This window comes from Rhinopithecus bieti, unplaced genomic scaffold (genome assembly GCF_001698545.2).
Source record: "Rhinopithecus bieti isolate Rb0 unplaced genomic scaffold, ASM169854v2 scaffold_3040, whole genome shotgun sequence".
Taxonomy (NCBI): Eukaryota; Metazoa; Chordata; class Mammalia; order Primates; family Cercopithecidae; genus Rhinopithecus; species Rhinopithecus bieti.
Genome location: NW_016804657.1, coordinates 941,946 through 996,751, shown reverse-complemented (window position 1 = coordinate 996,751; position 54,806 = coordinate 941,946). Strand labels below are relative to the sequence as shown.

Below are 54,806 nucleotides of genomic sequence, written 5' to 3'. Positions count from 1 at the left end.
TTTTTTTTTTATTTTTTTTTTTTTTTTTTTTTTTTTTGAGACAGTGTCTCGCCCTGTCACCCAGCCTGGAATGCAATGGCGCGATCTCAGCTCACTCCAACCTCCACTTCCCAGGTTCAAACGATTCTCCTGCCTCAGCCTCACAAGTAGCTGGAATTATAGGAGCCCGCCACCACACCCAGCTAATTTTTGTATTTTTAGTAGAGACAGGGTTTCACCACATTGGCCAGGCTAGTCTCGAACTCGTGAGTTTGTGATCCGCCCGCCTCAGCCTCCCAAAGTGCTGGGATTACAGGCGTGAGCCACCTTGCCAAGCCCAATTTCTTAATATTCTGGCTTCTGGCAGCCATCCAGCCTCTTTCTCTAGTTCTCTTTTCTGATCTTAATTCATGCATTAGGAAGACAGGCAAGACTTAATGTGCTTAGTATCTCATCTCTTCCCTTAATTCTACAAAGCCTCTCAGGTCTTCCTACAACCCTTTGCTCTACCATGCTCTCTCACACTGCCCATCCCAGAACTCTATGCAGATGGCTCTCCCAGGTCACCAGGAGCCCAAAAGTAGCCTTTCTTTGGGTCTTACCTCCTTGACTTCTTCATCTTTTGGCATCTATCACACTGAACTGCCTTGCTTCTCCTCAGAAGTAATTATACCTCTTCAGTCTTCTTCAAGGCTCATCTCAGCTGCCTTTCCCCTCCATGTCCTGTCTCCCAGGCTCAGCCCTTAGTCCTTCTTACTTCTCCTATAATTTCTTCTCAGGCCGTCATATACATTCCCATAGTTTGACTCTATTTGCCACTAACTCCCAAATCCATATCTCTATTCTTAGACTCTCTCTCTTTAGCTCTTCCATTTCCAACAATCTGCCAGTCATTGCCACCAGGATGACTCACTGGAACTTCCCATACAGACTGTCCAAGCAAAGCATTTTCTTTCTCCAGTGATTTGGCCCTTCCTTCTGACTTCCCTATCTCTAGCAAATACCATCATGCAGATAGTCACCCAGGCAAAACAAGCAAACAAATGAACAAATGTTGTCGTCTTTCATCCCTCCATCTTCCTCACCTACTATAGTCTGTTAGTTTTAAAATATAAAAAGATTCTACTCCTGCTCAGAAAGCCTTCAGCGGCCTTCCATTTTCTGTTGATGAAGTGCCAACTCACCCTGCCTTTGCATCCCACACTCTCCATTGATAGCCCAACACCCTTTCTCACCCAAGCTTGCTCCAACCAAAATAGACTCTGTCCTGTTCTCAAATATATGCCAAGCTTTTCTGCCTCCCTGTTCTGATGTATGCTGTCCCTGATATCTTCTTCTCCAACACTCATGAGGGCTTTCCTCCCTTCTCACAACTTAGGGTCTTCCTGAGTGTTTGTGATATTTATCATGTCCTACTCTTTGTTTGTATCTGTCTGTTCCACCTCCTGAGGTAGAGGATGGGCTCCATACTTGAAGCACCTGTTTCCCCACAATGCTTACACACCTTGTGCACAGCAGATCCTCATTATACTTTTGATGAATTGAATTGAGTTGGGGCTTAGCAGCTGTGTAAGAAGCACCAAGTTTCCAGGACCCTCTCCTCTCCTGAAACCAAGCAGATATTGTATTATTTGTCCCACTTTCTCATCCTAAAAATGGGCCTCTGTTATTCCCTTATGGTCTGAACATCTACCGTTTACCTCTGCAAGTGGTGAAAAGTGATCAGATCTTTGGAACAACAGTCATAGCCACTGAGCACAGTCCATGTGCCAGACACTGTTTGAAGCACGTACATGTTTTAACTTATTTAAACCTCTCAGCAAACCTGTGAAATAGACACTGAAATTCCCATTTTACAGATGAGGAAACTGAAGCACAGACAGGTTAAGTGGCATGTCCAGGCATAAACAGCTAGTATGGGAGGGAGCCAGATTCTCAGGCAGGCCTTCCGGCTCTAGGACCTGTGCTCTCGCCACTTTGCTATAAGGAAATGCAGATTTGAAAAGAGGAGATTTTACCTGTAGGTCTTGATGACCCCAGTCCCAAAACCCAGAGCCTGGTTTGGTCTTCACAGGTTTCACCAAATGTGTACATATATGTATTTGATTGTGGGTGTATGTGCAGTGGAATAGGGGAGAGCCACCTATCTTTGCACTCTGCTCTTTAGCTTGTGTTGTTGTGTTTGCTGTTATTTCCCCAACATAAGCTTCCTGAAAGAAGACAGTATCTTCCATGATTTTACTCTCCCACTGGAGTCTGATCTCGTGCTTGTCATCTAGCAGGTGACCCACAAGTTTAAGGCTGAATCACATTTTCACATATAAAGTCAGTGCCCAAACCATGCCTCTCCTTTGAAGTTTCTGTTGTCTGCCCCCACTTCTCCTAGGCTCCTAACACACCCACTCTCTCACAGAGCAGGTGCACTTCAGCAGAATGTAAGCAAATCAGTGCTGAATGTAAAACGGATTTTACTCCATTATTAATTCGCGAGAACCAGGAGAAGAGCAAATAAATATCCCAACAAAATTATGCTATGAAATACATGAAACCCACTCGGATCTAATATTTAATTTAGACCCAACTGTCTCAACAGCTTTCTACCATCCCAGATTCCAGCCAAAGGCCATCAGACATGGCTTGGGGTGAAAACTCAGCAGCAATACAGGCCTAATGCAAAGACCAAGGCTGAATGAGGGGCCACCCCTCAGGAACAGGTGCCCACAGGCCAGAGGCTGAAAAGCTTCTCCAAAGACGCCAGTTAGCTCAAGTACAAGAACCAAAGCCTGAGCTCTGACATCTGCATAAGTTAGGCTGCCTGCAGCTTTGCCTAATGATTCTGCAAGAAGAGGGGCTCTGGACCAGCACCTGCCTCCTGCTGCCCTGCTTCCTCAGTCAGCCAGAAGGGAGAAACAAGCACCACCTAGTGCTGAGACAAGGAGATGGGTCATTGACAGCTGCTCACTGACTGTGATGATATTCTAAGTATCAAAGCTACAGTGAATGCAGAAGACAGGGGAGAGAGAACAGAGGAGTAGAGAAGCAGTGGGGGAAATAGATTCAGAGCACGAATTCCCAGCTCATTTAACTCACCCCACTAGGCCCACCAGTCCTCAGCACTGGTGTCATGGCACCATCCTCAGAGCCCAGGAGACTGGCTTCCTGCAGCCTCCAGGCCTGGTGAGCCCTCCCTCTCCCTCAAGCTTTTTCCCAGTCTGTCTGGCAGACATGCAGCATGTACTGCTGTGCTCATGGCCAGTAGACCCTGCTTCCTCCCCTGTAGTGGCTCTCTGAGAATAAGGATGTGTCTGCCCTTGGCTCAGCATCTCAAGCACATAAAGCAGATTCTGCTTCCAGAACCAGAAAATACATGACAGCTTAAGACACAGAACTGACTCTCTCAGTCACTCCATGCCGCTCCAGCAGAGGGGTTCTCAGGGGCCAATGGAAACCAGCCACCAAAGGCTCTCTCATCAGGCTGAGTCCAGACCACCCAAAGAGAATCCATACCCACCCAGGCCCCACCCAGGGGCAGACCCAGGACCCAGGCAGGTCCTGAAGTGCTGGACCACTCTGTCACAGCGCCAAGGTATGGGTATGGGTTTAGCTGTCTCCCATGGCTGCTCAGCCTGCAGAGCCGACTGAGGGGCCTATCCAGCTACCAAGGGAGGACATGCTGCCAGTGAGCTCCAAGGAGCCCTGTGGCAGAGCAGGAAGGGGCAGGGGAATGCTCCCACCCACCATCAGCTGGGGCTGGAACTCCAACTCACTCTGAGCACACGGCAGCCTCCCAAGTGGATGTATATTACTCCAGGTGACATTCTTTTCTACAAAATTTCCTTCCAGCTCAAATCAATTTTATTTTATTTTTATTTTATTTTACTTATTTTTGAGACAGGGTCTCCCTTTGTTGCCCACACTGGAGTGCAGAGGAGCCATCACAGTTCACAGCAGTCTTGACCTCCCTGGGCTCAAGTAATCCTCCCACCTCAGCCTCCCAAGAAGCTGGGAATACAGGCATGGACCACCATGCCCGGCTAATTTTGGGGGTTTTGTTGTTGTTGTTGTTGTTGTTGTTTGTTTGTTTGTTTTTTGGTGGAGACAGGGTTTTGCCATGTTGCCCAAGCTGGTCTCAAACTCCTGGGCTCAAGCAATCTGCCTGCCTTGGTCTCCCAAAGTGCTGGGATTAAAGGTGTAAGCCACCACACCTGGCCTCAAATTTGATTTAAATGAGCATCAAGAGAAGCTCTACACCAACACCTTTGACTTGGTCACTGGGAAGAGCCCAAGGAGTACTGCTGCATGATCCACTTATTTCAGAGTTCTTGTTGGCTGTCCCTCCTCTATAGCCCTGGCTACTGTCAGGTCATGCAGCCCCTCTGCAGGCCCAGCATTGGTGATAGAGCTCCCAAGGCTACCTCCTCCACTGTTGGACAGCGTTCCACCAGCTAAGAGTTGGTGAACTCTCATGCCGTGCTTCACTCCTTGCCAGCCATTCCTTCACCCTCATTTCCTGATTCTCACTGTCCAGAAAATGCCATGTGCCAGACTATGAGCCTGGCTGTAGCCTCCACAGTGATGAGTTCTTTAACTCATGGTAAGTATTATTATGATTCTCATATTCAGATAAGGAAACTGTGGCTTAGAGAAATTGACCCCCGTCCTTAAGGTCACAGTAACTTAAAATTGGCAAAGCCAGGATACAAACCCTCGGTTCTTAACTAGAACAGGGTTGCAAACTACAATACCTACGGACACCTGGGAATCCGTGAAACTGTGCAAATGTAAGAGAGGTGGAGGAAGTAGCACTTGTGAAAAACCACAGTGCAATTGTTTATTCAGAAGAGGCAGCTGCCACCCACGTCCCATTTATTGTTACAGGAGAGAGTAGAAACATGGGTGATCAGATACTCAGATTTTTAAAAAGAGGCTATCCATATAGATTTGTAAGCATAATCTCCCAATTTGTGCTGATGACTGATGCAAGTTTTTAAATCCCAGGGCAGGGCAGGCCGACACCAAGTGGGTCACAGACCCACATCTGTGGGCAGGATTCAGGGTGGTACCCATTGTGACTCTACTCTAGAGTCCGAGATCTTAACCATTAGACTTTACTGTCTTAAAATATCAGCTAGCTTTATCTCTGGTGAGTCACAATTTTTCTTCCTGTTATCTCCATCTATTGGCCTCAGTTCTGCCATCTGGAGCAACAGGGATTCCAAAAATACTAGCTTCCTGTGCCCTTTTCTAGGCTAAACATCCCCAGCCCCACAAGCATCCCCATTTTGGCTTGGTTTGCAGGACCTTTACCATGCAGGCCCCATGATTCTAGGCACGCTTCAGACACACTCCCACCTGCTCACAGGACTCCCCACATCCATTGTGGAACTAAGTCCTACCCATCATGTCTGGTCTGCGTCAAGCAGAGCAAAACAGGCTTTTATCCCACTAGGACTCATCTGAGACTAAAACCCAAAGTCACCTGGTCTCCTTGGCAGCTAAGAATTTGCCTTACTTTAATTGAAGAGATAGTGACCCCCCAAACCCAGTGGGAGGCTTCTTGGCCTCTGCAGTGATTGCCACTTTGTGGGAAGTGACATCCCAAACACCAGCACTTTCCCATCATGGTCCTGATGGTCCACCCCTATCCTTGCAGGGACTGTTTCAGGGTCAGCCCTTTAACACCTATGGCTTTCAGGCCCACACCCGGCCAATCTTCCCTTCTGAGAAGGCAGCCATGACACCAAGAATCCCTCTTGTTATAAAACAAATCTCATCCTCCTTCCTGTATCTCTGTCTCACTATTGAGAGATTTTTCCCATGATTCATCAGACCCACCCTAAGAAGTGGGTCACCCCCATTTCCTGATTCTCACTGTCCAGAAATGCCATGTGCCAGACAATGAGCCTGGCTGTAGCCTCCTGTGGGTCAAAAAAAAAAAAAAAAAAAAACGGGTGATGAGTCAAAGTAAGGACCCCGAGGGTCAGAGGAGTATCTCTGGTGGCTCAGCCAAAACCTCCACACCCAACAGCTATGGGCTTCACCATCTGAGTACTTCTTTTGATTCCAGTCCCACTCTCAACTTCCTTCATGAAATGAAGAACTGCAAATATGGTAACCTGCTATGGAAACTGAGAAAAGCAAAGCAGCCTAACTTTTATTCTCACTCTGCCTTCTGGTCCTTCCCCGGGGCCACTGGGGCCAGGGCTGCGCTGAGCAGTTGGGTTTTCCGCTGAGCAGTGACTCACAGATGTAGTTTCTCTGGCACAAATCTTCAGAACAGTCCCAGCTGGGAAGGCTTCCTGGTGGCCCAGTGATCCCTCACAGCTGCCAGCCTGGCAACAAGAGATCCCAGCTGGTGCTAGGTAATGAAGAACAAGTCTGGGCTTTGTTCCTCAGCTAAAGAACCTGTCTGTTCCACTCACTGGATCCCGGATATAATTCATTATCAAGGTCACTGAGGAGCACCCAAGCCCTTGGCCCATCAAAACCACTTCAGAAAAGTCAGATTTCTGAGAGGCATCACAACTACCACTAAAGAGCATCAGCTCATTGCCAAGTGCGTTACAGAGGTCCTGGCACTGCTCATGTTCCTGCCAAGCGCTTAGGCATTAAAATTGACAGGGGCGAGCAGCAGGGGCACACTGCCAAGGGTACTCCTTCCAGTACAGGAAGGCAACAGGCTCACGCAGTGTCAGGGCTGGGCAAGATCATGATTTTTCACACTGTTTTAGGCAGCAGAATCCTCTTTCCAAACAAAATCTCATGCAGAAGTCTAGGATTCTGGCAGGTTCAAGGGTAGCTGCTCAGCTGGAGACCAAGGCGGGGCCAGGAGCTGATCCCCTACAGATTCCCTGTAATGTCCTCACCCCCAGCTCTGCAACACCACCCAGGTACCTTTAGCCTCTTCCACTGAATCACTGGGGCTCCACCTGACAAGGCTGAACACTCGCCGCTCTGGTCAGCCTCTTGGCATTCAGAGGGGGAAACTGAGGCTGGTAGAATATGACATGCATTTCCAAAGGTCACATGGTTAATATGTACTACAAATTCAGGAGAATAAAAAGTCTTGTCAACCAAGCTTTTAGTGGACCAGAACATCTGTACAGACCGTCAGTCCGTGAGGATTGGAAGAGTAAGTGATTACAGACGTAAAGTTAATTTTTATTTTGTCTCAGCCACTTTCTTGCTGCCTGTCCTCAGGCAAGTCACCCAAGCACAGCTGACCTAGGGCTGGACTACACTCAGTGGCCTTTTGAGGCATCCCCTGCTCATCTTTCAGTATCTAGAACATGACAAGACCCCCTCTCAGAGCTGCCCACCCATTCACTCCTCAGCCATCCAAGGCCTTGGCATCTGGCTCACAGCCTTCCCCTCAAATTCGTTCCTCACCCTGACATCCAGAATCCTGGAGACCAATACCTTTGACCTTTTCCTCTCCAGGCTCCTACACCCTAACTCTGCTTGGGGACCCCACTCAAGGCCACATCCTGAACTTTGACGGGACTTGCACTCCTTGGGAATTTTAAGCTCAAACATCCCACTCTCACCTCTCTGCCTTCACGGTTTCTTGCTTCTGAATCCCATATGCATGGTCTCTGGCATGTTTTTGATATCTTCCACCCTTGAGCACTGTCTTCTCTCCCAGCCTATCAGTGTCCTACTGTCAGCACTCCCACCAGTCCAGTAGCCCAGAACCCTTAGGCATTGCTTTAAGTACCTTCTTGCAAGATTTCCAGCTCCAATAACCCCTTTCCTGCTCCCTCACCAGCACAGTCCCACCCTGCATCAATAACATGGTGGCCTTCTCACTCCTTTACCCAGTCTAGGGGTCCTGATGGGGAAAATCCCACAGCCACAAAGAGAGGAATTACTGCCACATCCTTCCTTTTCACCAGGATCTGGGCAGAGTTCAGTATGTCTTAGCAAAGACCTTTCAGTTCTAGGCGCCTGAGGACCTTCACCTCAGCCAGCCCCTGTACTCTCAGCCAAAGCCAATTCCAATCCATTCTCACCTCCTATCATCAAATAAGTGTTCCAGGTCTGGGCCAGGCGAGGTGGCTCACACCTGTAATCTCAGTACTTTGGGAGGCTGAGGCAGGTGGTTTACCTGAGGTCAGGAGTCCGAGACCAGCCCGGCCAACATGGTGAAATCCCATCTCTACTAAAAATACAAAAATTAGCCAGGCGTGGTGGCGGGCTCCTGTAATCCCAGCTACTTGGGAGGCTAAGATAGGAGAATTGCTTGAGCCCGGAAGATGGAGGTTTCAGTGAGCCAAGATTGCACCACTGCACTCCAGCCTGGGCAACAAGAGCAAAACTCCATCTCAAAAAATAAAATAAAAATAAAGAAGTGCCCCAGGTCTTACCGAGCATGACCCCTCCACCTGTGCTCTGAATCCCTTCTTACTTCTCCCCTCCAGGAATTCTCTCTCCTTATTTTCCTGGATCTTCAACTACTCATTTTGTATCCATTTCTCTCCATAAGTCTCTTCCATCTTAAAACAAATGAAAACCCTTAAACAAATAAAACCTTCTTTAATCCTACATTCCCTTCACTTACCACCTAATTTCATCATTTTATTTACAATCAAATGTCTTCAAAGAGTACCTACAGGCCCGTTCCTACCTCCTCATTGCCTACTCACTCAACCCACGGAGCTCCACCTCTGCCCAACACAGCTCCACTGAGACTGTGACCTCCGTATGGCTTCTTCCAAATGACACATTCAGTCTCGTCTTGCCTGACCTCTCAGCTGCCTTTAGCCAGCCTTCACCCGTGGCTTCCAAGACATTACTCTCCCCTGATTCCTCCTCTGTCTACGGCTGTACCTTCTCCATTTCCTTTTCTGGCTCCTCCTTGTCTTTAGGCTTTGAAATGTTCCCACTTTCCTCTCTTCTCTTCTACATGCACCTCTGCTCCCTGCATAATCTCATCCATGTCAGAGGCCTCATCCATACAGACTTCTAGATCCAGCCCAGGCCTATCTCCCAAGCTCTAGGCAGGACCATCCAAATCCCACTGTACTCCCCACTCAGGTATCCCACAGACCCCTTAGACTCAACAGGTCTACAGGGCTTGTTTAGCCTACTGACTCCATCCCTGCAGTATCTCTTTTTAGTTCATACCCACATCTCTGTCTGGACCACTGCAACAGCTTCCTGGCAGGTGGTCTCCCTATGCCCTGCAGTCATTGCCCCCCCGCCCAGTAGTCTATCCCCCACAGCAGCCAGAGTGATCTTCCTTAATAGAAAAATCCAGTCATGTCACCCCTCTGGCTTAAAATCCTTTAAGACTTCCCTACCTCCAAAGTAAAGTCCAAATAACATTGGCAGAGCCTTCTAGACCTTGTAAGATCTGGTCCCTGCTACCCTCTCCATACACTTCTCTTTTATTGCTTGTACACTGAGCTCTAGTCGTAATGAATTACTTATACACAACTCCCTTCGCCTTCCCTGTTGTCTCCCGCCATGTTTTCCAAGTGCTGATTGCTCTTCCTAACTCTGCATGGCTCACCCACCCCTGCTAGTCTGCCAGTGCTCAGTTTCTGTTTTAAGAGAAAAACCTGTTCTTGCAGTCCCTGGCTGGGGTGACAGGAAACACCTGAAGATTACTGATGAAGCATCATGCAACCAGGTCACCTCAAACCTGAAACCCTTTGAACACTTACCAAGAAAGGAAGTGGTGATGGGGCACATAGAAGAGTAAGCCATCATCTGGTTTCTAGCGTGAAGACTTCTGCAGGAGAGCCTCTGCTGGGCTTTCAAGGAGGTGAGAGAAGAGGAGGGGCAGCAAGGGTGAGCATGCATGTGTGGACATAACAGGCAGGGAGTGATGTGAGCAAAGACAGAGAATAGGAGGTGACTGGTAGGCCGTTGCTGGGGTGCAGCAAGGAATGAGGTAAGCTGCAATGGTGAGACACCTCAAGCACCAGACAACGGATTTGGCACCTTCATGAAAAGCAACATGGGGGTCAGTAAAGGAATGGAGGCAAAAGGAAGGCACTCCAGGTACTCTGGGAAGGATTGTGAATGAGGACCCTGCAGGTGTGAGGTGACTCCAGGGTGAAGGGATGGGGTCAGAGGCTTGGAAGTGGAAAGGAAGGGACCAATCGCAAAGCATTAAGTGTTGACTCCCAAACAGCCGACCAAGGCCAGACCTGTGCTTGAGACAGCAGCCCTCCTGCACGGAGCATTGTCTATCCGTGGGCTTTGTGCTGCCATCTGATGGTTGTGGAAAGGAAGACCAGGCTTAGCGGTTCCGGGGCTGGCTGCCCGGGGTGTGGCCAGGTAGATGATTGTGAGTGAATACTGGAGTTTGCCGAGGCTCTTTGGGGAGTGAGCAGGGGGAGGCAGTGACAATGGGGTCTTCAAACCCATACAGCTTCTAAAAGATGCAATTTCTTGGCACTTTTGATTGTCCCTTTTTGCACGGCATTTAACATAAGGTCTCTTTCAAAGTAGGTGCTTAGTGTCTATTGTTTTTCTCAATTATAATAATGACTTAACAATCACTGAATGCCTACCATGTGCCCAGTGCTTATATATTTTATCTAAGTTATTCCTCGAAACAACTTTGAGATGAAGATGACGTGATGATTTTGGGTAATAGAAGAAAGAACTGAATCCGTGAATCCATTGAATAGCTTGGTAAATATTTACTGAGCACCCATTGTGTGTCATGCCGTGCTGGGCGCTGGGGACACAGAGGTGAGTGACACAAGTAGGATCTGCCTTTGTAGAACTTGGAAGAGAAAAGGGATGGTATGCAAATAATACATAGTAACTCATTTATTTTACTTGTGACTAAATATCCTAAAAAGGAGAAAAAGTACAGAGCACTGGCCAGGTGCGGTGGCTCACACCTGTAATCCCAGCACTTTGGGAGGCCGAGGTGGGCAGATCACCTGTGGTCGGGAGTTTGAGACTAGCCTGACCAACATGGAGAAACCCCATCTCTACCAAAACAAAAATTACAAAAATTAGTCAGGCGTGGTGGTGCATGCCTGTAATCCCAGCTACGTGGGAGGCTGAGGCAGGAGAATCGCTTGAACCTGGGAGGCAGACGTTGTGGTGAGCCGAGATGGCACCATTGCACTCCAGCCTGGACAACAAGAGCAAAACTCCATCTCCCCCCACCCGCCCCCGCAAAAAAACAAAACAAACAAAAAAAAAAAGTACAGAGCACTTAGAGATGTTCACTCTCTTTTGAGTCCATTTGATTTTTTAAAAATGCTTCTTCCAGTCAAACCTACCCACCACTGCATTACATGAATTCAAATGATAAATGAATACCCTTTTCTTTCTCTTATTCTTCAGCTTTTACTTCCCTGTGTTTAATTCAGTCTCCTCGTTTTGCTCTCTTCTTAATTAACTCCTGTTCTCTGCCAATACCATACCTTTCTGTCTGTTACTATCATCATTTGTTGAATGAGTATATAAATGAGTGAGTGAATTCACTGACACATTTATGTCACAAGCAGGTGCCTGTCATCCACCGAGGGTTAGACACCAGATGCTCAGTGTGCTTATGGATACACAGTTCCTGCCCTCAAGTTGCTCACAACTAGTGAGGAGAAAAACATAGCAACAAATAATTTAAAGTGCTGAATAAACACACAGGTGAAGGAGAGAGTAACTGTGCTGAGGAAGAGGTGCCTCACTGAACTACTTCTCAGGATGATCTACAAACGTTAACAGCATCTGGACAAATTCCAGCTATCACACCAGATCCTTTGATAAATGTTCTACAGTGGCACCTCCATTTATGTTGTGTCAGGGACACAGTTCTCATTAATTTTCTGATATATTGCGACTTACTCAATTTCTATAATAAAAATGCATTTCCGAAACCAGTAGTTCCCAAACTTTCATATCCACTGGGGATTGTCTGCAATGATGATCTTGGGGCCATTGGTGGGGTCCTGAAAAATCACTCACTGGGGATCATTTGGTCATTTGGTGGTAATTGGAGATCATTAACAGCCACTGAACTCAGGCTCTCACCCCAAGACATTCTGATTGAATTTATCCAAAATGTGACCTGAGCACTAGGATTTAAAAGCTTCCCTAGGCAAATTCTACTACACAGCCAACATTTGGGAGCCATTCTTGAGGATCCTCAGGGATCTGGCCTGGGAGATGAATGATATCAAATGCAAATTTGAAGAGAACACATCAGGTCTTGCTGCCAAGAAAGAGGTAAAACCAGGCATGGTGCAGCACCACCATGATTCCCAGGGGAATTAGCTCTGCTGAGCTCTAAAGCAATCTACAGGATTATGAAGTTGTGTCCATGTATTCAATAAACAATCGTCTAGCACCTGCTTTTAGCACAAGTCAGTCCATCTCTGCTCTGAAGGATCTGGTTGGGGGAGAGAGGCCTAAAATGTACAGAATTTTGTGAGACTGGTGATAATGTGTGGGAAGTCCAGGGTGTCACAGAAGCACTGCAGTGGGGCATCTAATCTGACCTCCTGCATTCTTTCAAGTCATCACCTCTTGTCCAATCCTCTACAGAGATGCCTCAACAAACAGATATTTATGGGGCACCTGTTTTAAGTCAGGCACCAGGTGCCAGACACTGAACAAAGCCCCCATCAGGCAGTACAGAGATGAACACAATGGCTGTCTGCTCTCAAGGAGTTCCCAGTCTGGGATGAGGGAGTTTTGCTCTCTCATTTCTCTTATGAAAATAGCTTTGTGTGAGTACTGTCAACAAGCGGAAACCAGTGGAATATGGAGGATGGTCAGGCCCATTCTAACACCCAGGAGGCTTCTTCACAGTGAACCTAACAGGATGAATGGGGTTTCAGAGGATGATCATGGACAAAGGGGACAGCATTTCATTCCCCAACCACTTTGCTAGACTCTCCCACTGCTCCCTCCCCTTTTTTTTTTGAGACAGAGTCTTGCTCTGTCGCCCAGGCTGGGGTGCAGTGGCTGGATCTCAGCTCACTGCAAGCTCCGCCTCCCGGGTTTACACCATTCTCCTGCCTCAGCCTCCCGAGTAGCTGGGACTACAGGCGCCCACCACCTCGCCTGGCTAGTTTTTTGTATTTTTTAGTAGAGACGGGGTTTCACCGTGTTAGCCAGGATGGTCTCGATCTCCTGACCTCGTGATCCACCCGTCTCGGCCTCCCAAAGTTCTGGGATTACAGGCGTGAGCCACCGCGCCCGGCCTGCTCCCTCTTTTTATAAAGTCCATGGATCAAAACTAGATGCAAACTCCCAATCAAGACATACCCAGTGTGGAGGACAGAATGGAGGACTGCTTCCTGGCCTTTGCAGCACCCAGGCTCACTAATGCTTGGGGCTACATACTGTCTTTTCCCCCATCAGGGCACAAGAACAGCTTGTGATCAGTTAAAAGCCCTTCAACCATCACCATCATCTCCAAACAATAAGACTAACTTGGGAGTTAGTGGTGGCCTTTTAATCTCATTTTAATCATCCACATCTTAATGAATTCAAGAAATGAGGAAATTCAATGTTGCCCAAGAGTAGTCCCTCTAAATGTGTTTCCCTCATTGCATTGCACTACTTTCAGTACCCTCTTTTCCCACTTCCTATTCTTGCTATTTCACTTCCTGTCCACCTCATAGGAGTTTCTCCCTCTTCACTTTCTCCCACTTCACTTTCTCCCCATCAAGCCTGGCTTTTTTTTTTTTTTTTTTTTTTGAGACAGGGTCTCACTGTTTTTCCAGGCTGGAGTGCAGTGGTGGGATCGTGGCTCACTGCAATCTCGAACTTCTGGGCTCAAGGGTTGCATTAACATTTTTTATAATTATGTTAGTCCTTAGATGTCTCTTGCTTTATTTTAGATTCCTCCCTTTTTGTTTTCCCTCCCTACCCATTTTCTTCAGACAAAAATCAATAAACATTTATTGAGCATCTACTAAGTGCTGGGTCCAATGAGGGAGCACAGAGAGAAACCCAGGAGCTAGTCCTAGCCCTTGAAACCGTTATGATCTAACAGATGAAATAAAGACAAATGAAGATAGAGAAAGAGAACATAGCATTGACTGGCATGGTGTTGTCTATATAAACAAGAGGCTTGGGTGGTTAGGACTTCACACTTCAAGGGGGAAAGACTTCAACATGGGCAGTGGATAAAATCTGGTACTATAAGGACTTTGTGACTAGCCAATAAATGAACACTTACTATGTGCCAAGCGGTATGCCGAGTGTTTTCTTTCCAGTGTCTCATTAATCCTGAATAACTCCATGAAGTAAGCATTTTAATTATTACCATTTTACTGATGATTAAGTTAAACCTTCCATAGATGATGTCACTTTCCAAGGTTACCAAGCCAGAAAGGAGCTGATTTGGGAGGCTAGGCCAAGCCTGTCTAACCCCAGATACCAAGGTTTGGGTTGTGGTGCTGCACCATGTCTGGTTTTACCTATTCTGTTTTCAGTTTCCTGTGTATGTGAAACAGAGATAGCAATTACTCCTTCACATGGTTGACGGTAAGATCAAATGAGATGCAATAAAGCACTTAGTGCAATCCCTAGCACAATAGGTGCCCAGTAAACAGTGGTGTCATCATCATCATCATCCTCATCATCACATTCTTCTTATACTAAGACTTCACTAGAGATGCAGGAAGAGGGTCTTGAAAGTTATTAACTAGTAGGGTTGGGAATTCTATGCAGGGAGGTGGAAGAAACAAAGACTCAGGTCCCAGAGCACATGGTGTTCTCACGGAACCAGAACCAGCCTGGTCTGGCTGGTGCCTGAGGCCTGTGTAGAGGTGAAGGCTGAGATAAAGCTGGGAAATTGAGACTCTTGAGGGCAGGTGTAGGAGTTTACACTTGATTGTGTGGACTGTGGGAACAACATTTCAACATGGTTGTGTATGTATGTTTTCTAACATGCGTTAATGGTGAACTTCAAGAGATTTTTACTTTTTGTTTTGAATAGTAATATTTCACATAAATCGAAAAACCAAAATAATAAATTATAAAAGATACACACTGAGATGTCTCATTCTCACTCTGCCCTGTCCACTCCATTCCATGATCCCTGTAGATAACCGCCGAGATTCATTTCTTGTGTATCATTCTAGTACTTTTTGTGCAGATACGAACAAATACAAATATATCTTTCCCTTCCTCTGATTTTTATACTCAAAAGTAGCATACTAAATATACTGCTTTACCTTGCTTTTTTTCACCTTATAATATATCCAGAGCTTTTTTCTATATCCAAACATAGAAATACTCCTGTTTCATTTTTATAGTAGCATAGTATTCCATGTATGGCTCTAATACAGTTTATTTTACCAGTCCTCTAGTGATAGACGCTTGGAGTGTTTCCAGTCTTTTACTATTACAGATCATGCAGCAATGAATGACCTTGTGCATATGTCATTTTAATATACTCAGGTGTATTCATAGAATAAATTCCCAGAAATGTGATTTCTGCGTCAAAGGGTAAATGTATTGGCAGTTTTGAAAACTGTTGCCAAATTGGCCTCCATGGGGCTGAACCAATTAACACTCCCACCTGCAATATATGAATGAGAGGTCCTGTTTCTTGAGAGCACAGTAAAAACAAATATACAGTTAAACTTTTGAATGTTTGCCAAATCAATAGGTCAAAAAATATGATGTCTCAGTGTAGCTTTAATATGTATTTCTCTTAATTATGAGTGAAGGAGTGTATCTTTTCACATATTAAGGAGCACATGCACTTCTTTGTCTGTGGACCGATTGTTCATTGCCATTTCCCACTGTTCTATTGTATTGCTTACCTTTTACCTTATTGACTTCTTTCAGCTCTTTATATATGAAGGAGATTAGCCATTTGTCTGGATGATGAGTTACAGATATTTTCCCACTTGATCATTTTCTTTGAATTTTCTTACCATATTTTACCATGCAAAAGTTTTGTTGTTCTTGTAACTGAATTTATCAATTTTTAATTTTATGGCTTTAGTATTGTGAGTCATATATTGAAAGATATTCTTTAAGATTATAAAATATTTCCCTGAGATTTCTCCTAGTAATAGAATTTTACTTTTTACATTTGAATCTTCAGTTTATTTGGAGTTTACACTAGTAGAGGGTGTGGGATGGCTATTCAGTAGTCGTTACACCATTTATTAAAAAGCCATCCCTACTCTCATTGTTATATGAGATGTCACCTTTATCTATACAAATTTACAAATGTACTCAGGCTATGTCTGAACTTCCTATTCAATTCCATTGATCTGTTTATTCATGTACTGGGACTACCATACTCTTCTGATTATTGAGGTTTTACAATATGGAATAAGTAGTGGGGCATTTCCCTACCCATTACAAATAATGTATTTACAATGCTAGCAGACCCGTTAGAATGCTTCTGCAGTGGGACAAGGGCTGAGCAAGGGCTGTGTGGCCAGAATGGAAAGAAAGAAACTGAAGTATCCCCACTCTAACAGAAGAATTGCCAAGACTTGGAGATGAAGTCTTAAAAATGAAGGAGGAAGAAGTCAGGATGATGGCAAGGTTTTTTTATTGGCAGCCCCAGTCTTATTGATTTTATTGCTTCCGAATGGCCATGGGACCTAGAAAGAACCTTCAAAATAAGAATGCCTTTCCAATCAGACTTTTCACCAATATCAACCTCCATCTCCCAAGACTTGCCACTATTTATGGTCTTACAAAATAGTCCTGAATTCACTTTTGTTTAAATTATTATATTTTTCACGATAAATATATTGCAGATTATTGAAAATGTAAGAAATAAAAAAAAAATCCACTTGCAACACGATCTCATCATAACCATTTTTGGTATATTGGCACATTTTTCCCATCATTCTTCCCAGCATGTGTAGTAATAGTTGTATTGTGTAGTTTGAATAGCTTTATCGAGGTATAACTTATACTGTACAAAATATATTAATTTTTAGACTAAGTATTAATGTTTTGGTAAATTTAGAGATTTATATATCCATCACCCCCAAAAGTTCACTCCTGCCGGTTTTCAGTCAATCCCTACTCCCATCCCAAGCCCCAGGCTACCACTGTTCTGCTTTATTTCTCTATAGATGTGGCATTTCTGGAAATTTCACAGGAGTAGAGTCATACAATATGTATTTCTTATGTCTGCCTTCTTTCACTTAGCATGTTTGAGGTTCATCCATGTTATAGCATATACCAGTAGTCTATTTCTTTTTTATTGCTGAATAGCATTCCATTGTATGGATATAGCACATTGTGTTAATCCAGCAGTTGGTGGACATTTGGATTCCTTTCTGTTTTTGGCTATATTGACTATTCCTGCTATAAGTATTCTTACATAAGTCTTTGGACATATGTTTTTATTTCTCTTAGATGGATACCTATAAATAAATTGCTAATATGGTAGGTGTATGCTTAACTTTTTAAAGAAACTACAAATTATTTGCCAAAGTAGATTCACCATTTTACATTTTCACCAACAATGAATGAGTGTTTCAATTTCTCCCTATTCTCACCAACAGATGTTATCCTCAGTCTTTTATATTACAGTTTTGTAGTGTATATGATATCTTCTTGTGCTGTTTTTTTTTTTTTTTTTTTGGCTTCACTGTTCTGATCATTGTGCTTTTAATTTGTATTTCATAATGACTAATGATGGGAATATCTTTTCATGTGCTTATTATCCATTAGTATATGTTCTTTGGTGAAATGTCTATTCAATTATCTTGCCCATTTTTAAATTTGTTTTTCTTTTTTACTGAGCTATAGAAATTATTCATATATTCTGCATGTGAGTTCCTTGTTAGATGGAGTGGAAAGAGCAGAGAGGGGCCGGGGTGCGGTGGCTCATGCCTGTAATCCTAGCATTTTGGGAGGCCAAAGCGAGAGGATTGCTTGAGGCCAGGAGTTTGAAACCAGCTTGCGCAACATAGCGAGACCTTGTCTCTACAAAAAATAATTTTTTGTAGCATTTGCTAATACGTTTTCCTAGCTTGGATCTATATTTTCATTTTCTTAATTGTGTCTTTTAAATACAAATGTTTTTAATTCAGTGAGGTTTAATTTATCAATTTGTTCTTTTATACATCATGCTTCTTTAGTGTCATATCTAAGACATCTTTGAGTAACAAAGTCAAAACATTTTCTGGTTTTTTCTAGAAAGTATATAGCTTTAGCTCTTTTGGTGAGGTCTAATGATCCATTTTGAGCTGATTTTTGTTTATGACATTAGGAAAAGGTCTATGTACATGCGTTCATGTTGCATATAGCTGTTCAGTTGTTCCAGTGCCATTTGTTGAAAGACTTCTTTCTACCTTTGCGTCTTTATCAAAAATCAATCGTCCATATATGTGTGAATCAATTTATGGACTTTCTTTACTACTCCATTGATCTATTTGTCTATCTTGACACCAATACCACATTGTTTTTATTACTGCAGCCTTGTAGTAAGTCTTGAAATAACAGTGTTAACCCTCTAACCTTGTTTTTTCTCAAAATTGCTTTGGTTATTCTAGGTTCTTTGCAGTAATGTATAGCTCAATTTGTCAATTTCTGTTAAAATTCTGCCAAGATTTTTATTGAGATTCTATTGAATATGTTGATTAATTTGAGAAGAAGTGATGTCTTGATAATATTCTGACCTTGGAATGCAGTCTATTTTTCCAATTATTTAGGTCTTTCATTTCTACCATTAATGTTTCATAATTTTCAGTGTATAGGTCTTTCATATCCTTTTTCAGATTTGTCCCTAAGTATTTTATATTTTAATGCTATTGTAAATGGGGTTTTTAAACCTCAATTTATAATTGTTTGTTGTTAGTATTTAGAAATATGATTGATTTTTGTACATTGATCTTGTATTCTGATATCTCTCTAAACTCACTTATGAATTCTAGTAGCTTTTCTGGTAGATTCCATTGGATTTTCTACATAAATAACCATGCCACCTGTGAATAAAGGCAATTTTGCTTCTTACTTTCCAATCTAGAAGCCGTTTATTTCTTTTCCTTACCTTATTGTACTGGGTACAAGCTCCAATAGAATCTTAAATAGAAATGGTGAAAGCAGAAATCCTTGTCTTCTTGATGTTAGAAGGAAAGCATTTCATCTTTCATCATTAAGTATAATGTTAGCTACAGGTTTTCATAGATGCATTTTATGAGGTCAAAACAACTCCCTTTTTTCTTAGTTTGCTGAAAGATGTTATCATAAGTGAATACTGAATATTGTCAAACATTTTTCTCTATTAAGATGATCATGTGGTTTTGCTTTTTTATATTTTTCATATGGTGAATTACATTGATTTCTTAAAGTCAAACCAACCTTGTATTCTATGATAAACCCCATTTGGTCATGATGTATTATTCTTTTCTTGTTATTTTGTATTTGATTTGATACGTTTTTATTCCGTTTGTACGTCTATGTTCATGAAGCATATTGTCCTCTAGTTTTCTTTACTGGTGATGTTTTTGTCTGGTTTTGGTATCAGTGTAATGCTGGTCTCACATAATGGATTGATAAGTATTATCTTTTCTATTTTCTAAAAGAATTTGTGTAGAATTATTTCTTCCTTAAACATTTGGTAGCATTAGTCAGTTTAGCCATCTGAACCTGGAATTTTTGTTCTTAACGAAGAAAATTAGTTAAAACTAAGCAGGTTTTAAACTACGTATTTATTTTTTAAATAACTATGGGGTACTGGGTTATTTGTTTCCTTTGTCTGAGCTTTGGTAGTTTATGTCTCTCAGAGAATTTCTCCATTTCAACCAAGTTGTCCAATTTATTAGCATAAAGTTGTTTAGAATTTCCCTTATTGTCCTTTTATGGTCTGTAGAATTAATAGTAATGTCATCTCTCTCATTTCTGGTATTGGTTATTTCTCTTTTTTCTGGTTAGACTGGCTAGACACTTATCTATTTTATTAATCTTCTCAAAGTACCAGTTTGATTTCATTGATTTTATCTATTGTTCTCTGTTTTATCAATTTCCATTCTAATCTTTATTATTTCCTTCCTTCTGCTCATTTTGGGTTTCATTTGCTCTCCTTTTTCTAGTTTCTTAAGTTGGAAAAGAGGTCATTGATGTAAGATCTTCTTTTCTAATATAAGCGTACAATTTTATCTTCACTCTGCCATGGCTAGAAATCCTACCCCTTGTTGTTGCTTTTTAATAAAGTCATAATCAGACTGTATATACAATTTTATATATTTTATTGGGCTAAGGCATTATGCCATGTGAAAGCTATGGTTAAAATTAGCATACTAATCCATTTTTTATGGACACCATTTAAAAAATAGCTAATGAACCCCTACCCAGCCAGAAAACAAGAAGTGGGACTCTGCAGGACAGAGCAAGTCTGACACCAAAGCCAGTATCCACACCCAGGAATCCCCAGAGATTGGTTGTCCAAGAGGGTCATATGGAGGCGCTTCTGTTATTTTAGAATTTCAAGAAGCCTGAGAGAAAGTCACACTATTACATGTGACAAGGCTGCCCAGGCAAAACAGAATGTCAAGTGACTCTACTTCGGGCTGAATTCTCACACTTTAGTGAGAGAGAGGCAGTCCACAGCCTCTCGCTCCAGCTAGAAGCTATGTTGGTTGTTACAAATGTTCAGGTTGTTAACGGTGGATAGACGCACTCACTCATCATTACATAATAAGAGCAGTTTGTTTTGCAGGCAAGATGATCCAACATGCGGGGCCCCTGGCGGTGTGTGGGGAGGATATTTTAAAAGGAGCTTTCAGTGAGAATGAACAAAAATCAGGAGCTATGTGGAAGATAGGAGCACCTAGGAGACTGACTTTACCCACTTCAAATGCTAGCTTGACCCGGTCCTGGCACTCATTCCACCCTGCATCCTCACCTCAGACCATCCGTTGGTTAGGCCAGCAGCTCACCATTCATTCATGCCCTGCCTAGACCAACAGCTCACCATTCACACCCTACCCTGCCCTGCCCAGCCCTGCCCTCTGGCCTTCTGCCAAGTCAGGTTCTTAGCAGCACACGCTTCACCTCTGAGAAGGCGCAATGGGAAAAACAGGTGAGACGATGGGCAGCCATGCCTGGGAGACAGAGTTTGCTTGCTATGGTGGGCAGATGTTCCCACCAATCACAGTAGACCACAAAACAACCGGAAGACCTGGGCTGTGGATGGGGCAGTGATCAGTGAGTTCCTGGGACCTGTGTTTGCTGGGCGCGCCCAAGAACAGTGAGGTGATCTCTAAGACGCTGTCCACACTGAGAGCCTCCAAGGCTAACCTGCCTGACAGGGTTCACACAGAGCGAAAGGAGAAGAGAGAGTCTGGAAGGAGAGACTGGGATGTGTGAGGACAGGGCTATGTTAGGGATATCCAATTTGGTCTGGGGGCTGAGAAGTCTAATAGGAGCCTCCTTGCCCTGCATACCCACCAAATCAATCTCTCTCTCTCTCTCTCTCTCTCTCTCTCTCTCTCTGACTAACCTGCTCTCAGGAAGCTCACACAATCGCAGTTCACAGCACCATTTGCTGCTACAGGGCACTTGAACAGGGAAAGGTGGTCTCCTAGGACATTAAGTGGGCTTGGAGAGACTGGGAGCTGTCTAGGGGAGGGCTGAGGGGTTTGTCAGGCAGAGGGTGTAGGTTACTTAACCTCACTAAAGCTTCTGTTTCTGGGTTCTGTATTTTTAGAATGCGGAAGGGGAGGTGTTGTCAGAGATGTGACCTCAGGTGACTGAAGGTGCTGGGGTTTAAGGCCTTAACAAATAGGTGGCGAAAAAAAATCATACCTTCAAAATCTCCCCTGACCTTTTATTTAAGAGCCCTCAGGACCTGGGATGGGGGATGCGCAGGGAGCCAGGCGCGGCTGGTTCAGAAGCCCTGCCAGTGGCTGTCCAGTCCCGGTCTCTCCCTGCTGCGTGGGCGTTGACGGCTGCAGCCCTCCCAGATTGCTGCAGCGCTGCCCGAACGCAATGTGCAGATGCCGCTGCATGCGGCGCCCTCTGGCGTCCAGTGGCAGCTCGTGCGTCTGTCCTTTCAGCAGAGCTGATTTCCACCTTCTCTGTGTAGGTGGGGCCACCTTTACAAAGAACCAGCCATGCCTTTGGGAGTGGAAGCAGATTTCATAGCCGAGACAGGAGAGCTTGCAAGAACCTCCCATGTGCCAAGCACAAGGTTAAAACAGGTATTATCATACATGCATTCATTCGTTTTCCCAATGTATTCCAGGCATCTCCTAGGAAGTAATGTGTAAGCAGAGGCCCCATGAAGGAAGTGAGCAAGTCATGAGCATGTTTGGGGTACAGTCTCCCAGAGTGGGGACAGCCAGACCACAGGGATGCATTCTCTGGGTGTGGAGACCAGCAAGGAGGCAGCTGCAGAGGGTGGTTGGAAATGAAGTCAGAAAGATGTCCAGAGAACAGACGGTACAGAGCCTTCTGGGCCATAGGACTTCAGGTTTAGTTCTGAGAGCAGTGAACAACCATTGGACTTTGAACAAAGACATAAAACAACTCGATTCATGTTGTTTTTAAAATCACTCTGGCTTCTGCGAGGGCGTGAATAGGAACAGGGAGACCTGTGAAGAGACCAAGTGAGAGGAGAGTGTCTGGGGCCAGTTTGCGTCGCCTGCCAGAGGAGATAAGACATCTGGTTCAGAAGACGGTCTGAAAGCAGAGGCCATAGGAATCCCTGCTGGATTAACCAAAGGCTGTGTCCCAGGGTTTGGGCCTGAGCAACTGGATGAGGGAGAAGTGATGCTACCCAGAGGGATGGGGGTTCAGGTATGGAGGCATGGGAAGGAAGCAAAAATTTAGTTTGGGATATGCCATGTTTGAGCTGCCAATTAGACTCCAAGTCATGATGTTCAGTGCACCTGAGCAGGGCTCTCTACCCTCTCCATCCTCTCCTTATGTTCCTTTCATGGCTCTCCTGGGTCTTTTTGTCATCTGAGGGCCACCCAGGCCTCCCCATCCTACCTCTGAAAGGAAAGGAAACCCACACAGAGCAGCAAGTCCACAGGGAAAGAACAGAGGAAAGGCACTCATATTCCAGAGGCACACCCCAACTGGATGGCAAGGTCAGAGGCAGTCAGGGTTCTAGGCTCCACTCTCCAGAGAGGAATTAAAAGAGGACAAAATGCCTTTTCTCACACACTGACAGGTCACTCACATCTCAGCCAGGAGTGCAGTGGCGTGATCATAGCTCACTGTAACCTCAAACTCCTGGACTCAAGTGATCCTCCCACCTCAGGCTCCCAAGTAACTAGGACTACAGGTGGTTGCCATCCTGCCCAGACAATTTTTTAAATTATTTTTTGTAGAGACAGGGTCTCACTATGTTGTACAAGCTGGTTTCAAACTCCTGGCCTCAAGCAATCCTCCCGCTTTGGCCTCCCCAGATGCTGGGATTACAGGCATGAGCCACTGCACCTGGCCCCTCCCTGCTCTTCTCACTCCATCTACATTCTCATCCTAGGTGATCTCGTTCTCACCCTTGGCTTCAACGACCCCTCCATGACGATGACTCTCAACTCTCCATTCCCTACCCTCAACCTCTCTCCTGAGCATCAGGCCAGCATTGCCATCTGCCCTGTTGACAAGGAACAGACCCATCAGAGCAGCCCCACAAACCCCCATGTATGCCAGAACTGCCCACCATGTGAGCTCCATCCCTCGACACATGCATGAGTGCACACACACAGGTGCACATGCACTGCACACACCACCCCTCTGAAGCCCTGCGAAGGCCCCTCCACAGTCTCTCTCCCTCTCCCATCTCACTGATCACTGAATCCTACACCCCCTATAATGTTTCCCTTTTAGTGCTTTTCTCTTCACCACTGCCTTCATCCCTTCTACCATTCACCCACTGAACAAATGGCCTGAGTCCAGACCCTTGACATCTCTGAGGTGAAGCAACCTCCTCCTTACCCGTTTCCTGCTTCTGCTCTCAGATCCATCCTTTCCACTATACTCTACATTTCCCAAGTTATCTTTCTGAAATATAGCTTGGATCATGTCTCTCCCTCTCAGAGCTCTCAATGGCTCTCTGTCACCTACAGGACAACCCGAACTCCTCAGCATGACTTCAAGGCCTTTCTCAGCCTTCCCCCATCGACCTCTCATCTCACCATGTCCTCCCACACTGCTCGCTCCTAGCACTCCATCTGGTGCAGAGTCCCTGGCACAGATGAGGCTGCTTCTCTGGTCTGTCCCTGTTGTGCCTTTTTCCTGGAATCCACTCACCCATTTGGTATTTATGTATTAAGCACCCAGAGTGCTCCGGGCACTGGGGGTACAGGAGAGAACAAAATCCTCAAAATCCCTCCTCACACAGTGTGAGATAGGCTATTCCAGAGAGCCCTTCTCCAGGTAGTGAATGAATGAAGCAGGTGGCGAGGCATGCAGATTGCACACGCAGAATGCCCAAACCTCACCTCAACACCTCTTTCGGGGTCTTTGGACATTTTGCTCCTCCTTAAAGACATCTCTCAATGTCCATCCTTGGTGAAGGCTTTCCTCTTATTAGGTGCTTTTGTACTTTATTCTTCTATTTAAGCCAATTCATTCTGCCTTGGGTTAGAGTCAATTGTTGACAATTCTGCTTCAGTATCCATCCTTCTAAGGAAGGAACTAGTATTTATCAAGCACCTTCTCTGTGCCACGCTCTGTGTGTCCCCCACAGTGCTTGGCTCGATGCCTGGTTTAGAGCTGGGGCTAGAGGACAGACCATGACTCAGCTCCTGCCTTTTGCACCCAGCTGCTGGCTATGTGGCTACTGGCAAGCTATTCAACCTCACCAAGCTTGTTTCTGTAACTGTTGAATGGGAGTGAACATAGCACCTGCCTCTGTTAGGAATTATCCTTCTCACATAGCCTGGAGAGTTTCAGTTAGACCCTTGTTGCCAGGCTTTGTTGTTTTTTTCTTAGGAACTATGCTGGCTTCTTTATGATCTAACTCTGGGGTCTCATGTTTCTTAAAGAAAGAACTTTTGCTTATTTCCTGAAAGCTCCTGGACTTCGGAGAGGTGCAGCTGGAAGAGAAGGGAAGTGGTATGCGGCCCCCTAGGAAGTCACTCTTCTGACTTCCTGCTCAAGGTTGCACGGCTCTAGTGAGTGGCTGAGCTGGGATCCCAGCCCAGGCCTCACTGATCCCCATATCAACGGTTCCCCCATCACATCTCACTGCCTGTTTAAAAGGGGAAAAAGGACTTTTGAAGATGCCAAGTCAAGAAGAAGGTGACTTCAGAAGTCACCTTCTGACTTCCATCCTCTCCACTGCTGTCCGACAGAGCTGACCTGACAACTGCCACGGCCCCTGACCCTGACTAGATGAACCTGGGTGGTGGGGGTAGGGGTGGGGCTGCATTTCCAGCCCCTCATCATCTCAGGAAGTGAAACCTGGGCCAGGGGCTACAGATGCCCCATCTCTCCAGGCTGACCTGGGGATATGCAGGTTATGAAATCCCTGGTTTAATCCAGCAGATTCTAATGGCCAGAGTTCAGAGAAGAGAGGGATTCCTTTGGGGCATGCAGGACCCTTAAAGCATGGCTCTGCCCAGGTCCAAAGACCCCTGGGGAGCCCTACACCACACCTGAGGGCAGAAAGGAAGTCAGTTTTCTCTTTTTCTGAGTTAGTGAGGCCCGTTTCTCCTCCCATCTGGTTTCCACTTCCTTGGGCACGTCCCTGCACCCATTTGGCCACTGGGGGGCACTGTTGGATGATCCTGGAATTTCAGGTGACAAGCAAGCATCCCAAGACTCCTGGTCGCCAGCCAAGGAAACCACAGGGGTTCTCCACCCCAGGCGCCCCCAACCCTCTGTCCCTCCTCCTAGTTGTCTTTGTGCCCCAGGCTCTCTTCTGCTTCTAAGTCATCTTCCCTGTACTCTTCCAGATACACGTTGGCTCTGCAACACCAGGAATGCCAGGATGCTTTAGCCACCTTCTCAGTCCTCTACCTTTCCCTCCCCTGCTTCAAAGACTTTGGTCGATCAAAGCACCAAAGCATCACTGCTGCTGACACTAACAAGTAGTGCCAAGGTATTGCCTTTAAGGAAGATCAGGAGCGGAACATCTGGTGGCAAAGAAAATCTTTCTAATAGCACCATTCTAGTGACCAACTTCAACCTCCTCCTAGCAGGAGAGTTCAGGAGTAGGGGACTTAGAATGTTTTGTTCTTTTAAGAAATTCAGAACATATGTATGTTTAAAATAAAAATAAAAATATTTGAGCCAGAGAGGCTGAGTCACTCCAGAGCCTCAGATTTGAGTTCCCAGGGCAAGCGCCACTGCCTCTCCACACAAGGGCTTACTCCAATCAACAAACACATTTTTTTATCCAATTGTTTTCTACCTAGTCTTTTGTGCCTCTAATTCTACTTCCTTAGCATTCGGGTAAGGCCCTAGGTAAGTGGTGCATGGCAGGCAGACCCTGCTCTGTTCTTACAGGTCACCTGTGGGTGCTTTAGGCCATCAAACTTCCAGGAAAGTCAGTCATTTTCCTCAGATTCAACTTCAGGAAACTCCTCACTGCAGTTTCAGCCTCCTTTCTGCACGGCCTCAGAGTCAAAGACTCCCTGTGTTCCCTTTGTAATGACCCTTCTTGGACTCAGAGAACATCATTAAGATGCACTGAGCATCAGGTTTGCACTGTTTGGAATGTTTGCAGGATTCATTTTCAAAATGATTTGGCATCTTCAAAAGTCCTTTCTCCCTTCTTAAACAGGCAGTGAGATGTGATGGGGGAACCGTTGATGTGGGGGTCAGCAAGGCCTAGGCTGGGATCCCAGCTCTGCCACTTACTAGAGCCGTGCGACCTTAAGCAGGTCCTGTGACCTCTGAGCCTTGGTGTCCTCTCAGTAAAATAGCGACAGTAGGAAGACCTGTGGTGCCAGTGGAGATAAGGGAGATACATGCATTCGTCTGCTTAGGGCTCCCGTTCCTCAGCCAGGTAAAGTTGAAGAACGAATCATAGAACAAGAAGTAGCCCAGTTTTCCCATTTTACAGATGAAGAAACGAGGGCCCAAAGAGGGGAAGTGACTTACCAGGTCACCTGGTAATAAAGTCAGGACAGGAACTGGCAGGTCAAGGGCCTTTCCATGATATCAAGTTGCTTCTCGTTTTTCTGTTCTATTCCTCTTCTCTACCGACCAAAGGCCATAAAAGGGAGAGAAGGACCTGGGGCTTAGAGTAACCTTCAGGCCCAGCTAATTCAGCCACATAACGCAGACACTAAGGAGTCAACCTGCTTTAGGCTACGTTTATGAAGCAAAATCAGTGATACTGTCTGCCCTTCTGGGCTAACTGGGCCACACCAGGGTCAAAGTGTTCTTCTCTGGAGACTTTGATACATGGCCCACTTTGAAGGTAGAAAACTTCAGAGGATGGCCAGGGTGGTGCAAGACCTCAAGCCACAGCATGTAAGGAAGAGTTAAGGACCTGGGAATAATGACCTCAAAGAAGAGAAGCCACAGAGCTCCTAGCCACTGTTTTCGACTTTGTAAAGTCCTGATGTCTGCAAGGTGCAGGGGAGGGAAGGAAGAATTGCTCTGTATGGCCACAGGTGGGTAGAGAAGCCTGAGTGAAAGCTTCAAGAAGGATAATTCCTGGTCCACAAAGGCAATTGAAAAGTTAGCTCTGTCCAAAGTTGCAATGACCCCTGGTAGGAGGCAATAAGCACATGTGAGCAGAAGCTGGAAGACCATGGGTGCTTAGGAGACCTTAAAGCACAGAGTGACTACTGGACAGGACCAGGTTCAGCCCACAGAATACCCAAACTTTCCATGAGAACAACACAGCAGGATGGATAGGAGCATGAATTCTGGAGCCACAGTGCCTGAGTTCAAACCCTGGTTCTTGCCTGGACTGGCTGGGTGACCCTGAACAAGATACTTAACCTCTCTGTGAAATAGAGAGGGAGCCACCAGCTCTAGGAAACCCTCCTCTCTGCCCTGCTATCCTCTGATACAGGGGCTGCCTGGTGCATCCTCCTCCTGGCAGTGATGACTGGTACAAGGCTGGTCTTCCCTCTTGACCCCTCTCAGCCTCTTGGGCAAGAGTTAGAAATAGCCCCTGGCTGGCCCTGTGGCAACTCAAATTTCTTTGTAAGTGAGGGCCCTCTAAGGACACCAAGTCTAGGGGCTGAAAGGCAAGGAGAGGCAGTTAAGCTGTGGGCACCATAGAGGCCGTGCATCTGCTGGTGTTTGCTGGTTCACAAACACTGCCAGGGCAGCTTCTCTGTGCCCAGCCTAGACCAGACACCAGTATGCAAGGTCAGAAGAGACATGGCCCTGCCCTCAGGGTGCTTCCACCTAGTGGAAGACCACGTGGGGATGGACACAGGCCCCTCAGGACTTGGTGTGACAGATCTGTGTCTGGAGCATAGAGTTGGTGGGTGGAGACCAGGAAGAGGGTTGAGAAAGCCTTCATGGAGGATGTGACATGAGTTGAGTGTCAGAAGAAGTCATTGAAGTGACAGGAAAGGAGGAAGGCAGGGATTTCTGGCCAGGGGGCTGCTGGAGTCAAAGCAGAAACACCTGGAGCCATCTGGAAGCTCACATTTCTGGATACCTTCCTGGAAGTCACTGAGATAAACACCTTGGGCACACTATCTCACTTAATCCTCAGAGCATGCATTGGGCATTATTAATCCCATTTTACAGATTGGAACCTGAGACTCAGAGAGGAAAAACACCCCACCAAAGGTCATATGAGTGGCAAGCAGTGGAGGAGGGGCTCCACCCCGGGCCTGTCTGACTTCAAGTCTTAACCTAACCTGTCTGTTTTCAGCCAGTTAGAGCCTTCAAGGCTGTTTAATGTGATGCCAGTGTGGACTTCCAGGATGGGGATCTGGAGGGAAGACAGGGGAACATCAGATCATGAAAGACTTTGCTCGCCTTTTAGGAAATGCAGGTTGATCCTAGCAATAGGGCGCCAATGAGGAGTTGAAGAGGTGACAGATCCTACCTGCACTTTAGCAGGGTCTCTATAGCAACTGTGGGGAGAAGAGACCAGAGGGGAGCAAGTCTGAAGACAGGACCAACAGGGGTTGCAGTGGCCCGGACTGTGCTTGCTGGTGGCTTGAACCAGGGTGACATGGGAACGGAGAGGGAATCAGAGAGAAGCAAACAGACGCCAAGGCCAAGTGATTGACTGCATGTGGAGTATGTCGGGTGAAGGAGGAAGAAAAGTGTTGATAAGGACATCCAGGTTTCTGGTTTGGGCAACTGGGTGAATGTTGTTACCACTGTGTTACAATCACCTGCACTATTCAGCACAGTAACATGCTGTACAGGTTTGTAGCGTAGGGCAAAAGGCTCTACCATACAGCCTGGGTGTGTGGCAGGCTATACCATCTAGGTTTGTGTAAGTACACTCTATGATGTTTGCACAATGATGAGATTACCTTACACATTTCTCAGGGTATATCCCCATCGTTAAGTGACACGTGACTGTATTTCCACCACTTTGTTATACTGCCTTTGAGTATGAGTAGTGGGGGCCTCATGGTAAGACAACCAGCACACTGCTTGAACCAGAGCAGCAGCTCCAAACCGTGAGGGAGGGACTACCCTCATTAGCCATTCCTTAACATGTTCTTTTATTTTATTTATTTATTTATTTATTTATTTATTTAAGACAGGTTCTCACCCTGTCACCCAGGCTGTTGTGCAGTGGTGCAATCTCAGCTCACTCCAGCCTCCACCTCCCTGGGGCTCAGCTGATCCTCCCACCTCAGCCTCCTGAGCAGCTGGGTCCACAGGCATGCACCACCATGCTGGCTAATTTTTCTATTTTTTGTAGAGATGGGGTTTCACTATGTTGCCCAGGCTGGTCTCAAATTCCTGGACTCAAGCAATCTGCCTGCCTCAGCCTCCCAAAGTGTTAGAATTATAGGCATGAACCACTACACCCAGCCTTTTTATTTTTTATTTGTATTTTTTTCCCAAGACAGGATCTTGCTCTGTCAGCCAGGCTGGAGTGCAGTGGCACGATCATGGCTCACTGCAGCCTCAAATACCTGGGCTCAAATGATCCTCTCACCTCAGCCTCCCGAGTAGCTGGAACTACAGGGACATGCTATTACGCCCAGCTAATTTAAAAAAATTTTTTTAGAGGTGGAGCCTTATGTTGCCTATGTTGCCTAGGCTGATACTGAATTCCTGGCCTCAAGCAATCCTCCCACCTCAGCCTCCCAAGTTACTGGGATTATAGGCATGAGCCACCCTGTAATAAAAGAACATATTCTTGTGCAAGGCTCTGTCCAAGGCTCTCAAATCTCATTAACTCTTCCCTACATGAGTAATCTCATTTATGTTCATGGATGACTCCTAAGTCACTTCCACCTCCACCAGAAACTCTCCCTCTGAGTGCCAGAAGATACCAGACCTTATATACAGCTGCCAGTTTGATGGATCTTCTTGAATGTTTCAAAGGAACTTTAGTCTCCATACATTCAAAATTATGAGTCAGATAATAAAATTAATAAAACAGCTATCATGGGCGGGCGTGGTGGCTCAAGCCTGTAATCCCAGCACTTTGGGAGGCCGAGACGGGCGGATCACGAGGTCAGGAGATCGAGACCATCCTGGCTAACACGGTGAAACCCCGTCTCTACTAAAAAAAAAAAAAAAATACAAAAAAACTAGCCGGGCGAGGTGGCGGGCGCCTGTAGTCCCAGCTACTCGGGAGGCTGAGGCAGGAGAATGGCGTAAACCCGGGAGGCGGAGCTTGCAGTGAGCTGAGATCCGGCCACTGCACTCCAGCCCGGGCGACAGAGTGAGACTCCGTCTCAAAAAAAAAAAATATTCTTTTATTTAGCCAATATTGCAGTGGGATGAGTGTGTAGCAGCTCATTCAAGACAGGAGCCAAGGCCCAGGCGTCCATGAAGGAGCCCCTTAGAGGCAGTTGAAGTTAATCTGAGAAGCCTTCCCGCAGGAGGCTGACCTTGACTTTGGAGGTAAGTAGTGGGCTGGAGTGGAGGCCCCTGCCACTTCCAAGGGAAGTTCTCAAATATCAGGCAGATGCACAACCACAACATCAGCAACAACAGTGACATTAACAGAGTCCTGTTCCACACTGACCAGGCTTTGCTTCTCCATGCACCTCCATGGGTATTAATCCTCTGTAGTCCTAACCAAAGACATGTTAACACACACTAACAATGAAGGTCCATTTCCCTCCTTCCTTCCCTGCCTCGCCCCCTCCTTCCTTCCTTCCTTCCTTCCCTCCTTCCTTCCTTCCTTCCTTCCTTCCTCACTCTCTCTTTAAGCCTATGAACCAAGGGGGTAGGGGGGCCTAGTGTCCTACCTATTTTATTAGTAAACTGCTACACAGAAAGGTCAAGTGAGTGAGCTTGGGTCACACAGACTGCAGTCCTGGTCAGATGCCTTGCCTTGTCCTCCCCTTTGGGAGCCCTTGGGTCCTGACTCTTGCACCACCACTGCCTCAAGGCCCTCAGTTAAGGTATGCACCACCATGCTGGTGCATGTTAATCACCAGCACCAACTCCCTTCTAAACCAGCTTGGCGTGAAGTCAGGTTGCCTCCAGGAGAGATGACCCCTGGGGAATCTCTGTTCCTGAGACCAGAAATTGAGCCCAGAGGTCTGGCACCGAGCTAACAGTAAAAGTGGGCGGTAGAATGGCATAATGACTTATAAAGTCACGCAATCTTGAGTTCTGTTCCAGCCTCACTACTAACCAGCTAAATTACCTTGGTCCTCTCTGAGCTTCAGTATCTTCATCTGTAAAATAGAGACAATGATATATTTCCCATTGGCTGGTTGCAAGGATTAAATCAAATGATCTCTGGAGGGCTGTCAATCCAGTGTCCTCCTGCCCTGCCTACCTATGGGTGAGTGTGGACTGTGCCAGCACATAGGTGAGTGGGCTGGTGGGGAGCATCAAGCAGAAGTGGCAGTCATGCCAGGAAGGGGAGCTGGTTCCCTGGGAGTGACACCTGAGAAGATTCACAAATGGGAAGAACTAAGAGATTCTGCCTCCAGTCCCTCTGTGTGGGTGTGGGTGTGTATGCACACACAGTTATAAACTCTTCTTTTAGATGACCGTAGTCACCAATCACTCACTGTGACAGCCACCACAGCCCTTCCCTCTGCTGAGGGCAAGGCCTGGCTCTCAAGCAGGAAACCAAACCAAGGGAAGGGAGTGGTCTTTGGGGATTTTCACCCTGCCCAGGGAAAGGATCAAGGGACACTCTGGCTGCTATTGTGTGGCCAAAAATCAGAAATGGAGCCCACCACAGAACTGGAAAGGGGGCTCAGTTAAGTTAGCTGGCTGTCCATTCTTTATACTAATTTTGTCCTTATTACCCTGTAAAGTAGCTTTGCTCTCCCATTCAACCAACTAGGAAACGAACAGTAGGAGGCTCAGAGAGTGTCAATAACTTGCTCAAGTTCATACAGCTAGCAAGTGTCAGTGCTGGGAATAGGGCCTGAGTTCTTTTCCTACATAGCACTGCCAGACCAAGGTACTGACAGAAGCCCTGAAATGTGCCTGAACAACTGTTATGATGGTTCTTTTTTTTTTTCCTTCTTTAGTTAATTTCTTTTGTTGTTGTTGTTGTTGTTCACACTTGAGTTTAAAGGATGGAGAGAGGACAACATACCCCTGAGGCCAAATCACAAAATAGAAGCAGAGGTCAAAGGAAGATCTCAAAGAGGGAAATGAAATTCAAGGGCTACTCATTCCACCTGCGCAGTGTGGTGTGGGAGCTAAGGGCACATGTTCTGGAATCACAAAGAACTAATTGCAGTCCTAGAGTCACCACTTATTAACCTCAGGCAGGTGATTTCACCTCTCACTGCCTCCATTTCCTTTCCTATAAAATGGTACTAATGTATACACTAACTTCTAGGGCGGTGAAGATTAAATGTTGCCCTGGGTTAGAAGTGCTTAGTACAGGGTCTGACACATGGTAAGCCCATGTCACCAATTATGACGACTGATTCTCCTTCAAGGGCTTTTCTCTGTCCACAGCTTCTGTTTTCAAGAAGGAAGGCAAAGGAAATGTATACATATGATCAAATGGATAAAGTATCTGACTTTGGCCACCCAGGATTATCTGACTTTAAATGACAGGAGAATTCAGTGTGCCAGGTAGGAGAAACAGAGCCCCTTGGTGCTGGTCAGGGGAGGCTTTCAGAAAGAGTATATAGGGAAGGGAACTGGCAGTCAATTTGGTAGAAGGGTGGAAATGGTGAGATCTCAGGGAGAGTAAAGGGTGGGGCAATCTGGGAAGCAGAGGGAATAGGGCAACAAGGACCTGGTGATTGGGAGCCTGGAGAAACACCCCAGAGCTAAGCTGGAGGCTGAGAGCTATGAGGAGAGTTTCACAAGGAAGCAGAGCAGAGAAATCCTCATGTATTCAGTGTCTGCTGGATGCTAAACTGATTCAACAATTAAAACCTCACCACACCCTTAGGGGCATCCTGATTTTTCAGAGGAGGACACTGGTGCCCAGAGAAGTGAAATAACTTACCTAGTAACTGTTAGGGATTTATGCTTCCATCTGGCTGCCTCCAAAACACCCGAGCCGTTCACTGACTGGGACACTGACAGGCCAGGTTCAAGGGACTCTAAACCATACCAGCCCTTCTCTATAGTCATCTGTCATCCTTCAGGCTCCTGGAGGCCACTGCCCTCCCAGACCACCCCCTGCAGCTCTAGGCAGGCTCCCAGTCTTCAACCACACCTCACAGACTACCACTAGGAAATGCCAGAATCCTGAGTCCAGCCTCATGGGCTTTCAGGGCTCTCCCCATAAGGTACACACATAGAGAGGAGGGTCTCCTGGCGGGAGGGTGGGGGAGGGCCCAGTGGGGACTTCCCGGTGCTAAAGCCCCTCTGAATCCAGAGCTCCGTATCTACCTCAGTCTGATCTCAAGGAACCACCACTGTTTGGCACACCTGTCTAGGTGACCCTGACAGGGACCTGGAGAACAGAACTAGCAGGGGCTTGAGGCTGTCTTATGCCTCCTCAGAAGCACCCTAGACCTTCTCGGATGCCCTATCTAGGCAGAAGGCAGGCTGGGCTTCCCACACACATTTCCCGAAAGCAAAGGGCATCCTCGTCTGCCCACCTAGGGTGCTGTAAGCTGCACTCCCAAGTCCAGAGCCCCGTGGGCCAGCTGGCTTTGCAAGTTCTGCCAGAGGGCCCGTTTTGTGAGTAGCTGACCCTTCCCAAGGGTAGCAGCGTGTCCCCCAGCCTTCCCTGCCCGGGCCCTGGGGGAGGGAGTCGGGGAGTGGAGAGGGCCAGCCCTGCAGTGCTGCCTGTTCCTGCGGCTCCTGTCGGTGGGGGTGAACACAGCAGAAGAGTTTCTGCCACACTGCGGACCGCACCTGCTGCATTTCCCTGCGAAGCCAAATCTTTGCTGGCTAACAGGGAGGTGGGAAACCGATCTGGAGAAAGGGTCGCGACGGCGGGAGAAAGGGCAAGAAAGGGGTCTACAGATCCTGTCTGGCGGCACCACAATAACAGCAACACGTCTCCCGCGGGGCTGGATCCCGCCGTGGGCCTGGGATAGCTGCTATTGATTATCTCCTCCTTGCCTACTTCATTACGTTGGCAGGAGCCTCTCACCAGCGCCCCTCAACTTCTGCCCTCCCCAGTCTCCCCGGCCCAGCAGCACCCAGCTGAGCTCTCCTGGAGGTTCTGGTTAGTAAGCCGGGCTCTGCCAAAGAATGTTTTCCTCGCGGGGCGGGGGCTGAGGCCCGGGGACCAACGAGGTGACGAGCTCGGTGGCGGCCGCTGGCAGCTTGCCGCCCCAGCCCTGGCCCCCGCCGGCCCCTTTAATTCGAGTTCGCCGTGGAGCCAGGTGCGGCGCTGCGTGGCGCGGTGCGGCTGCGGGCGGCGGCCGGGAGCTCCGTACGCGCCGCCCGCGGGACTGCAGAGCCGGCTCCCGGCTGGCCGCCCGCACCCCGCCGCCGCCCGCTGCTGGGGTTCTGCCGGCGCTGGCCGTAACCCAGGAACATGGAGGCCCCGGTGCCCATCCGGAAGGGTAAATCCGTGTAGGGGCGTTGCGTGGCGCGTGCTGCCTTGCCTGCCCGGCGGCGGCGCCCAGAGGGGCTGCGGGGCATCCGGCGGCGCAGCCTGCAGCGCAGCAGGCTCGGGCTGAGTCCTGGGCGGGCAAGCCCTTGCCGACCACTGCAGTCTGCTCGGCAAGTCCCGGACCGGGGAGATCAAGGGGAACTTGCACCCTGCTCAAGAAGAGTGCACAGAATGGGCTCGGGACCCTCTGGGGTTTGCGTGGCGCGGGGCGGAGGGCAGGGAGAGGAGCTGGTGGGTGGTGGGAAGTGCAGCTGGCAGCATAACCAAGTCTGGTAAATAGCGCGGGTTGGAGGACCTGAACCACTTGGGACGGCCGGGCTGCATTCGCCTCTTCCGCAACAGAATAACAAACAGCTTTGCTGCAGAGAGGGCTTTCCCCTTCGCTGGGGCCGTGGGCTGCAACCGAGCTCCCGCGCTTAAAAGGAAGCTGACATCTGGGGCAGCAGCCTGGCGCCAGCTACTCCCCACCCCCAGAGATCAGGTTCCGGGATTTTTGGGTGGAGACTGAGCCTCGGCGGTCCCTCGGCTGGACCCCGGGGGCTTAAGAGCTGACCTGCGCTCGGGCCCGCAGCAGGAGCCGACCGCGTGGGCAGGAGGGGGTTAAGGTGGCGCTAGCGGCCGTGGCCAGCGGGAGGGTCTGGTCCTCTGCGCCGAGGCGAGCGGTGAGCGCGCCGGACGGAATCCCGGCCGGAGCCCGGGGCGATGGGGAGGGGGCCGAGACCCCTCCCCGCCCTGGGGCCTGCGGGATTGGGTCGGCAGGGGGCCAGTCCGGAAGCCGGCTTCCTCCAGGCTCCCCCTCTCGCTGCTGCCAAGCAGCCTCGCAGCTAGTCAGGCTGAGCGTTTGTTCTGTGCTCCCTGCTGAGGAGATGTGAGGGATTTTCTCTTGGTGGAGAAATCAGTGGTCGAGCGCCTGCCCAGCTCAAATGCCACCCGGCTCAGAGGGAGGCCTGCGGCCCAGGGATCCTGGAGGGAGAGTAAGTTCATCCAGCTACCAGTTGGCCGACTTTGTTGCTGTGGGGTCTCCCTAGATGCGGCTCTGAAGCCAAGTCTGATGGTGTGCTGGGGCGGGGGGGGCGGGGGGGCCGGGGGGGTTTCGCCACCCGGCCCTGTGCTCCTCTTCCAGGACTGGCTGAGGTCAGCAGCTTGTAGACAGGCTGCAGTGAGCTAAGCCCTCCTCTTGGGAGCTGCTGTGCCCTGACATGTGGGGGTAGGAGTGCTTCTTCCAGAGTCCTTCCTGAGAGCAGCTGGGAACTAGGGACCTGGATCAATCCAGGGTGGCCCCTGCATAAGGGAGGCCCAGCTAAGCCTGAGTGTTGCTCCCTGGGAGAAAGTGCTTCAAGCTGATGGGAAGCCTGCCCAGAAGAGGCAGGAAGGCTGAGGGATAGTCCTCAGGCCTGGCATCAGAATGGAGGGTGGGCATGGGGGCCTGTCACCTCCCATGAGGGAAGCTGCTAGACCCTCCTAAATCTTGGCACCAGCTGCCCGAATGCCCTGGTTCCACCTTGCTGCTGTTTTTTTCCAGGCAACGTCACACCTCCTGAGGACAGCCAGGACTCCAGCTTTTGCTGAGCTTTGCATCTTGCCTCCTTCCTTCAAAAGGCTCCAGGCCCATGCTCGGCTGTCTTCAAGTCCCGCATGCCCCTGGCCAGGCATCACATCGCCCCTCCAGCCCAGCCCAGTCCTAGAGCTCACCTCCAGGACCCAGAATCTGCCCTCCTGCCCAGAATGACTCACCATTATTTCTAGCTGGAGTGAGAAGACGTGATGGGGAGTTGGGCTGCCTGTTTGTGCATCTAAGATTCCTGCAGCATCTGATCAGCTCTGCAAGGAAGAGAGCTTCAGGTTCCTGTCTGGTCAGGTAAATCAGTCTATCATTTAATAACAGCCTTGTGTAGAATCATTGGGGTAGAGGCCAATGAGGAAGACCCAGGCCCAAGATCCCCCACCATGAATACCTCCCTGGGTATGAGTATCTGAGACATTAGTGCAGCACCTGGGAGAGGGTCCACTTTTAACCTATTAGCATGGGGTTATGCTCCACGAAGCCTGTGTGGTACAAGTGGGCCTGTACCAGCCACCTTCCCCCAATGCAGGGCATTCCAGAGGTTCCTTGAGAGATTGCTACCTGCTCCCCCTGATTCCCAGACAAGTTACAAGGTGAAAGTAAATTTTGCTTTGTTGTGGTGGTGGTGGTGATCATGTTTCTGAACTCTTGGCTGAGAGATGGGAGACAAAAAGTGGCAACCCATGTCGGGCTGCCAGTGCTGAGTAGCCGCATGTCAATAACTGCCTCTGTCTTTCAGCCAAGCGAGGCTGTCTCTCCAGCTCTCAGAGAGCTCTCGGGGCTCTCCTGCAGGAGACCAGGCCAATGCTCCTGTGCTTCCTGGGGCCAGTAGCAGCACCCTGAGCTCCCTGCCACCAGGCAGCTGAAAGGCATAGCGTGAGGCGCTTCTCAGTCCCAATTATGACAGTGGCCACCGGAGACCCAGCAGACGAGGCTGCTGCCCTCCCTGGGCACCCCCAGGACACCTATGACCCAGAGGCAGACCACGAGTGCTGTGAGAGGGTGGTGATCAACATCTCAGGGCTGCGGTTTGAGACCCAGCTAAAGACCTTAGCCCAGTTTCCAGAGACCCTCTTAGGGGACCCAAAGAAACGAATGAGGTACTTTGACCCCCTCCGAAATGAGTACTTTTTCGATCGGAACCGCCCTAGCTTTGATGCCATTTTGTACTACTACCAGTCGGGGGGCCGATTGAGGCGACCTGTGAATGTGCCCTTAGATATATTCTCTGAAGAAATTCGGTTTTATGAGCTGGGAGAAGAAGCGATGGAGATGTTTCGGGAAGATGAAGGCTACATCAAGGAGGAAGAGCGTCCTCTGCCTGAAAATGAGTTTCAGAGACAAGTGTGGCTTCTCTTTGAATACCCAGAGAGCTCAGGGCCTGCCAGGATTATAGCTATTGTGTCTGTCATGGTGATTCTGATCTCAATTGTCAGCTTCTGTCTGGAAACATTGCCCATCTTCCGGGATGAGAATGAAGACATGCATGGTGGTGGGGTGACCTTCCACACCTATTCCAACAGCACCATCGGGTACCAGCAGTCCACTTCCTTCACAGACCCTTTCTTCATTGTAGAGACACTCTGCATCATCTGGTTCTCCTTTGAATTCTTGGTGAGGTTCTTTGCCTGTCCCAGCAAAGCCGGCTTCTTCACCAACATCATGAACATCATTGACATTGTGGCCATCATCCCCTACTTCATCACCCTGGGGACAGAGTTGGCTGAGAAGCCAGAGGACGCTCAGCAAGGCCAGCAGGCCATGTCACTGGCCATCCTCCGTGTCATCCGGTTGGTAAGAGTCTTTAGGATTTTCAAGTTGTCCAGACACTCCAAAGGTCTCCAGATTCTAGGTCAGACCCTCAAAGCCAGCATGAGAGAATTGGGCCTCCTGATATTCTTTCTCTTCATAGGGGTCATCCTTTTCTCTAGTGCTGTCTATTTTGCAGAGGCCGATGAGCGAGAGTCCCAGTTCCCCAGCATCCCAGATGCCTTCTGGTGGGCAGTCGTCTCCATGACAACTGTAGGCTATGGAGACATGGTTCCGACTACCATTGGGGGAAAGATAGTGGGTTCCCTATGTGCAATTGCAGGTGTGTTAACTATTGCCTTACCGGTCCCTGTCATTGTGTCCAATTTCAACTACTTCTACCACCGGGAGACAGAGGGAGAGGAGCAGGCCCAATACTTGCAAGTGACAAGCTGTCCAAAGATCCCATCCTCCCCTGACCTAAAGAAAAGTAGAAGTGCCTCTACCATTAGTAAGTCCGATTACATGGAGATCCAGGAGGGGGTAAACAACAGTAATGAGGACTTTAGAGAGGAAAACTTGAAAACAGCCAACTGCACCTTGGCTAACACAAACTATGTGAATATTACCAAAATGTTAACTGATGTCTGATTGAAACCTATTACCATACTCACAGCTCAATGGAACTAATGCAGATGTTGCATAATAGCCTGCATTGTAGTCAGTGTGTTCTACAGTGTGTATCTGGTTCTGCATGGAAAGCAATAGTTGTGCAAGTGACTTTTGATCTTTTGACTTTGATTTAGGACACAGAATATCTATCATGGCTTTCATGCACATCCTCATCACCGGCTTATGAGTTTCCAAAGACGGGAGTCGCCTATCAAGCTAGGATTTCAGAAAGACATTGAGGCCACCTCATAGCCAATACACAGTGCACCATATCAGTGCCATCATTCCTTCCTAATGAAATGCACACAACATCCAGGAGATGCACTCCCCTCCCCGCCATCCTACCACCCCATTTGAGCCCACCTGCCCTTTCACAGAGGAACACAATCATGGTTTAGCTTTAAATAGCTGATGTTTACTCAAAAGGTCATTCTCATTTTTGCATTGAAAAGAACACACAGTCCTGTGTGTTGGAATTACTTTCTGTGTCACAGGCTGAGGTTTGTGAATTGCAATTGCCAAGTAGATGCTCTGGAGGCTTGTGTTTCATAACGGAAAATGCTGCATTCTGCTTTTTCTCTGCAGTGTCGATGTGAGGGAAGCCCGGGGGAGGGACAGTTAGTATAACCGAATATGAGTTGTCAAGTTTCACATTTGTTCCCTTAGGCCTATGGGGAGAAGCTAACAAACCAACGGACCTCTAAGCCTCTGATTCACCATTTTTGCAGGCTCCAGGGTCACAAAAACATGTCTGGTTTCTTACTGGAGTTTGCAGATATCTGCTTTCCTACTGATGTGGCCCGGCTACACTGACACTGCAGTGAAATTTACCAGTGATGCAATAGAGCTGCATGGGTGTTTGTTGCATGAATCTCAATATTTAAAACACAGGAGATAACCTATTTTCCTAGTAGCCTACACAGTATTAATATTTAGAGTATTAATAGGCTTGGAATGGTCTTGAACTAGGGTTTTTTTTCCCATCAGAAGGCAAAATCCCTCCATCAGGGGAAAAGATAGACTATTTGGAATGGAACTAAAACTTCTGGCCCCCCAGCCTAGCTATCCCTGTTCTTCTAAACAGGAACGCAGACCTCTGCAAAGCCAGGAGAGTAAGCAGGGAAGGCAGCATCTGAACACCTCACATGACTGCACCTTAGGAAATAACCTAGTCACGGGCATGACTGTACAGTGGACCAGGGCATCTGGTCCTGACGACAGGCAGGTCTGTGGATCCAGTGTATATAAATATATATTGAGTATCTCTCTTTCACGCGTTCCTCTACCTAGCTAGCGATAGAAAAAAATTGCATTTGAACATTGTACAAGCTTATGCAATATTTTTGACACAGGGCAATTTATGCATGTGTTTGACTATGTGCACTAGGGTGTATATATATACATACATGTGTGTGTATATGTATATACATACACACACACATATATATATATTCATTTTCTGGAGTTCAGGTTCAGGAGCAAATCCACTGCTTGGTGGGTTGGCTGTCTAAGAGGCCTAACGGGTTAATTTGTCTCATTGGTAACCCCACTGGGCCTGGGTTTGCTGCCATTGCCTCAGACACTCCAGTATCCATGGATTCCTAGACGTTAGAATTGTCTTTCTGCCCTCCATGTGCTGCAGCTTCAGTTCCCATGGCTGAAGCTTGTCTTACTGAGTGCACAAGGGCCCTGTGGCCCTCACAGTTCCAGCTGTCCTGGGCCAGACCTACCCTGGGCCTCCTCTCTACAGTTCATCCTGTTCATCATCTCCATTTTCACCTTTACCTATGCCACTTGGATCTTATTATCATCTGGCTCTGCATCTGTCACTTTCACGAACCTTTCCCTAAAGAGCCAGAATGGATCCCCTGCTTTGAAACCAAGGACACCAAGGAGTAGGACTCCCTGGGACCAAATTCCGCTGATCTGGACTTAAAGAGAGCCTCCTCTATGTGGAAATGTCTGAAGTCCAGGACTAAGGGATGGAGTCCCTAGATGATCCAAAGGCATCATTTTGATCTCCAGACCCAAACTCTCTCCCCGTTAAACTGGCAACGAGACCTCTTTTTAAAAAGAACCAAAGGATGGGTAAAGAATCATTTCCCACCCCCCAGAACAGGTAGAGTGCAAATGAGCACTGCACAGCCTAAAGGTAGACAGTAGGTTGACCCTGAAATGGCTTCAGGTAGGAGGCTTTTAACTTACTTCTTTGCCTTTTGACAGAGTGGCTGAATTTTCCCAAACAGTGAATTGCAGGGGTCGGGCTGTGCAGGGGTGGCTCCAGCTCAGGCCTCACTGCTGCCTAGTCAGTTGTCCTGGGGCATGGGGCACCAGCTCAGGGTGCTAGGCCCAGGGTGCTCATTAGTGCCTGGTCACCCACATCCCCAGGTATCTGCAGGGCATCCCATGCCCAGCACAAAGCCTCTGTGCTTCTCTTCCTCTCCTTCATGGGAGGTGGTGCTGAATTTCCAAGACATGGGGTGGGAGGGACACAGACCTTTGGAAAATGGAAGGTAAAGCAACCCATATCTGAGGCCTAGGTCAGGGTAGATAGTTTATCACAGTGTCGTTGGCCCAGGACTCTAAAATGTTCACATACAGTCATGTACATTCACCACAAAATAGGTACACTGTTGTCACACACAAACATAAAACATGCAACGTGCAAAATACAGACAGACCAAGTTAACATAAAAGCAAACACAGAAGATATATGGTTATAACTGTACACAAAATGCACTCTCTGCACAGATAGAGAATTTATACAGAACATACACAAAACACAAACATACACCACATACAAATACACAACCTGCAACTCAGATGCAAGATACATAAAAAACTACACGGACAAAATGCATATGCATATAAGATACACAAAGGCTACTTTACCATTGTTTCTACACATGGAATACACATAAACTCACTATATACACACAATGCATTTACTTATAATAGGCACACAAGATACATAGCACACATGCTCAGAAACATCACACAGTACACATGAAATGCGGACATATGCTCAGACCCATTGCCCTGCCCCCAGAGCTGTGAATTAACAGGGACAAACAAAAGATCAGATTTAATCACCTTTCCCTGGCCTGTGTTTATATCCCTCAGTATCCTTCACGGAATCTCTTTCTCTAGTCTTTTCTCTCACCACCAGATTTCAGTCCTGAGAAGTAACTCCTAGGTTTCAAGCAGAAGGATGGGCCACCACATCAAGCAGATATCTAACTCTAACTAAGACGGGAATTGCATGGGGTCTCTACCAATTCATCTTCCTGCCACCAGAAACCTGGGGGCAGAGTGTGGAAGTACCTGGGACAGCTGGCAGCCTAATATAGGCCTCCTTGCCATGACCCTTACTTCCTTCCAGCAAATCCACACAGACAGCCCAACAGCCCAGGGTCCCCTTCTCCCAGCACCTGGGATCTCCCGATTTAGCCCATTCTCTTAAAAGCAGTAATGGCTCAAGAAACTGCAGGATCTTGAGCCCAGGACCAGGGTGAAAATGTCCCCAACATTCTCTAAGCCCACAAATCTTATTGCCCTTCCATCCTTTGCAGCTTTGTTGGGGGCAAGGTCAGGAAGTTGAGACCCTGTAGAGACCTGTCTCTTAAAATGAGCTACCTTTACTTGCTTGTGGCATTTCACTTGCTCTTGGGCATAAGCCCAAAGGGGCCAACTCCTGATTCCCCTCTGGGGATGTTCAATCCCAGGCACGCTCTTCCTTTCCCCCTTGTTGGGCTCCCCTGGATGCCCTGCCTCCCATCCAATTGCTATGCAACCCTGTTCAGCTTAAGTAAAAAGTGATTAAGAACATACATCTAAGGCTAAATAAGCTAACACTTTTTCAAGGGCCTGACTTTATCCAATATTCTAAGGCCATATTTAAATACTTTCTAAGATTACCCCACCATTTTGGGTTACTTTTGGAGCCGGTTCTTCCCGTCAGTAGGACTAGCTGAGAGCTGAGTGCATTTTAGCAAAGGCTTCACCCACATTTGAAGTTAGGAGTTGCAGTCAGGCCTTGGATCAGGCCTCACTCCTGATTTCTACTCCTGCAGCCATCCCATTGTGGCTCACCCTCCCTTCCAGTGATGGTCACAGCTCCCAATCTCTATGGAAAAGGCAACAACAGCAAGGAATGGACATGAGGGTCCAAAACTTGTGCATTGCTGGAAACTTGTGTTTCCAAGTCAAGTACCATTCCCGTTGGCTTCATCAAGTGCCTCTGTGGACTCATTTTCGAGAAAGTTGGAGTTTTCAGGAGGCCGAAAAGGAAGAGGCCCGGGAAAGGTGGAGAGATTGTCAGGAAGAAAGAGTGGCTGAGCAGGTCAAATGTCAGAGTAAACTTTTTAGGAGCCAACATTTAATTAAGAAAATAATTAAGGCTCTGTGCTTCCTGAAACTTCAGTGATACTTGACATGATCTCTTCCTTCTTCCCTGCTTGCCTCTGTCCCTCTCACCTGTACTTCTGAGGCTAGTGTTGGCATGTCACCAGGAGGTTAGCCTTTTAAAAGGGGCCCCACGGGAGTGTGCCTCTAGATTGCATTAGCCCAGGATGGAAAGGGCTCCCATGGAAGTTATGATGGCCTGAGACCCCAGCCTGGGTGTTCATGTTGCTGCTCCGTGTTGGGAGTGCCCGGGACTAGCTTATCCTACCTGTTCTTCCTGGATCTATCACTATATTGTAGTGAGGACTCTGTCACTGTCAACCCAAGTGGAGAGAGGACAGCACCCTCTGAAGCTCCTCAGGCTGAGGGTTCCACACTGCCCACAATACTAGAGTCATAGAGGCTGACTCCCCCAAAAGGAACTATAGAACAGTGTGCAAATCGCATATGAAGGTGGCACCACTACCCCTATGTCAGGCAGGGGAGCACAGTGCTTTAACTTGTTTATTCAAGAGAGGGGATGATGGTGCTGAGCTCTGCTCCCCAGGGCTTTCCTGGGGCCCATTGTCATAACAGCTTGTATGTAGGTGATGGCTGCCTGGTCTGTGAGGACTATAATGTCCATGGTGCTCCTTGGTTACACAATGGAGGTTCCCCTAGCCTTGGCAAGGTATCCATTGCCAGGTTTGAACTCATGACCTTAACCTCATTAATATCATCAGCCACCTGAGCCAACCCGCAGAGAGGGGGATGCTGGGAGCTGTCTCAGTAGCTATTGTGACCATCATCTATATCTTCAGACTTGACCCTTGTTGAGTCCAACCCCGTTCCCCTATCAAAGCAACCAGCAGGGACAGATGGAGGTAGGGGCTCCCCTACATGCAGGAAGGTTCTCTTCCTCAAATTAACCTAGTTTACTTTTCCTTTCTTTCTGCTTCCCTTCCCACCAAATCTCAGCTTCATCTCTCATAGTTTGTGTTTGAATATTTTTAAAGAGGAAAAGTGCAATAAAATAAATAGTGACTGTTTTCTTTAGCAATAGCTCTTTCAAAATCTTGCTCTCAGGACTGAAAAGTGATAGATAGTACCTGGATTATCAGATAATGCCCTTGACTTCTGGGGGCTTGTTCACAGTCTCTGTAGTTTCTTCTTCCCATGTGTTCACGTGACTCCTGTCCTCTGAGATCTGACCTCCTTCTGGAATGGACACATATGCTAAGATGCAGTGTATGCACAAGGAAGGCCTGTGAGAGGGCTTTGTCGCTCTGTCTCTTTCCTGTGTGCATCTCTCTGTCTCCATGTGTGTCTCTGTCTCCTCTCCCTCTGTCTCCCCATTTCTGCCTGCTGTCACACAGCATCCTTACAACCTCTAGACACAAAAGTCCTAAGTTTATGTGACCTCTCCAGCCCATTTTGTTGACTTTCCCTCAGTCTGGCAGATGTAATGGAAGCCTACAGGAAAGCACTTCCCAATAGATAAGAATAAAGCATCCTGAGCCATTACAGAAGATCATTTCCATGCACTAAAAGCCATTACTTGATCCTTTTGCTGCCCTTCCTCCCTTCCCCAGGGAGATGGATGCTGAGGGAATGTGGCCTGGAGGTTTGCACTTGGGATCAGTCGCCTGGGCAGATTTGGGAATTGCCCTCTAACTCTCCTTCAGAGTAAGCTGACTTGCTCGACCAAAGGGACTCCATGAGAGCTGCAGAAGGAAGCCAAGTTCTTGTGGGTTTCAGTAGAAGTCTACAGGGATGGAAGTTTCGGTGGTTAGGGCATGACATTAGTGAAATAAAGACTCTACCACCCGCTAGAGTGTGCAGCTGCACAAATATTTGCACACATAACCAGGGGACTCAGAAGAGTCCCCTTTCCTAAAACATCTGTGAGGTTAAATGTTCAGACTGGACAATCAGGGAAGGCTGGCAACCCCAGGGTCCCATTCCATTCTTTTTTGATCTACCTTGCTCTATACACATGTGTACAGCAAAACCTCAGTTAACTGATGGGGAAACCTCAGGGACGGGAACATCCTGGTTGCTTTGCAATTCTGGTTATTTGAGTGGGAATAGGAAAGCATGTCTGGTTCAACCTTTGTTATTGAGAAAAATATTTCCTAAGTAGGTTAGCATAAACTTTCCTGCCTTAGTTAAGTAAAGTGTTTGAAGATAACAGGGACCTTGCCTTGCTCAGGGTCAACACTGTAAACCTCAGTGCTTATTGTACAGAAGTGGAGATAGGTGGAGAAGACCAAAGAGACAGGCTGAATGACTGCTGGCTACAAGATAGACCTGGAAATGGGCCACTGGGGCACATCCTGGCTCATCAGATAGAGCCCTTGCTGTCATTTGCCTCTTTCTACTGAAAGTATAGTAAGAAAACATAATTCTTGTCAATCAAGGTTTTGGTTAATTGGTCCTGAGTTTTTAGAGGTTTTCCATATATACATATATTTGTGTGTATATATATATATAGTATATGTATATATGTATACTATTTTTTAAATTATAGAATTATACATTGACCAATCTCCTTAGTTTCACTCATGTGGAATAAATTTGGCAATCCAAGGAATAAACTGCATTTATGTGCATTTTTTGAATGACATCCTTTGCATTCTTTTCACCTCTCCAGTTCCACTTTTTTTTTTTTTCTGCTTAGGGACCGCTCTAGAAGGCAGATCTTTCATAAAGAAAGAACAGGCTCCAGGATCACCTCTTTCCTTTCCCTCCCAGGTGGCTGCCTGACTCAGGGATAAAAGGGAAGTCTGATCTAACAGCCAGGTGCTTTAGCCTTTCTTCTGTCTGCCCCGGTTGGCTATAACCTCATCACTGAGGACCAGATAAGTTATTCCAAACTTTGTACTCGAGGGGAGTGGAAAGCTTGATGACCTGGCAAAGGATTGATCTATTTAGCATTCTCTTTGTCATGGGTGGTGCCCTAGGTATGAGGTTTGTGAGATCTGAAAGTAACATTCCAACGAAGAACTAAAGCACATCTCTGCCACACAGAAGGCGAGGTTTGTGGCAATCAATGGAACTAACAAATCCATTCTGTTTTTTATTATGACTAAACCTAAGTTGAGGGTGTGGGTATTAGAGCAGCTGAAATTCAGTTGCCTCTTTGGGGGTTAGCTGTACACATCACTCAAGAAACAGCTAGGTGCAAGCTAAAACCTGCTCTCATTCTCCCTCTTGCCTGCCAGTGTGTTAGATCCATGGGAGACAGTTTCTCTCAGCCTCGCCTCTTGCATTTGGTTGTGTGCTTTCTACCTGGATGGAAGTGGGAGGAATTTTTCACTGTATCTGGAGCAATTGAGGTGGTGCAGTGGTGTCTGCCATCTCCCCACACCCACAGAAGCCCTCCAGTCTGGCTATGTTAGTTGTGATTAGGCAGCAGAAGCCCATAACCCAGACTTGGCATGACTATCTGGTGAACTGAGGCAGTTGAGGTGGCCTGTCTGGATGGCTACTTCTTGTACTTTATGAACCTCAGCGTGGAAATGGATAACTTTCTGTGCTCCTGTGCACTCCTAAAATAGTCAAATGTGTTCCAGATGAGTTTGCAGCTGAGAACTCCCTGCATCATTCCACTGATGGATGCACAGGGCATGATTATGTAATAATGTAGACAGCTACTGCAACATCTAGATCATTGAGGGCAGTGTAGATGTGGCTGTGTGCTAGGACCCTTGGTAGCTATCCAGAAGACTCAGTCCTGTGTCTTTCTGAGTCTCTGTGAGAAGCCTCTAAGCCCTGCTTCTCCTTGAAAATGATTCCCTAGACACCGAATGTCTTGTTTGTATGAGTGAATAAATGCTCTGGGCTGCTAGAGAAAGCAATAGGAGGAGCTGGGAGGAAGAGAATATTCAGGGGCACACTTTGCTACCAAACAATTTCCATGTCAGCTGCTAACATTACTGCCTTTTTAGCCTATGAAGTGTAAGGCAAGGACTTTGACCTGCCAGGTGGGGCTGGAAAGGAGCACATCAGCTCCAGGCTAAGAAATGGGATAGAAAAGCAAGAAGAGAGACCTGGCTGGCTTTGGCGGGGGTGAGTCTCAGCTCCTGAGGGTTTGAACATGCTCTGTGCTTGCCCCAGTTCTGCCTTCACGTGGGATCCAGCGACCCAGTTTCCTTTTGTTGTCGTGCTTGGATGGTTCCTTCATTTGAAGGGCCCCAGGAAGCTGGAAAGTCCCATGATCAAGCTCTAGGCCTGCTGAGCAAACAATACCCCAGCCAAATTGGCCTCTTCCTGGTTTTCTGCATCCCTGCACCCCTCTCTCCACTGAGGATAATCTTGGAACAGTTGAGATTAATGGTGCCAGCAATCAAGGAAGATTCTCTTAATTTTCATCAGGGACATAGCTGTAAAGCTCATGAGTGGAGGATGCTATTTCCTTTTCCAGACCTGTGTGCTTATGTGCTTATATAGGGTGTCTCTGGAGATTTTATACTGTGTATGTGTGTGTGTGTGTATATATATATATATATGTGTGTATATATATATATATATATATATAGAGAGAGAGAGAGAGAGAGAGAGAGAGAGAGAGAGAGAGAGAGAGAGAGGAAATGACTGCCGCTCACTTAAGCTCATGCAGCACAGACTCCAATTAGGGTTTGCACTGGCTTCCTTGCTGCTTGTGCATGACTCTTCAGCTGCCCTCCCGTGTCCTGTCTCTAATAATTGCTGAAAACTCAAAGAGGTAGATAAATAAGTCTCCTTGGGATCAATAGCAGAAGGAACTCCAAGGCTAATGGTAAAGCTTCGTAAGGATGATGCCGAAAGGGAACTGGGGTCTCCATGGTGATAAGAGGCTGGGGACCAATGAGAGCTGAAGGCGGAGCAGGACTTGTGGGGAAGACTCATGGGAGTTGGGAGTCATTTAACTATTTGTTTGCTTCTTGAAAATTTAGACACCAGCTGTAACTACATTGCACAGGATGTATTGATACTATCATTCTTGCTGACATATTCTGGAAGCTTTCAGCCCCACCAACACTGCCCCGCCCAGGACTTCTGCAGCTGAGAGTTCCTGTGTCAGTAGGGTCTGATATTTGTACATAGGTTATACATATATGTGTACATATGTGCCTCAATGAACATTGCCTGTCCACCTGATCATGGGTGTACATAGACTTCATAGAGCTCCACAGTCTTTTGTAAATATTGACACAAGTAAATAAGTATATAAATATATATTACTGAGGATTTATTTTAACATCATTCTGTGTGATATGAAAAAAATAAAATTTTTGACAGACACTGATGGTTTTCACTTCTTTCTTGCCTGCTGGAATTATCGTCCCTACAACATGCAAGTGTGCTTGCCTTACTCTCATCCTAGTTTCTGTGACCATGAGGGTCCAGGCAGAGACCAGGCAGGACGGGAGAGGGTCCTCCTGGATGCACTGGGAATCATCTTGGCGTGTGCCCACCTGCCCTTGACTGGGAGCCCTGCGCAGACAAGGCAGAGTATGTGAATGGGAGGGTAGGTGGGTGCGTTTGAGATCTCCCCAATTACATCAACACTTCCTGTATCTTCCATGGAGCTGGAGGATGTGTGGGGGTGGGGTACCCAGTTTGAAGACCAAACACAGTCTGGGAATCATTTAAATGCAGCTGCACCCACATTTGCAGGTCTTGTCCTCAAACCCACCCCCACCTCCGCCCATTACTGCTTGAAAATGATTCCCTAGACAGGAGTCTGGACCAACCATGCTCTCCACTCTCAAGTGAGGAGAATGTCTATCTTGGCCTCTGAGATGGAGACACAGAGCACCTCCGTGGAGAAGATCCTAACACACACACACACACACACACACACACACACACACACACACTGCTGAGGCACATCTGTCTGATTTCCTCTGAGGGCTAATCTAGTCCTGAACTCCCCCGGATTTAGAAGGCTCAAAAGAGGCCATGGTGTGGAGTATGACTGCAGGGAAGTCGGTGCCTCAGTCACTGGCAGGCACATCCCACCCCGACAACCCCCCTACTCCAAATATCCAAACACCGAGGTCTCTTATTAAAGATCTTTAGTTTTACCCCTTAACAATCTACCATGCTCTGCCCCTAGGAAAACTGACCAGCCAAAGCAGCTGGGCTCCTCACCCTGACCTCACCTTCAGAAGGATGTGTTTCTGGGCGCAGGTACTGAGGTGACAAGGGAGAGGATGGCAAAGAGACAAGTACCATTTGGGACAGCTGCAGCTATGGGCACCTTCATATTGGGCATTTTCCCCACCACAGTGGGGCTCTAGACCTCTGCAGAACAGCCTCAGGCTGACTAATGGAGTGGGGCTCCCTACTCCAAAGAAATGGGAAACTGAGGCAGCCTCCCAGGCCTGGTCCCTCCTGCTGGGACTGCATAAGGAACTCCTGCCTCCAAGAAGCTGGGATGCTGGGAAGATAGGAGCTGGGAAGAATTTTGTCTAAGCAGTCAGGGACTGTTTAGATCTTGTTAGGTAAATTGTTAAGTTAGCTCTTGTTAGGTAAAAGCAAGGAGGAAAGGGAGGGAAAGGTAGTAGGGATGTGTGGAAGCTGCAACATCAAGGTCCCCATTCTTCTCTCCACTTTGGGGAGGAGAGCTCAGCTAGTTCAAGTGCAGCCCACCCATGCCACTTATGCACACCAAACCCTTCCCACCTGGCCTGAGGCACCTGCCCTGTACACACTTCACCACCCTGGGCTTACCCCAGCCAATAGCTCCCGCTTAAGAGGGGCACTTGATGGGGTGGGGGTACAAGTGGGGAGCCCTCCTAGTCCAGGGGGTCAATGTGGTGGACAGGGGAGCAAAGCTGACTGGCACAAGTGAGAAAAATATTAACCCTGGAGAAAGAGAACAGCTCTGGAGCCAAAGGCTTGGGTTTGAATCCCAGCTCTGTCACTCACCAGCTCTGTCACCCTTGAGCATACTCTCTTTGATCCTCAGTTTCCTCACTTCTATAAAAGGAATCATGACTCCTGCCTTATCTTGTGAAGATCAAATGAGCACCTGGCGCATAGTGGGAGCCAATAAAAATATGTGAGTGTGCCCTTTCTCTTGGATTCCCATGTCCTAAAGATTCATGTGGGACAGGATACTCAGAAATCTGAAAGTTGAAGGATTTTCAACCTCTCTGGCCCAAGGGTTTCTAATCTGGAACACAGGGTACAAGGATCAACTCCAAAGGGTCTAAAAAGCCCCTGAAATGATGTACGACATGTTGTGGTATCTTTATTTTTCTGGTGACATGTCCACAGCCCCAAAATTAAAACTGTTGGTCAAAAGTAGACACCTTATCTTCTCCTCCATATCCAGGAAAGAAAAGTGATTTGTCCAGAGTTATTTTCATTTATTTAAAAACACTCATTTATTCAAAAAAAAGTTGTTGCATTTGATGCTTAGGATATTCTGCCCTTGTGGGTTTTCCAGACAGGAGAAGACGATGGGAATTTACCCACACCTGAGTTAGTGGCCGGCACCAAGCTAGACCTGGCTCCTGCTCCAGGACTTCTCTTTCTATTAATCTATCCCATGTGCCTGAGTCTCAGGCCCTGGAATCAAGACCTGAAATATCCCCAGGCTGGTTTAGCATAGCAGTGGGGGAAGAACCATATATTTTGAAGTGAAATGCTATCTAAATGACATGCAAATGAGGCAGGTCTGCATCTTTTTAATCCATCAACGGGGGCATTTCTCAGTCTATCAGCTCTGGTTATCCTCTCCTTTTGTTCTCTTAGGTTACCCCCTCACACAGACTCACACACGCTCACTTAGGTCAGTAAACAACACATTCACAAATCACTGGCTTATCAAGATATGGTCAAGACTCTTTGGCCTTGTACCTATTCCAACCTGAACACTAGCCAGTACTCGTAGTCACAATGGTGCCCAAAATATCTATGTCTTGGAAAAGCAGAGAAATAGCCTGGTTCTAGGACCTTTCACCCTGTATCTTTCTCTGGTCCTAGAGGAGACCTCTCATCTCAACTTCTCGGGTCAGACTGGCCTTTAGGTGCAGCCACTGCGCGTCACCTGAGTTAAATCACCTGTGATCAAGCTGCCACACATCTCCTAATGCCCTGTCCCACAGGTCCCATCGAGATTGCCCTCCAGAGCCTGCCCTACCCCACATCAGCCCAAGGACCAAACCCCTCCTCAATTCCAAGAGACTAGAGCTCCAAAGAGTTCCTACAGGCTTCCCAAATTCTAAGGGTGGTGAGACTTGTTGCCTTAGGAAATGCTGGGCCTTGGAGTCGGGGTTAGGTTCCCTCTCTGGTTTTACAGTATAGGCTATTATCTATGTGACCTTAACAAGGGAGTTAACATTTCTAAACTTTAGTTTTCCTGTCTCAACTTAAGATTAAAATGCCTACCTTTCAGGGTCAGCATGAAGATTTTAAAAGGCATTAATATCTATATAAATACAAAGTGCCGTACATGTTATAAGAGCTGACTTTGTGCCAGAAGCACTGCAAAGTGTATGCCATGCATCATCTCATTGCTTATCACAACAGTCCCATCAGGTGGGTGATATCGTTTGGTTATTTGTCCCCACCCAAATCTCATGTCGAAATGTGATCCCCAATGTTGGAGGTGGGGCCTGGTGGGAGGTGTTTGAGTCACAGGGACAGATCCCTCCTGAATGTCTTGGGTCACCATCCCCTTGGTGATAAGTGAGTTCTCACTCTTGCGTTCACATGAGATTGTTGTCATTTAAAAGTGTGAAGCACCCACCCCGTCTCCCACTTGCTCCTGCTCTTGCCATGTGAAGTGCCTGCACCCCTGCACCATGAGTAGAAGCTCCCTGAGGCCTCCCCAGAAGCAGATCCAGGTGTTATGCTTCTGGTACAGCCCACAGAACCGTGAGCCAATTAAACCACTTTTCTATACAAATTACCCAGTCTTGGCTACTTATAGCAATGCAAGAAGGGCATAATACAGTAGGTGTTATATCTATATTTTAATCAGATTAAGAAACTAAACCTCAAAGAGTCTGCATAGGTAGCCCAAGGTCACACAGCTAAACAACTGGCACAGCCTTTGTGAGGTCCAAACCCATACTCTTTATGAGTATTATAATCAATAGATATTAGTCCTTCTGTCATCATAGGCTTCTTCCCCCACTTCCCCCAGGTGATTCAGGGTACATAGATATGTCTTTTTTTTTTTTTTTTTTTTTTTTTTTTTGAGGTGGAGTTTCACTCATTTTGCCCAGGCTGGAGTGCATTGGCGCAATGTTGGCTCACTGCAACCTCCGCCTCCTGGGTTCAAGCAGTTCTCCTGCCTCAGCCTCCCAAGTAGCTGGGATTACAGGTGCCCACCACCATGCCCAGCTAATTTCTTGTATTTTTAGTAGAGACAGGGTTTCGCCATATTGGCCAGGCTGGTCGCAAACATAGATATGTCTTAAAAGAAGGCAAGCAGGAGAACCTCATCTGCCCTAAGGAGGCTTAATACAATCAAAATAGTCCACCTAGCCTAGGTGAACTAGGCTTGGAATGGCTTCAATCTTGGCTCTAAGCTCCATCTTGCTGAGCCCTGGTAAGTGGCATCTGAGATCTGTGGGATGGAGAAAAGTGCCATCCCAGGGAAGAACCATCTCACTCTTCTTGTAGTGGAAGAAGCCAGGCCAAGCAGAAAGTCACTGTTCTAACCCCAACCCCAGAGGTGTTAAGTGAGTAGCCTCCTCCCAAATGCTGGTGGACCCCAGCCAAGCCCCACCCTGTTCCTAGAGCCAATGCTCCATTTCTACCCCTAGTCACCTAAGTGTCCAAGGTAACAGTTATCAGGCACCTTGCCAACTCATTTCACAACCCATCCATCTAGACCTTGATGTGCCCAGCATTCTTGCTCCAGGTGAGACCAAACCTTTTAGCAACTCTGTCCCACCTCCCCTCACTCCCCTCCATCAGCTCCTAGTGCCCCTTCACACCCAAGGTGCTTCAGATGGTGGCTGTGGCTGAATGGAGTTCTCTTCCTCCTCCCTCAGGGAGTAAAGAGGGAATAGACCTACTTTAGGAAAGACACACACACACATACACACGTGTGTGTGCACACACAAGCACAGTCAGAGAAATATGAAGTCTCAGGACCTGATTTCATCATTCTTATCCTAACCTTGCAAGCTACTAAATCAAAAGTAAGATATTTCTTATACAAAGTAGGTATTCAGTAAATACAATGGCTAAATAAATGATTCAGATTCAACTAAGAGATAAGGACCATAAACCATGTGCAGGCATTGCACTGGGCAGTTTGCCTGTATTATCTCTCTTAACTCTTGCAACAACTCCATGATATCATTGTCATTGTCTCAATTTTCAGATGAGAAAATTGAGGCTCAGGGAGGCAAAGTAATTGCCCATCCTCAAACAGCTAATAAGAAGTAAATCTAGGACTCAGCTTCAAGACAGCAGGAATCCATCTATGATGGTTACTATTAGGTGTCAACTTGACTGGATTGAGGATGCCTTGATGGCTAGTGGAGCACTTTTTCTGGGTAGTCTGTGAGTGTCTGTCAGTTTCCAGAAAAGACTGATGTAAGTCAGTGGACTGAGAAAGGAAGACCCGACTTCAGTGTTGGCAGGCACCATCCAGTGAGCTGGTGGCCCAGCTAGGACAAAGAGGGCAGAAGAAGGGGCTATGCTTGGGTCTCCCTCCCCTTTTCTCTCATCCCACTCCCTCTCTACCTCTTTCACTCTTGCTCTCACACTCTCTCTCTCTCTCTCTCTCTCTCTCTCTCTCTCTCTTCTAGAGTAAGAGGCCTTTGTTTCCTCTTGCCTTTGGACATCAGACTCTAGATTCTTGGGCTTTTGGATTCGGGACTTGCACCAGAGTCCTCCCAGGGTCTCTCAGGCCTTTGGCCTCAGACTGGGGGTTACACTGTTGGCTCTCCTTGTTCTGAGGCTTTCAGAGTTGAACTGAGACATGCTACCAGCCTCTCTAGGAACCACACTACTGACTTCTGTCATCTTCCAGCTTGCAGAAAGCCTGTCTGGGGACTTAGCAACTATGTGAGCCAATTCCCCCTAATAAATTCCCTTTTATATTTATCCCAGTGTTCCATCCCTCTGGAGAGCCCTGACTAATACACCGTCAAAGCCCTTGGTGTGAAACCAGAGCCACCACCCTGGTGGGGTCAACATTCGGCTGAGCCTTGCAGGGACACTTCAGCAAAAATCACCAAGGACTCTAACTCTGTTTCCCCAACCTCTGACCCCTGAGACTCCAGGAAAATATAGGAACAAGGCATCCTGGGGAAGATAAGGAAGTCTAGGGATTATGAGGTACAACGGAATGGGATCACCCTCCTCGGGTATTTTTATCAATGGGATTCATGAGGCTGCAAGGTGTGAATGAGCAATTGCTATATTAAAAGTTCCTGAAAAAGCTGTCTTCCCTTGGGCCTCAGCTCCTGAGAGAGAGAGAAAGCCTGGAGGGGGGGGGGGGGG

General features: G+C 47.3%; 1 protein-coding gene across 4 annotated transcripts; it reads left to right on the top strand.

Moving 5' to 3' along the window:
• The first annotated feature begins 34,507 nt into the window (after positions 1–34,507).
• KCNA2 (potassium voltage-gated channel subfamily A member 2) lies at positions 34,508–48,629 on the top strand. 4 transcript variants are annotated; one of them, XM_017869633.1, is made up of 3 exons: positions 34,508–34,582; positions 36,498–36,833; positions 37,279–48,629. In XM_017869633.1, exon 3 carries the CDS (start codon positions 37,440–37,442, stop codon positions 38,937–38,939), a length of 1,500 nt encoding a protein of 499 aa, XP_017725122.1. In that variant the 5' UTR covers positions 34,508–34,582; positions 36,498–36,833; positions 37,279–37,439; the 3' UTR covers positions 38,940–48,629. The 4 variants fall into 4 exon arrangements, with proteins under 4 accessions (XP_017725122.1, XP_017725120.1, XP_017725119.1 ...); XM_017869631.1 differs by lacking the exon at positions 34,508–34,582 and adding an exon at positions 34,745–34,925; XM_017869630.1 differs by lacking the exon at positions 34,508–34,582 and adding an exon at positions 34,962–35,949.
• Positions 48,630–54,806: the final 6,177 nt, after the last annotated feature.

What these genes read in the sequence shown, in the direction of transcription:
- KCNA2 (XM_017869633.1), top strand. Translation starts at nt 37,440, where the DNA reads ATGACAGTGGCCACCGGAGACCCAGCAGACGAGGCTGCTGCCCTCCCT.